Below are 56,585 nucleotides of genomic sequence, written 5' to 3' on the forward strand. Positions count from 1 at the left end.
GATGATTTCAATATGATATTTGGATTCAGTGAATTTTTCCGAGTCGGAAGACATAGTTTTCTGCGTAAAAGTACGCAGTGGAATTTTGACCGGCAGTACCGGCTGAGACCTGTCTGGTACTGCAGCTGAGAAAATTGATTATGAGTAAATAGGATTAAGAAATGAGGAATTATGAGTAGGGGAGGAAGAAATATTTGAAGTGCGATTTAGAGCGCTAATCTTAAAGGTTTTGGTCCAAAATTGGGCCAACGGACAAAAATAAGTGAACTGGGCCTAAGTGGGCCCAAGACCCAACATATATAAACATTAGTTATGAGCATTTCAGCTCATTTTACCCTAAAAGAGGGGTGTTGGGCGCTGAAATTGAGAAGAGAGAAGAGAAGAGAGAAAACCTAACTCTCTTTGATCTTCAAACCACCATAACTTGAGCTACGGAGCTCCGATTGACGAGCCGTTTGCGGCCACGCGTCGCTCTTCTCATCCTCTACAATTCTATCTAAGTTTTGTGGTGAGTATTTTATTCTTCTCTGCCCAGTTTTTGAAATTTTCCACTGTTACACGTTTTTGGGAAGTTAGTGTTGAAATCTTGTGATTTTGGGTGTTTAGGGATACTCCAACATGGATTCTAAGTGAGTTCTATCCCTACTTCATATGGGCTGAGGTAAGAAGTGCTCAAACCCTTGTGATTTATCATCTTTATGAGCCCTAGGTTGATGTATGAATGTGATATTGGTTATGTTAGTGTATTTGGTGATTTTGATGCACCATTGGGAGATTGGTGTTGCTTGAGGAGCTTTGGTGAGGCTTGGGGCTAAGGTTGGTGGAGACTTCCAAAGAAGAGGCTCAATTGATTTGGCTACAAGAGGTACGGTTTAAGTTTCATTTAAGTACCGTGTGGTGTGATGAGAATTCCTAGGCTAGATGCCCCTAGGATTAAGTTTGGATTGTGTAAATGGTTGGTGCTAATATGCATAGTTGGTATGTAATGTGAATTAATGATTGGGTTGAGAATTGTGTGGCCTTGTATGCTTGGTGTATTGAAAATTTGATGTTTTGGGTAATGAGTATTGATTTGTGATTTATGCATTTAAATTGTGAAATTGGGCCGGAGGCCGTATATTTTGGGCCGGAGGCCGGAAAGAGGTAAGGAAGGTAAGTTGATGTGTGCATTGTATGATGACACAAGTGATTGGATGAATTTCATATAATGAATATATGAATGATTGGGTTGGTTATTGAATAATGAGGTTTGAGGAGTTGAAGTGTGGAAATTGGTAAATTTTGGGTGAAATAATATAGATGAGGTATGTTTGATTTTGGTTGAGATATATTATGTGGTCATATATGTGAGTATGATTATTGATGCCTTGATGGTATGATAATGCATGAGAGACATGTATGTTATGATATATGCTTGAGAAATGATTAAGGTTGATTTGGGGGTGAAACCACGTGATAGTTAGTATGATATTGGTTATGTATAATGATGGTTGATTGGAAATAGTATTGTTGGAAATTGGGATGAGGAAGGATGTATGACATGTTGATATGTTTATAATTTAGCCATTTGTTTGAAATAGGTAAAGATGGTTATATGGCGGTTTGTGAATTGTGGTAAGGTGTTAATGTATGAGTTGAGGAGGCTTGATGTTGATTTTGGGTATATTTTGATTGGTTTCAAAAAGGGTTGAAATTGGCATGTTTTGGTTGATTTTGAAAAGAGTTGAAAATGGCTTGTTTTGAAAATGGCACTTTGTGGTTTTATATGAAAACATGGTTTTTGGGCATACTTTGACGGGACATAACTTGGACTACGGATCTTTGTTTTGTGCCAAATCTGTTTAGAAATGAAATTGGATCCGGGATGTCCATGCCGTTCGAAGAACGGGTGAAAAACGATTTAAAATGAGGAAGTTATGTCCGTCGGAAGATTGGGGGTTGAAGCTGTGAATTCTGCAGTTTTTAACTTAGAAAATTTTTAGCAGAATAACCCCTTACGCGTGGGCGCACTTGGCGCGTACGCGCCGATCTTCCAGAAAACGCCATCCACGCGTGCGCGTGATGTGCGCGGGCGCGCCGATAGTGCTGCACCCAATGCCCAGCCATTTTCCAGAGAGTTGTGCCAGAACTGTGCCAGCTTTGTGCCTGGGGCACGAGAGTATCCACGCGTACGCGTGGTTGACGCGTGCGCGTCGATTTGGCAAATTTTTAATCCACGCGTTAGCGTGCATGACGCTTGCGCGTCGATGAGTTTTTAAGGCCATCCACGCGTGCGCGTGGAGTACGCGTACGCGTGGCATTGTTTTCATGCCAAAGTTGATATTTGAGTTTCAAAAGCCAAATCTCATACTTCTAAGCCTCCGATCTCACCACTTATATCTTAAATCATTATGATATGCCTAGCTATTAGAAAAGGGCTAGTGAATGAGGTAACTTGCGAGTGAAGCAAGGGGAAAATGAATAATCAATGAGGATCATTGATGATTATGTGAGATGTGGAGGATGGTGGTGGAAGTGCTTGTTATGCCATTGGCCGAAGGGCCGTAATTGTTTATGAATTGGCTGGTTCTGGATTGAATCGTGAGCCGGAATAGCTGTGTATGCTATGAATATTGGCTGGTTATGGATTTAACCGTGAGCCGGATGGCTGATATGGATGTTGATCCATGGATGAGAATTCATGCATGTTTATGCTGAATTATTGATAATTGTGATTTGCACTTCCACTATCTGAGATGCGAGTTTCCCTGGGTAGTAGCAGTGGCTAGTCCACTTGCTCCGGGTATGAGACGAAAAATGATGTTTATGATAAATGAGTTAATTATGGAGTTTTGAATGAATGTAACTCTGATACCTGGGTAGTAGTAAGGGTTGGGGTTCGTCCCACTTGCTCCAGGTTAATGTTTGAGATTTGATAACAATGAGGATTGATAATATGAATTGAGATTGAATGAATATATGCTTGAGATACCTGGGTAGTAGCAAGGGTTGTGGTTCGTCCCGCTTGCTCCGGGTCAATGCTTGAGATACCTGGGTAGTAGCAAGGGTTGTGGTTCGTCCCGCTTGCTCCGGGTCAATGCTTAAGATACCTGGGCAGTAGCAAGGGTTGTGGTTCGTCCCACTTGCTCCAGGTCAGAGATTGTGACGCCTGGGTAGTAGCGGTAGTAGTGGTGAATCCACTCGCTCCAGGTTGAGCTGTTAAACACCCGCCTGGGTAGTAGCCGCAGTAGTGGTTGTTCCACTGGCTCTGGGCTGAGCGGGTAGTAGCAAGGGGGTTGTAGCTCAAACCTACTTGCTCCGCAAGGGGTGTTTCTGTCCATGGTTAGCTACCAGGACATGTCGGGTTGGCTATATAACCGACAGATGATATCATCAGCCATAGGGCAGGCATACATCATTTGCATATGTTTGAATTGTTTGGGTTTGCCTATTTGTTTTGGATTTCTACATTATATATGCTATGTTACCTGATTATGTGCTACTTGTTCTACTTGTACCGTATTTGTGTATTACTTGTCTGTATTGCTTGTGTTTGTACAACTGAGAGATCCATCATGTTGGTGTCGGTGTATGTTGAGGGCTGTTCTTGATGAGATGAATTGATAATGCGATTGCATGATGATGATGATTTTTGAATGAGATCATTTGAGCCCCCTGGGTAGCCGTAGTGATGTGATTTCACTAGCTCCAGGTGAGGGTATGATGTATTGATATAGAGTTGCTGATGGCAGAACAACTGGTGATGGTTTTGCTTATGATTCTGAGTCTGATTCGTGGAAGAATCAGAAGGTTGAGAAACATGTATAACATGAACTAGATTTAGTATCCCCTTACGACAGATGCCCATTCATGGATTAGTGAGAATCTAGGCTGGATACTTGGTGAAAAGGAGTTTAGGATGCTTAGTGAGTTTTTATTGCAGTGCATTGTATTTATTTGGCACTTTTACCGTACTGGGAACCCATGGGCCCGGGGTTCTCATTCCGTATATATCTCTTGTTTTTCAGATACAGGTCCAGGTGCTCAGAAGTGAGCTGTGGTTCGTCTGAGAGCCGGCGAAGATCTTTATTTTCTCTACTTTGTGTTTTGCTTAGAATCTCTCCACCTTTGTTTTGGAGATATTATATTATGTGTTGAACTCTTTTGGAACTTGCCTATAGAGGCTCTTATGTTTCCTTTGGGAGAGATTAGGATGTATTGTTGTCAACTACTTTCATACTGTACCCTAGCCGGCCTAAACTTTGCGGGTCGCGACTAGTGGCTATTACTTATGTTATATATATCTATCTGTTATCTATCTCTTAATCTCCTTTATGCCTTGTCCGTATATCGCTTTCGGCTTCACGTTTTATCTTTTCGTTGTCGAAACGTGAGTGATACGTCTTTGCGATTTTATTTCTACTCTTTTCAGGCTTCTCGATTAATACTCCTTTCAAAATTACCTATGTTTATATATTAAAAATCCACCTGAGAGTCGTACCACCGTAATATCACTGACTTATGACTCGAGCATAAGGATTTGAATATTAGGGTGTTACAGTAGATGGTATGTTCATAAATTTTTTTTTCAATTATAACACATCTAAAAATATGATATTATATATAAATTATTTTTAAAACACATCCAAAATTTAAAAGTCTAAGTAAGAAGATATAGATGATATGTTCATACATTTTTTTTTTAATTATAACACATCTAAAAATATGATGTTATATATAAATTATTTTTGAAACACATCCAAAATTATAAATGCTAGCATTTAAATATAAACGCTAAAAATACAATTAATCTTTTGATATTTGATTTAATAAAATGCATCTAATATTTATTATTTTATCATTAGTTAGATTTATTCGTTACTTATTTGAACATTAACATTTGCAAAATTATTAAAATCAATAATTAATTTAAATTTTTTATATCTTATGAATAAAAATATAACTAATATGTATTATCGTAGTATTAGTTGAAATTTTTATTATTTATTTGAATATTAGTATTTATTCATTTTAATTTTTTTTACTGATGTTATTTTTTGGTGTTTTAGTTAGTGTTTAAAATTAGTTTATTTCGTAAGTTTATTACGCATACAAAATAATACAGTCATACTCAAAATATTTTTAGAACATGTCTAAAAATCTATTAAATAAATATAATTAGTTGGTTTAAGATTTATTTTAGAATTTTAAAATCAAAATTTTGAATTTTAAATAATTTGATTTTTAGACGTGTATTTAAATTATAATATATTAATAATTAAATATATTAAATCTGAAAAAGAAATTTAAATTTTAAATTTTGTTTTACTTAGTTTGTATATTAAATGTGTATTTAATTTTAAAAAGACACTAAATCTATTCATAATTTTTAGTTGTATTTGTTTTACTTTTTTGAAATTATTGTAATAAAAGGCGGAATATTGTACTATTTCTAAAGGATACCTAGTTGTATAAAAAAATGAAGACCTCTTCAAATTGAAATTCATATTTTGGCATATCATTTAAAAAAAAACAAAAACACATGTGAATATCTATGACATTTAGATAAAATTATCTTTTATAAATAATTAACATGTATTTTGATTTATATATCTTTTTTTTTAAATCAGGATAATATTATTACTATTATTTTTTGAATTATATTTTTTCTTATCTTTTTATTGTGTGCTTTTATAATTTAATATTTTAAAAGTTTTTTATAATAATTTTATAGTAAAAAAATATGATATAAATAAAATCATTTTAATATTAAAATAATAAAAAATACTTATTTAATAAATTTAAAAAATGAATAATATATTAAAAAATAAAATTAATTTTTTTAAAATAATAAAAAAGTGACTGAACACGTTAGTGCCGGTTAAATCGCTAGTTATAATAATGATGATCACATATTCCAGTGTGTATTACGTTAGAAATATAAAACTGTAAAATTAGTAGGGTTTTCTAAGAAAATAGCTTTTAAACATTTTTATTTAATAAATTAATTTTAAAATTAGAAAATTTTAATTTATTAATTTGTGTCGAATCTGATTTCTCTTAAATCATGTCATATAGTATTTCTTAGATCTCATGATTTGCTGCTTCTAATAAGTGTGCAAGGATTATCTTATTAAAATTTCAATATGTGATAATATTGTCGATTCTTCTAAACAAACCAAGTGTTACGGATTCACTTGTCTAGTAGTGCAATGTTCTAATTTATTTTTGTATATTATTCTTTCTAACTAGATTATTTGAAATCGCTATTCTTTTCATTTCAGCCATGGTTCCATATGATAATTGCGATATCCATCGTCATTAAGCCATTCATTCAAAATTTCATCGGTAATTACTATTTTACTATTTCAAAACTCCAATCACCTGAGATAGACAAAAAGGGAAAGAACCAATCAAAACAAAATTCGGAGAAAATGAAATTCTCAGAAAAAGTACATGCAAGGATAACAAGAAGAGACGTCACAGTAAACATGCCTTCACTAGAACCTGGATTCTTCAGAAATCAACTAAAATTCGCATTAGGCAGCTTGAAAAAATCCAAAATCAGTTCACCAATTTAAAATTATCTTTTGGGGACTAATATTTAATTTTAATTATTTTTAGATGTGGACAACTCAAAGTTGTCTTAACAATTTTTACTGTATTAAAAAGGTACATCAGATCCACACCTTTGTTACCTGTAATTAAAATTATTGGACAATTTTGAATATTGGTCAAATTGCATTAGTTTTTTTCCTTAAGTTCATAGCCTATAACCTTATTATGATAAAAAAGATGGCCACATATGCACTTTAGCAGGGAAGTTAATGGGTTATTAATCTAGTAATTCTGTGAGAAAAATTAGGTATAAACTAATGTTCCCGAGTAAAAAGGATGCATATAATTTCTAGCAACATACAGATACATATAAGAATGCAATAACACTTAAGAATAACAATAACACAATAACACTTAAGAATGCAAAACAATAAACCTAAAGCCGAGTTCAGCAAGTTGAGAAACAAAGCCAACATATTTTTTCTTCTTTAATTTGTATATGTGTGTCTGTGTGGGTTTTTTTTTTTTTGGGGGGGGGGGGTTGATCAAAGTCAACTTTACAAAGAACGAATATCCCTTTCAAAGCCAAACACTACCAAGTACCAATCACAAGAAATTCAAACCAAATACTACTTCGTAACACGTGTTTACATTTTGGATGATTGTTACCCTAATGCAGCCATCTTCGCTCATCCTTTTTCAGTTAGACCTCCCACACTGCAGCCAACCACCACACACACAGCCCTCTCAAGCATCCTCGTTCATTCATGTTGCAACACCTCAGTGCCCAACAATGTCAAACAACTATCTAAAGAAGCTATCACTACGGGTTTATGAGAGGACATGGGGGGAAAGACTAGCAATAGAGATAGTAGCAGTATTAGCTAGCTAGAATCTGTTATTATTGTTATAACCCTTTTTGGGCATGTAGTCATAACAGATTCTAGGGAGTTAGTTACATAGGTTGTTAAGTTTCTTGATTGAGTATGCTGATAGTGCTCTCTCTCTCTCTCTCTCTCTCTCTCTCTCTCTCTCTCTCTCTCTCTCTCTCTCTCTCTCTCATTAAAATATTATGAATGTAGGTAACGCGGTACTTGAGTTCTTTCTTCCAAACAATCTTGACTCTTGGTGAGGAAAAAAACGTGTAGCCCAAAAGATGTGAAGTCCAACAATGAAACTCACGAAAGTGGTAGTGGAGGTGGAGAGCAGAGCTTGCAACACGATGGTTAATGATAATTGGATAAATTAATAATAATTGGATAACTAGAGACCAGAGAAACTCGAGTCTAACACATACAAACCTAGGAGAAATTGAATATTATTTACCCAATATTTTGTTATACTCCAGTTGTATCAATAAACCTATATAAATCAATACCTTGGATCCTTATCCAATTTGATTAATACACATTGGATTAAGTTGTTTGCCATGGGATTCGTGTATGGTTTGTATGCAGCATGTGCAATGCCATGCTTCAACTTGCTGCTATTGATCAAACGATTGTTCCATGGTTGACTACGGGAAAATATGCAATTCAAACTCTTCTTCTTTTTTGTACTTTAACCGCAGGAACGAGAACCCATTTTTGTTCCAACTCCTTTAATGAAAAGATTAATGCCAGTCGTATATATAAAGATTGCAATACCTTTTTCTCCTTGGCTGAATTAACACGGCATAGGGAGACCCCGCCTACTAAATTTTCAGTGTCTCTGAACTTCCAGACCTCTCAGGTGACAAAGGTAGGTAAGGAGTGTTATGACAAAGGCGCAAAGTGATAAGTACGGCAAGAATGAGAGTATAAAAAACTTCAAGGTATCCTTTTATAGATTTGGCAACATCGGTATTTCAAAAATGAAATTAGGATAAAAAAGAAGTTAACTGTCTTAGGATTTAGGGTGTTTATATGACATTGGTGTACATGTTTATAGATGAGAAGTGTGAGATCGTAGATCCTATGAGGAAACGCTTGATTAATCCTGAAACTATAGGGTCTTATGAAGAAACAAGTAATGTTCGAATATTTATGTTATTTCTTTTTGGAAGAAAACATTTCCTATACCAATATTGTGATATGGTGTGGCTACCATTCTCTTTTGTTTCGGTTGTTATCATAATATCAATTAAGTCAATTAATGTTGTTGTTCTTCACTGTTTTGACCTTTCGGAATTTTTCTGAATGGCTCAACTAAATCATTCATTCAGGCGGAGAATATAGCAAGAGAACAAGGATAGCAGGAACTCTCAAACACAGGGGGTTAATCATGGTAGCTACACACTGTCCCAAGATTTTGATTTTGGGATTTTTTTTTTCTCAATTGGAGGAGCATCTAAAAGAATTATTTTTTGATCCACTAAACCAATCCCACCTAGTGGGATGAGACTTTGTTGTTGTTGTTGACTTGTTGTTCTTGTTGTTTAGTTATTTTGTTGGATAATCCTGATGAACGAGTTAAACTAGAAATTTTATTTTTAGAAGGTAGCTGACATTGTATATTTAGAGATGGGAGAATTTTGGTGGCCCCTTTTGGGTGCTGCAATCCCTTTGGTTGTTGCAGGACAAGCTTTTAGGGTGAAGAAGAGGAATGCAGAGGAGCAGAGGCTGAAGAGCACGAGGGGAATCTGACCTTGATGCGTGCGCTGACGCTTGCGCTCGCACTGTTTGTGTTAACCAGCATCAGCTACCTAATTGGAATGACATATGCCTTAGGAGGTGCCAGAGTGAATGCGTGAAGCTCTTATCTCAATCTTCCTAACTGATGGATTGTCAGATTTAGTGCAATGAAAAAGTTTGTGTATACATTGCATGTTTTTGTTTCATCATTTTAACTCTATAATCCCAGTTTTCTTGGGCAACCCTATGGAAATGCAAAATGGAAAATTAGTCAACTAGATCATAGTTCATTTATGATCAAATACTTGTTTCTTTTGCTGCTCTATCTGTAATTTCTGATGGCATTCACACACGTTCAATGTTGCAGCATTATGTTATGATTGGCAACAAAGCAATTGTGTGTTTGTTTCTGTTTTTATAACTAAATGAGTTTTTGTATCATTTGTTTTTGTATTTCTGTCTCGAATAGTGTCTAAATGTAACTAAATCTGCAATTTTTTTTTTGTCTTTCACCTCTCTAAAAACTATCCACCAATTGATGGCAGAAACCTTCTTTAACTGAAGACCAAGTAACTGTAAGAAGCTAAGATCAATAACAAGAAAAATACACCCAAAACCTAGAAAATAAGGACAACTTTACAAAAGAAACATGTCTTGTAAAATAATAAAAGTGAAATTTGAAAGTAACAATCCAGCAATTTTGCTTAAGGCTTAAGAGTTCATCTATATCAAAGATTTTTATAATTTGGAAGTGTATATTATTATTCTTTAATTAATAATATCACTTATCTATTATATTCTTATGAAATTATCCTCATAATGAAAAGCTTCGTCTACCATTATAGAAAATAAAATAACGAAAATAGAAAAAATAGAAAAATCACAAAATAAAAAAAGTGACAATATCACTTTCTTTATCATTTTTGGACATATAAATTAGACATGTCCATATGGTTAGAGATTACGTATAGGGGACATATTCATAATAAGTGTGAAGAATAAATTCCATGCTTTGTCATAATAGAAGCAAAATACTATGGAGTATAAAACTAGAACATTCAATTCCATAACTGCAGTGTTTGGTCACACCCATAAATAAAATAGAAGACATATAAGACGATACAGATTACAAGAGTCCACCCACCATGACCAAAAACAATAAACAAACAGCACAGCCTAGCTCTATAAATCCAATTGGCCATCTCTAAAATTGGTCCCTTATATTGAATCCAAAACAAAAAAATAATTAGGCCCGTTATTCACTGTTTTCATTAGCTCGCTCCCCCTCCAACTAATAAGGCAGACAAGCTTGCAGAGTGCTGCCAAAGTCTGTTTCCAGCAACCAACGGCTTGCCACTTGTCAACATATCTTGTGATTTGTATGTATCTGTACCGTATAATTGGCCTCAAATTATTAAAGTAATTCCCTCAACATTTCTAAAGTATTTCAATTTTGTCCATCTAATTAAATTGTCAACCATTATTCAGCTCTCTCTTTCCAAATTTGACTTTGTCCTATCTCCACACCATTGCCACCTCCACCGCCACTATTGGCGGTAGCGTGCACTTCTAGATAGAGTCAAGAGCAAATCTGGAGGGGGAAAAAGGTTAGAAAAGAAAAAAAATATACAGACATTTAAATAAATCACTAAACTTTCATGTGACTAACCTGAAATAAATAGTACCAAAAATAATTAATTTAATGATTTAGTTAAAAGATTTCTAAGGACAATAATATATTCTTTAAAAAAATTTTATATATTCAATACATTAAAAATATCAAAAACTTCTCAACAGAAATCAAATATATGAAAAGCTTAAAATAGGTCCTTTTAAGTTATGTTTGGTTGGAGAAAGGAATGAAAGAAAAATTGCAAATTTTTATGTGTAATTTATGAAGGGTGTTTTACAACTTCTCTTCCTTTTCTTCTATTTTTCTTTCACTTATCTCCTATTTAGTAAGAATACAATTGTGATCCATAAGATAAAAATAAAAAAATAATATTATCATTAAGTATCAAATTTATTTGATTTTAGATTCATAGAACAGATAGAAATGAAATTCATTAACTTTTTCTTAAACCAAATTATAGTATAATTCGAATGCACGATTACCCCCTTATAAAACATAGTAATGAACATATTTGGTTCAAAAAAAACTTTTGTTTTTTTAGTTTCAATTATGAAAAATCTAACAGTTTTATACATTTTATTCTCATTTGTAAGATTTTGTCAAGAAATTCATGAAAGCAAGATTTTCTTTATGGAATTAGAAATTAGTCTAAGGTAACAAGAGAAAGCAAGGTAAACATGAATGATAAAAATTCAAGAGAAAAAAAAGACAACTGTACATGAATTTTAGCTGGGTCCGGGAGCTTTCAACTCCAACCTCATGGTTCCATGTGCTACAAAATCCAGCATCCCAATGCCTTGTTTTTCATGCTCAACTCCAAAATAGTAGCGTCTATTCAGTTCTAAAATTGGAGTCATTTAGTGGATAAACACCACACTCTTTGATCAACAAGTTATTATCTTGTTTACTTCCAGTATCGCCACTGCTAACAAAGAATTCAAATGTGACTTTTGGGTTTTATCTGGAAGACGCAATCTTATTATTCAATCTGTCCAGCTTGATTACATCAAAGATGCCTCCATAATTATATGCCATATAAACATGATCAGAACACCCTTCTGCTGGAATGTGATTTAAAAATAATATGCCAAATAAATATTTGTGCATGTTACTACCATCTTCCAAGTAGCAACGGCATTTAATATCAAGTTCATAATCCAAACTATACTTAGGGAGAACAACGCAGAGAAGGGAACTAAAACCATAACTGGAAGGTGAAGAAACTTCAAAAGTTATGGAAGTACCCTTTGTCCGATGCATGAACCACTCTGGTACTCTGTAGTCGGGGTAACAAACCTTGAAGAAATCACTTCTCCGAACTACTCCTTTTCCTCCTCTTCTGGATTCACACACGTAAGCAAGTTTCCTTATACCTTTAAGGTACCAATAAATACAATTCGCCACATCCAACTTTATGCAATTATGAAACGAGATGTTTATGCATTTTTCTTCTTGTAGTCTAGGAATATTTGAACTGAATGTCACAGTTTGCAGCATTATGCAGTCCAGAGCAGTCAAATGATGAATGGATGATGGAAGCTCTGGCAAATGTTGAAGCATCTTACACCCTTTTAGTGACAGTGTTTTCAGCTCCGTAAGGTGCTTGATGCTCACCGGCACTTCACAGGGCTTCCATCTAGAAGTAATTTCTGTAAAGATGAAAAGTGACTGACATAGGATAAACTTATGCGGCTCTTGATATAGAGGTGCTTAAAAGATTTTGAATGCATCTTAGTTTCAAGCATCTCACGTTTTGCACAGTTCAGAAGATCTAAAAGTTCAAGTTTTCCAAGTGATAAAAGAGATGGATGGACATGACGCAAACTTCGACAGCTAGACAGATGTACACTTTTGAGATTATCTGCCATGGAGAAATCTGGAAGCTCCACCAACTTTTTGGAATCTGTTAGATCTACTTCCTCTAAATTAACAAGATTCTATAATAATGCAAATGGAAAAACCAAAATGGTAAACGATAATATGGGGTTAAAAAATCACACCCATCCATCAAACAAATGACAAAACATGCATTGTGCACAAACCTGAACCCCATCCCAAAGTCTTTTAAGTTTACTGTTTCGGATGCAAAGAGTAACAAGCTTCTTAGGACAAAAATTCAATGGCAGAGATGGCAAAGGGTAGGCATCCCACTCCAAGTATCTTAATTTAGAAGGAAATGGCTTTAGTCCTACGGGAAGCTGCAATTTATTTAATCTGCCATCACTTTCCGATGGGATATATAATTTGAGAAATCTTAACTTAGGCATCTTTTTGAATGTATCAGCATTCAACTGTAGATCTTCTATTTGAGACATATCAAACACTATGCTTTCAATAGAATAAAAAAGAAATGAAATCAAGTAATATCAAAACATTGCCTCTAGGAATTCAACTAAACTATATCTCTGTTCTAACAAATTTTCTCCTAGAAAAGAGTGTGTGGCTTACTTTGTTGTATCCCAAAACATCCCGAATATCATTGGAATCCCACAAGTGGCTACGATTTTCAGGATTTTCACTAGATTGTTGACAAACGATATCCCAACCTAATTCTTGGATCAAGTCATGCATCCGCACACAATTATGAGATATAGCTATTAAAGCTCTATCAAGAAGGGATCTTATGCCAATAGCTGCATACAAGCCACAACTGTCTAACAGATTAACTACGTTTTCTACAAGCTCTCCCTTAAAAAATATGCGATGTCTAGAAAAATTTGTTTTGCCTCATCATCTAATCCATCATAACTCAATCTTAAAATATTCTGAATTTCTGGATCTAGTGTCTTCTCAAGCTTTTGCAATGCACTATGCCATTCAGTTTTACTCTTTGAATGAAGAAAAGAGCCCAATGCTATTAAGGCTAGTGGGATGCCTTTGCAACAGCCAACCGCTTTCCATGATAGCTCCTCGTATCCAATTTGTGGATAGTCTTCATTGAATGCATTCAAACTAAATAGTTTAAATGATTTATGAGAATCTAATATCTTCATCTCATATATTGTTTCAACTGTTGGAACCAGCATATTTTTGTCTCTAGCTGTGATAATGAGCTTACTACCTGCACCACACCATTGAAGCTTCTGAACCAGGTAATCTAATTGCTGTAAACTACTCACGTCATCAAGAACTATGAAATTTTTTTGTTTGCTTACCCTGTCCTCAACAAAAGTGGATTTTCCTGTGTTATTTTGCCAAAATTTTTCCTGTAAGAGCTCCAAATAAAGTCGACGACGTAACTCAGTTAGTCCATAGTTTCTTGATCTTTCCCGTACATTTTCTAAGAAGTAGAAGCCTTCAAACGTATAAGAATATTTCTCAAATATAAGTCTTGCTAGAGTTGTTTTTCCTATACCCCCTATGCCACAAATTCCAATCATTCTGACTTTAACAGATTCACTTAATAGTGATTCTACCTTTTCAAGATTTTCACTAATGCCAACGAGACTTTTACTATCATTGGGTGGGTAATGGTTAATCAGCTTCTGAAAAACATCTTTTACAATATTCTGAATGAATTCAATTTCGTCCCTACAATATGAAGGAAGAGGAAAGGGGAAGGGAGTCAAGACAAAACATTAGAAGCAGTGTAACACGATCGTCAAAAAAATTGAACAAAAAGGGGTTCCTTAACTCAAAAAACACATACTTACCTATAAGAACGGGAGTCCAAGCCTTCTAAATTTGCTACTGCAGTGAGAGCTTCCCTCCACTTCTGAACCTCCGCCTTCTTGTTATTCTGCAAGTGTTTTTTAAACGCTTCATTGTAACTTCCTAGCTGATACCCTACATGTGATGGATCAACGATGTAGAAGACAGGTATAACAAGCCGTCCAAATTCTTTCTTGCACTCCATTATTTTAACCAGTTCTTGTAAGGACTACTTTGAGGATGCGTAGTTCTCTGAGAATACAACAAGCAAAAGGCAAGACTCTTCAATTGCTCTGAGGAGGAGGGACGTGATCGAATCTCCTTCGTGAAGCAAGTCATCAGTGTATGTAACTATCTGCTTTCGGGATAGGGCTTTGAAAATATGGGAAGTGAAGCTTGCGCGTGTATCCTCACCTCTGAAGCTGATGAAAACAATACTGTAAAGCAGGTAACGGACTATTCAAACGGGAAGAACCGGAATCTTCGACCGGTCGATTCACTTTTGGATCCGAATCCAACACCCGGTTTGAGGTATTAAAATTGTTAACTGGTGGCAGATCTTGGAACTTCACCGGCATAATTTGCAGAGGCGCAACAGCACCGCCGTTGACTTTGGATTTCAGTTTAGCTGGAAAAGGTTGGGTGGACGCAGAATCAGGACCGTTACCAAGGAAGATGAATAATCTCATCCGAGCGGTTTTAGGGGAATCTCTGTAGAGGTTATCATACTCAAGCATCAGGCTGTTTAGGCCGCTGTCGCTGGTGACAGATATTAGGGCGTCGAAGTCATCGCCGGAGAGCTGATACTTGAAATGGATGTCACCGGCGGCGTGAAAGATGGCGGAGAGTTCAGCGAGCATGGCGGTGAAGTCGATTCCACGGTTAACGTAGTGGAGCTTGTTGTGGCCGCCGACGTAGGAAATCTTCTTGTCATTGCGGCGGTGGTGGATCTCGCCGCCATAGCTGTAGAGAAACTTCACGTCGTAATTCTCCATGTTTTGAACTTTTTTTCTGCGTTTGGAGTTTGTAATCAGAAGGAGCGTTAGCAATGGAAATCGATGAAATAACTTCTTTTTAATTTCGCTATCGGCAATGAAGTTACCAGGAAGGTTCCATATTAGGTTTAGTCAGCACAGTATTTCCTTTTGTTTTCAATGAGGGGAAAAGCTGTATTAGAGAAGACAAAAGTGATTATTCCCACTAAATTTGCTCCAAAATGGTTACTTGCACAAAAAATATACTAGGTATTTAGATTAAAAACCATTAATTTATACAAAATTTTAGGCTAATTTTTTTGATAGAGAAAGTACAGGGAGCCAATGGAAATTTTGTACAATGTGTACAATGAATGTTTATTCAGTATTAGAGATATAATCATTAGCATTACCTTTTCCTTGCCGGTTTCATAATATGGTATTAGAGTTTTAGATTTGAAAAGTCAACAGTTCAATCCTTGGTGAACTCCAAAACCCGGATGGTTATTCTGAATAGTATGGATGATGTTCATATTGGACTAGAGATTTAGCCTACTGTACACGTTGTACACTTAAAAAATTGGACAGTCTGATTTTTTTTTTGGAGAGAGAAGAACACAAATTAAATCGTTTGATTTGTGCTGGACAAACAGTTTTTTGTTAAAAAATCGAATCCACCCAGGAACGGATCTAAAAATATTATTATGGGGGTCAATAACATATATGATATTAAAAATTATGTAAAAATTATATAATGTAAGATGTATTATAAAAATATATTGATAGAGAATATATTTTAAAGTATAAAAAATATATGTACTTTTTTCTAACGAAATGGTAGATTCTTCGTATAATAAAATTTATTGATAATAGAATCTGTGTCAAAATTTTTAGCAATAATAATGAAAATATTTGGTTCAAAAAAACTTTTGTTTTTTCAGTTTCAATTATGAAAAATCTAACAGTTTTATACCTTTTATTCTCATTTGTAAGATTTTGTCAAGGAATTCATGAAAGCAAGATTTTCTTTATGGAATTAGAAATTAGCCTAAGGTAACAAGAGAAAGCAAGGTAAACATGAATGATAAAAATTCAAGAGAAAAAAAAGACAACTGTATACGAGTTTTAGCTGGAGCCCGAGAGCTTCCAACTCCAACCTCATGGTTCCATGTGCTACAAAATCCAGCATCCCAATGCCTTGTTTTTCATGCCCAACTCTAACATAGTAGCGTCTATTCAGTTCTAAAATTGGAGTCATTTAGTGGATAGACACCACACTCTTTGATCAACAAGTTATCATCTTGTTTACTTCCAGTATCTCCACTGCTGACAAAGAATTCAAATGTGACTTTTAGGTTTTGCCCGGAAGACACAATCTTATTATTCAATCTGTCCAGCTTGATTACATCAAAGATGCCTCCATAATTATATGCCATATAAACATGATCAGAACACTCTTCTACCGGAATGTGATTTAGAAATAAAATTCCAAATGAATATTTGTGCATGTTACTACCATCTTCTAAGTAGCAACGGCATTTAATATCAAGTTCATAATCCAAACTATACTTAGGGAGAACAACGCAGAGAAGGGAACTAAAACCATAACTGGAAGGTGAAGAAACTTCAAAAGTTATGGAAGTACCCTTTGTCCGATGCATGAACCACTCTGGTACTCTGTAGTCGGGGTAACAAACCTTGAAGAAATCACTTCTCCGAACTACTCCTTTTCCACCTCTTCTGGATTTACACACGTAAGCAAGTTTCCTTATATCTTTAAGGTACCAATAAATACAATTCGCCACATCCAACTTCATGCAATTATGGAACGAGATGTTTATGTGTTTTTCTTCTTGTAATCTAGGAATATTTGAACTGAATGTCACAGTTTGCAACATTATGCAGTCCAGAGCAATCAAATGACGAATAGATGATGGAAGCTCTGGCAAATGTTGAAGCATCTTACACCCTTTTAGTGATAGTGTTTTCAGCTCCGTAAGGTGCTTGATGCTCACCGGCAAAGTCTCCACAGGGCTTCCATCTAGAAGAAGTTTCCGTAAAGATGAAAAGTGACTGACATAGGATAAACTTGTGCGGCTCTTGATATAGAGGTGCTTAAAAGATTATGAATGCATCTTAGTTTCAAGCATCTCACATTTTGCACAGTTCAGAAGATCTAAAAGTTCAAGTTTTCCAAGTGATAAAAGAGATAGATGGACATGACGCAAACTTCGACAGCCAGACAGATGTACACTTTTGAGATTATCTGCCTTGGAGAAATCCGGAAGCTCCACCAACTTTTGGGAATCTGTTAGATCTACTTCCTCTAAATTAACAAGATTCTGCAATAATGCAAATAGAAAAACCAAAATGGTAAACCATAATATGGGGTTAAAAAATCACACCCATCCATCAAACAAATGACAAAACATGCATTGTATACAAACCTGAATCCCATCCCAAAGTCTTTTAAGTTTACTGTTCCAGATGCGAAGAGTAACAAGCTTCTTAGGACAAAAATTCAATGGTAGAGATGGCAAAGGGTACGCATCCCACTCCAAGTATATTAATTTATAAGGAAATGGCTTTAGTCCTACGGGAAACTGTAGTTTATTTAATCTGCCATCACTTTCATGTGGGATATATAATTGGAGAAATCTTAACTTATGCATCTTTTTGAATGTATCAGCATTCAACTGTAGATCTGCTATTTGAGACATATCAAACACTATGCTTTCAATAGAATCAGTTCCGTGATAAACAAAAAGAAAAAGAAATGAATTAAACCAAATGAAATCAAGTAATATCAAAACATTGCCTCTAGGAATTCAACTAAACTATATCTTTGTTCTAACAAATTTTCTCCCAGAAAAGAGTGTGTGGCTTACTTTGTTGTTTCCCAAAACATCCTGAATATCATTAGAATCCCACAAGTGGCTACGATTTTCAGGATTTCCACTAGATTGTTGACAAACGATATCCCAACCTAATTCTTGGATCAAGTCATGCATCCGCACACAATTATGAGATATAGCTATTAAAGCTCTATCAAGAAGGGATTTCATGCCAATAGCTGCATACAAGCCATAACTGTCTAACAGATTAACTACGTATTCTACAAGCTCTCTCTTAAAAAAACATGCGATGTCTAGAAAAATTTGTTTTGCCTCTTCATCTAATCCATCATAACTCAATCTTAAAATATTCTGAATTTCTGGATCTGGTGTCTTCTCAAGCTTTTGCAATGTACTATGCCATTCAACTTTACTCTTTGAATGAAGAAAAGAACCCAATGCTATTAAGGCTAGTGGGATGCCTTTGCAATAGCCAACCGCTTTTCATGATAGCTCCTCGTATCCAATTTGTGGATAGTCTTCATTGAATGCATTCAAACTAAACAGTTTAAATGATTCATGAGAATCTAATATCTTCATCTCATATATTGTTTCAACTGTTGGAACCAACACATTTTTGTCTCTAGCTGTGATAATGATCTTACTACCTGCACCACACCATTGAAGCTTCTGAACCAGGTAATCTAATTGCTCTAAACTACTCACGTCATCAAGAACTATGAAATTTCTTTGTTTGCTTACCCTGTCCTCAACAAAAGTGGATTTTCCTGTGTTATTTTGCCAAAATTTTCCCTGTAAGAGCTCCAAATAAAGTCGACGACGTAACTCAGTTAGTCCATAGTTTCTTGATCTTTCCCGTACATTTTCTAAGAAGCAGGAGCCTTCAAACATATAAGAATATTTCTCAAATATAAGTCTTGCTAGAGTTGTTTTTCCTATACCCCCTATGCCACAAATTCCAATCATTCTGACTTCAACAGATTCACTTAATAGTGATTCTACCTTTTCAAGATTTTCACTAATGCCAACGAGACTTTTACTATCATTGGGTGGCTAATGGTCAATCAGCTTCTGAAAAACATCTTTTACAATATTCTGAATGAATTCAATTTTGGCCCTACAATATGAAGTAAGAGGAAAGGGGAGGGGGTCAAGACATAACATTAGGAGCAGTGTAACACGATCTTCAACAAAATTGAACAAAACGGGGTTCCTTAACTCAATAAACGCATACTTACCTATGAGAACGGGAGTCCAAGCCTTCAAAATTTGCTGCTGCAGTGAGAGCTTCCCTTCACTTCTGAACCTCCGCCTTCTTGTTATTCTGCAAGTATTTTTTAAACGCTTCACTGTAACTTCCTAGCTGATACCTTACATGTGATGGATCAACGTTGTAGAAGACAGGTATAACAAGGCGTCCAAATTCTTTCTTGCACTCCATTATTTTAACCAGTTCTTGCAAGCACCACTTTGAGGATGCGTAGTTCTCTGAGAATACAACAAGCAAAAGGCAAGACTCTTCAATTGTTCTGAGGAGGAGGAACGTGATCGAATCTCCTTTGTGAAGCAAGTCATCAGTGTATGTAACTATCTGCTTTCGGGACAGGGCTTTGAAAAGATGGGAAGTGAAGCTTGCGCGTGTATCCTCACCTCTGAAGCTGATGAAATCATCATACTGTAAAGCAGGTAACGGACTATTCAAACAGGAAGAACTGGAATCTTCGACTGGTCGATTCACTTTTGGATCCAAATCCAACACCCAGTCTGAGGTATTAAAATTGTTAACCAGTGGGAAATCTTGGAACTTCACCCGTGTAATTTGTAGAGGAAAAACAGCACCACCGTTGACTTTGGATTTTAGTTTAGCTGGGAAAGGTTGCGTGGACGCAGAATCAGGACCGTTACCAGGGAAGATGAATAATCTCATCCGAGCAATTTTAGGGGAATTTCTTTAGAGCTTATCATACTCAAGCATCAGGCTGTTTAGGCCGTTGTCACTGGTGACGGATATTAGGGCGTCAAAGTCATCGCCGGGGAGCTGATACTTGAAGTGGATGTCACCGGCGGCGTCAAAGAGGGCGGAGAGTTTGGCGAGCATGGCAGTGAAGTCGATTCCACGGTTAACGTAGTAGAGCTTGTTGTGGCCGCCGACGTAGGAGATCTTCTTGTCGTTGGGGCGGTGGTGGATCTTGCCGCCATAGCTGCAGAGAAACTTCACGTCGTAATTCTCCATGTTCTAAACTTTTCTTTCTGCGTTTGGAGTTTGTAATCAGAAGGAGTGTTAGCAATGAAAATCGATGAAATAACTTCTTTTTAATTTCGCTATCAGCAATGAAGTTACCAGGAAGGTTCCAGATTATGTTTAGTCAACACACAGTATTTCCTTTTGTTTTCGGTGAGGGGAAAAGCTGTATTGGAGAAGACAAAAGTGATTGTTCCCACTAAATTTGCTCCAAAATGGTTACTTGCACAAAAAATATACTAGGTATTTAGATTAAAAACCATTAATTTATACAAAATTTTATGCTAATTTTTTTGATAGAGAAAGTACAGGGAGCCAATAGAAATTTTGTACAATATGTACAATGAATGTTTATTCAGTATTAGAGATATAATCATTAGCATTACCTTTTCTTTGCGAGTTTCATAATATGGTATTAGAGTTTTAGATTTGAAAAGTCAACAGGTTAATCCTTGGTGAACTCCAAAATCCGGATGGTTATTCTGAATAGTATGGATGATGTTCATATTGGACTAAAGATTTAGCCTATTGTACACATTGTACACTTAAAAAAATTGGACAGTCTGATTTTTTTTTTCAGAGAGAGAAGAACACAAATTAAATCGTTCGATTTGTGCTGGACAAACAGTTTTTTGTTAAAAAATTGGATCCACCCAGGAACGGATCCAAAAATATTATTATGGGGGTCAATAACATATATGATATTAAAAATTATGTAAAAATTATATAATGTAAGATGTATTATAAAAATATATTGATAGAGAATATATTTTAAAGTATAAAAAATATATGTACTTTTTACTAACGAAGTGGTCGATTTTTCGTATAATAAAATTTATTGATAACAGAATCTGTGTCAAAATTTTTAGCAATAGTAATGAACATATTTGGTTCAAAAAAACTTTTGTTTTTTCAGTTTCAATTATGAAAAATCTAACAGTTTTATACCTTTTATTCTCATTTGTAAGATTTTGTCAAGGAATTCATGAAAGCAAGATTTTCTTTATGGAATTAGAAATTAGCCTAAGGTAACAAGAGAAAGCAAGGTAAACATGAATGATAAAAATTCAAGAGAAAAAAAAGACAACTGTACACGAGTTTTAGCTGGGCCCGGGAGCTTCCAACTCCAACCTCATGGTTCCATGTGCTACAAAATCCAGCATCCCAATGCCCTGTTTTTCATGCCCAACTCCAAAATAGTAGCGTCTATTCAATTCTAAAATTGGAGTCATTTAGTGGATAGACACCACACTCTTTGATCAACAAGTTATCATCTTGTTTACTTCCAGTATCGCCACTGCTGACAAAGAATTCAAATGTGAGTTTTGGGTTTTTCCCGGAAGACGCAATCTTATTATTCAATCTGTCCAGCTTGATTACATCAAAGATGCCTCCATAATTATATGCCATATAAACATGATCAGAACACCCTTCTGCCGGAATGTGATTTAGAAATAATATGCCAAATGAATATTTGTGCATGTTAATACCATCTTCCAAGTAGCAACGGCATTTAATATCAAGTTCATAATCCAAACTATACTTAGGGAGGACAACGCAGAGAAGGGAACTAAAACCATAACTGGAAGGTGAAAAAACTTCAAAAGTTATGGAAGTACCCTTTGTTCGATGCATGAACCACTCTGGTACTCTGTAGTCGAGGTAACAAATCTTTAAGAAATCACTTCTCCGAACTACTCCTTTTCCTCCTCTTCTGGATTCACACACGTAAGCAAGTTTCCTTATATCTTTAAGGTACCAATAAATACAATTAGCCACATCCAACTTCATGCAATTATGGAACGAGATGTTTATGCATTTTTCTTCTTGTAGTCTAGGAATATTTGAACTGAATGTCACAGTTTGCAGCATTATGCAGTCTAGAACAGTCAAATGACGAATAGATGATGGAAGCTCTGGCAAATATTGAAGCATCTTACACCCTTTTAGTGACAGTGTTTTCAGCTCCGTAAGGTGCTTGATGCTCATCGGCAATGTCTCCACAGGGCTTCTGATGAGCGGATAATTTATACGCTTTTTGACATTGTTTTTAGTATGTTTTTAGTATGATCTAGTTAGTTTTTAGTATATTTTTATTAGTTTTTAGTTAAAATTCACTTTTCTGGACTTTACTATGAGTTTGTGTGTTTTTCTGTGATTTCAGGTATTTTCTGGCTGAAATTGAGGGACCTGAGCAAAAATCTGATTCAGAGACTAAAAAGGACTGCAGATGCTGTTGGATTCTGACCTCCCTGCACTCGAAGTGGATTTTCTGGAGCTACAGAAGCCCAATTGGCGCGCTCTTAACGGCGTTGGAAAGTAGACATCCTAGGCTTTCCAGAAATATATGATAGTCCATACTTTGCCCAAGATTTGATGGCCCAAACTGGCGTTCAAAGTCACCCTCATAATTTCCAGCGTTAAACGCCGGAATTGGCACAAGAATGGGAGTTAAACGCCCAAACTGGCACCAAAGCTGGCGTTTAACTCCAAGAAGAGTCTCTACACGAAAATGCTTCTATGCTCAGCCCAAGCACACACCAAGTGGACCCGGAAGAGGATTTTTATGTCATTTACTCATCTCTGTACACCCTAGGCTACTAGTTCTCTATAAGTAGGACCTTTTACTATTGTATTCTCATCTTGGTTCTTCTGGTTCCCTCTCTGGGACCGAAGCCAATGATCACTCTTGTTCTTATGTATTTTCAACGGTGGAGTTTCTACACACCATAGATTAAGGTGTGGAGCTCTGCTGTACCTCGAGTATTAATGCAATTACTATTGTTCTTCTATTCAATTCCGCTTGTTCTTGTTCTAAGATATCACTTGTTCTTCAACTTGATGAATGTGATGATCCGTGACACTCATCATCATTCTCACCTATGAATGTGTGACTGACAACCACCTCCGTTCTACCTTCGATTGGGTGAATATCTCTTGGACTCCTGATACACGATGCATGGTTGATCGCCTGACAACCGAGTGCTCGCCTGACAAACGAGCCAACCATTCCGTGAGATCAGAGTCTTCGTGGTATAGGCTAGAACTGATGGCGGCATTCAAGAGAATCCGGAAGGTCTAACCTTGTCTGTGGTATTCTAAGTAGGATTCAATGATTGAATGACTGTGACGTGCTTCAAACTCCTGAGGGCGGGGCGTTAGTGACAGACGCAAAAGAATCACTGGATTCTATTCCGGCCTGATCGAGAACTGACAGATGGATAGCCGTGCTGTGACAGGGTGCGTTGAACATTTCCACTGAGAGGATGGGAGGTAGCCACTGACAACGGTGAAACCCTTGCTTAAGCTTGCCATGGAAAGGAGTAAGAAGGATTGGATGAAGACAGTAGGAAAGCAGAGAGACGGAAGGGATCAAGCATCTTCATACGCTTATCTGAAATTCCTACCAATGAATTACATAAGTATCTCTATCTTTATCTTTATGTTTTATTCGTATATCATTCATATCCATTTGAGTTTGCCTGACTGAGATTTACAAGGTGACCATAGCTTGCTTCATACCAACAATCTCTGTGGGATCGACCCTTACTCGCGTAAGGTTTATTACTTGGACGACCCAGTACACTTGCTGGTTAGTTGTGCGAAGTTGTGTTTATGCAATGGTATTGAACACCAAGTTTTTGGATTCATTACCGGGGATTATTTGAGTTGTGAAAAGAAGAGATCACAATTTCGCGCTACCAAGTTTTTGGCGCCGTTGCCGGGGATTGTTGAGTTTGGACAACTAACGGTTCATCTTGTTGCTTAGATTAGGTATTTTTTTCTTCAGAATTCTTGAAGATGAATTCTAGAGTTTCATGATGATTTGTTGAAGTCTGGCTGGCTGTGAAGCCATGTCTAATTTCATTGGACCGAGGTTTCAACTTATCATCACAAGAGCTTGTTGATTTTTATCAATCTTGCTATTGGAGCAGTGATCTGCTAAGGCTTGGCTGGCCATTGGCCATGTCTAGTGTTTTGGACCGAAGCTTTCTTTGAAAGCTTGGCTGGCTGTGAAGCCATGTCTAATTCCTGGACCGGAGTCTTAGACTAAACATTGCATGATTCCTGGAATTCTCATTAAGAATTTTGATACCTTTATTTTCTTTTCCACTTAATTTTCGAAAATCACAAAAAAAATTTTTACAAAGTCATAAAATCCAAAAATATTTCTTGTTTGAGTCTAGTGTCTCATGCTAAGTTTGGTGTCAATTGCATACATTCATTCATGTGTCTTAAGGATCTTCAAGTAATTCTTGACGATTTCTTACTCTGATCTTTGAATTCTCTTGACTTGAGTGTTTATGTGTCTCATATGCATTCTCATTAGTGTCAGTAGTATACAAACTGCTAAGTTTGGTGTCTTGCATGCATTGTTATTTGATTTTAGTGCACTTTGATTATTCCTTATTATTAAAAATCCAAAAATATTTTTAATTTATGTCTTCTCAAGTCAATAATACAGAGAATTGAAGATTCAGAACATTCAGCAGAGGAATTGCACAGAAAAAGCTGGGCGTTCAAAACGCCCAGTGAAGAAGGACAGACTGGCGTTTAAACGCCAGCCAGGGTACCTGGTTGGGCGTTTAACGCCCAAAAGGGTATAGTTTTGGGCGTTAAACGCCAGAATGTGCACCATTCTGGGCGTTTAACGCCAGGATAGCACAAGAGGGAAGATTTTGTTTTCAAATCAATTTTTTTTCTAAGTTTTCAAAGTTTTTCAAAATCAAATCTTTTTCAAATCATATATTTTCAATCAAATCTTTTTCAAAATCAATTTCTTTCTATTTTCAAAGATACTTGCTATCAATTAATGATTTGATTCAACATATCAAGAATGTTGCCTTTTCTGTTGAGAAAGGTTTAATGTTTAAATCATATCTTCTCTTGATAGTCAAGTCATTAATTTTAAAATCAAATCTTTTTAAAATGTTTTTCAAATCATATCTTCTCAATCACATCTTTTTTTAAACCAATCATATCTTCTTAACCACATCTTTTTCAAAATAGTTTTCAATCAAATCTTTTTAATTTCTAATCTCAAAATCTTTTTCAAAAATCACTTTACTTCTTTCTCAATCATGGTTTTCGAAAATTAATTAAAGCTTTTTCAAAATGTTTTCAAAATCTTTTACCTAATTTTCAAAAATTACTTCCCTTCTTCTCACATCCTTCTATTTATGGACTAACACTATTCCTTAATGCAAAATTCGAACTCCATCTTCTTTGATAAGTTCGAATTTTCTATTTCTGCCTTCTATTTTTCTTTTCTTCTGACACCTAAAGGAATCTCTATACTGTGACATAGAGGATTCCACATTTTCTTGTTCTCTTCTCTTTCATATGAGCAGGAGCAGAGACAAAAGCATTCTTGTTGAGGCTGATCCTGAATCTGAAAGGACCTTGAAGCGAAAGCTAAGAGAAGCCAAAGCACAACTCTCTGTAGAGGACCTAACAGAAATCTTCAAAGAAGAAAAACTCATGGCAGCCGAAAACAACAACAATGCCAACAATGCAAGGAAGGTGCTGGGTGACTTTACTGCACCTACTCCCAACTTCTATGGGAGAAGCATCTCTATCCCTGCCATTGGAGCAAACAACTTTGAGCTTAAGCCTCAATTAGTTTCTCTAATGCAATAGAATTGCAAGTTCCATGGACTTCCATTGGAAGATCCTCATTAGTTCTTAGCTGAATTCTTGCAAATCTGTGACACTGTCAAGACTAATGGGGTTGACCCTGAGGTCTACAGACTTATGCTATTCCCTTTTGCTGTAAGAGACAGAGCTAGAACATGGTTGGACTCACAACCTAAAGAAAGCCTGGACTCTTGGGAAAAGCTAGTTAATGCCTTCTTGGCAAAGTTTTTTCCACCTCAAAAATTGAGTAAGCTTAGAGTGAAAGTCCAAACCTTCAGATAGAAGGAAGGAGAATCCCTCTATGAAGCTTGGGAAAGATACAAACAATTAATCAGAAAGTGTCCCTCTGATATGCTTTCTGAATGGAGCATCATAGGTATTTTCTATGATGGTCTGTCTGAACTGTCCAAGATGTCTTTGGATAGCTCTGCTGGAGGATCTCTTCATCTGAAGAAGACGCCTACTGAAGCTCAAGAGCTCATTGAAATGGTTGCAAATAACCAATTCATGTACACTTCTGAAAGGAATCCTGTGAACAATGGGACTAATCAGAAGAAAGGAGTTCTTGAGATTGACACTCTGAAAGCCATATTGGCTCAAAACAAAATATTGACTCAGCAAGTCAATATGATTTCTCAAAGTCTGTCTAGAATGCAAAACGCACCAGGCAGTTCTAAGGAAGCTTCATCTGAAGAAGAAGCTTATGATCCTGAGAACCCTTCAATGGAAGAGGTGAATTACATGGGAGAACCCTATAGAAACACCTATAATCCTTCATGGAGAAATCATCCAAATCTCTCATGGAAGGATCAACAGAGACCTCAACAAGGTTTCAACAATAATAATGGTGGAAGAAACAGGTTTTGCAATAGCAAGCCTTTTCCATCATCTTCTCAGCAACAGACAGAGAGTTCTAAGCAGAATAACTCTGACTTAGCAACCATGGTCTCTGATCTAATCAAAACCACTCAAAGTTTCATGACTGAAATAAGGTCCTCCATTAGAAATTTGGAGGCACAAGTGGGTCAGCTGAACAAGAGAATTACTGAACTCCCTCCTAGTACTCTTCCAAGCAATACAGAAGAAAATCCAAAAGGAGAGTGCAAAGCCATCAACATGGCCGAATTTTGGGAGGAAGAAGAGGCAGTGAACGCCACTGAGGAAGACCTCAATGGACGTCCACTGGCCTCCAATGAGTTCCCCAATGAGGAACCATGGGAATCTGAGGCTCAAAATGAGACCATAGAGATTCCATTGAATTTACTTCTGCCATTCATGAGCTCTGATGAGTATTCTTCCTCTGAAGAGGATGAGTATGTCACTGAAGAGCAAATTGCCAAATACCTTGGAGCAATCATGAAGCTAAATGACAAGTTATTTGGAAATGAGACTTGGGAGGATGAACCCCCTTTGCTCACCAAAGAACTGGATGACTTGTCTAGGCAGAAACTGCCTCAAAAGAGACAGGATCCTGGGAAGTTTTCAATACCTTGTACCATAGGCACCATGACCTTCAAGAAGGCCTTGTGTGACTTAGGGTCAAGTGTAAACCTCATGCCTCTCTCTGTAATGGAGAAGTTAGGGATCTTTGAGGTGCAAGCTGCAAAAATCTCACTAGAGATGGCAGACAATTCAAGAAAACAAGCCTATGGACTTGTAGAGGATGTTCTGGTAAAGGTTAAAGACCATTACATCCCTACTGATTTCATAGTCCTAGAGACTGGGAAGTGCATGGATGAATCCATCATCCTTGGCAGACCCTTCCTAGCCATAGCAAGGGCTGTGATTGATGTTGATAGAGGAGAATTGATCATTCAAATGAATGAAGAATCCTTTGTGTTTAAGGCTCAAGGATATCCCTCTGTCACCATGGAGAGGAAGCATGAAGAGCTTCTCTCAAAACAGAGCCAAACAGAGCCCCCACAGTCAAACTCTAAGTTTGGTGTTGGGAGGCCACAACCAACTTCTAAGTTTGGTGTTGAACCCCCACATTCAAACTCTAAGTTTGGTGTTGGGAGGTTCCAACATTGCTCTGAGTATCTGTGAGGCTCCATAAGAGTCCTCTGTCAAGCTACTGACATTAAAGAAGCACTTGTTGGGAGGCAACCCAATGTTATATTTTATATATTTTTCTTTGTTATTTTATATTTTTTGTAGGTTGATGATCATGAGAAGTCACAAAATCAATGAAAAAAGCAAAAACAGAATGAAAAGCAGAAAGAAAAACAGCACACCCTGGAGGAGAGCGTGCTGGCGTTTAAACGCCAGTAAGGCTAGCTGTTGGGCGTTTAACGCCCAGTCTGGCACCATTCTGGGCGTTTAACGCCAGAAAGGGGCACCAGACTGGCGTTAAACGCCAGAAAAGGGCAAGAAGCTGGCGTTAAACGCCAGAAATGGGCACCAGCCCGGCGTTTAACGCCAGAATTGGCTCAAAATGCAATTTTTCTTGCCATTTGGTGCAGGGATGACTTTTCCTTGACACCTCAGGATCTGTGGACCCCACAGGATCCCCACCTACCCTACAATTCTCTTTCTCTTCTTCACCCATTCACCAATCACCTCAACACCTCTTCCCCAAAAACCCTTCACCTATCAAATCCCATCTTTCTCTTCACCACTCACATCCATCCTTCATAAAACCCCACCTACCTCACCATTCAAATTCAAACCACTTTCCCACCCAAACCCACCCTCACATAGCCGAACATCACCCTTCCCCCTCTCTTATATAAACCCATCTTCCCTCCTTCATTTTCACACAACCTAAACACTACTTCTCCCCCTTTTTTGGCCGAACACAAAGCCATTCCCTTCTCCTCTATTTTCTTCTTCTTCTACTCTCTTCTTTCCTCTTTTGCTCGAGGACGAGCAAACCTTTTAAGTTTGGTGTGGTAAAAGCATTGCTTTTTGTTTTTCCATAACCATTTATGGCATCCAAGGCCGGAGAAACCTCTAGAAAGAGGAAAGGAAAGGCAAAAGCTTCTACCTCCGAGTCATGGGAGATGGAGAGATTCATCTCAAGGGTGCATCAAGACCACTTCTATGAAGTTGTGGCCTTGAAAAAGGTGATCCCCGAGGTCCCTTTTTCACTCAAAAAGAGTGAATATCCGGAGATTCGACATGAGATCCGAAGAAGAGGTTGGGAAGTTCTTACCAACCCCATTCAACAAGTCGGAATCTTAATGGTTCAAGAGTTCTATGCCAATGCATGGATCACCAAGAACCATGATCAAAGTGTGAACCTGGATCCAAAAAATTATCTTACTATGGTTCGGGGGAAATACTTGGATTTTAGTCCGGAAAATGTAAGGTTGGCATTCAACTTGCCTATGATGCAAGGAGATGAACATCCTTACACTAGAAGGGTCAACTTTGATCAAAGGTTGGACCAAGTCCTCACAGTCATATGTGAAGAGGGTGCCCAATGGAAGAGAGATTCAAGAGGAAAGCCGGTTCAATTGAGAAGGCATGACCTCAAACCCGTGGCTAGAGGATGGTTGGAGTTTATCCAACGCTCAATCATTCCCACTAGCAACCGGTCCGAAGTTACCATAGACCAGGCCATCATGATTCATAGCATCATGATTGGAGAAGAAATAGAAGTTCATGAGGTTATATCTCAAGAACTTTATAAGGTGGCGGACAAGTCCTCTACCTTGGCAAGGTTAGCCTTCCCTCATCTCATTTGTCACCTCTGTTATTCGGTTGGAGTTGACATAGAGGGAGACATCCCTATTGATGAGGACAAGCCCATCACTAAGAAGAGGATGGAGCACACAAGAGACCCCACTCATCATGAGATTCCTGAGATTCCTCAAGGGATGCACTTTCCTCCACAAAACTATTGGGAGCAACTAAACACCTCCCTAGGAGAATTGAGTTCCAACATGGGACAACTAAGGGTGGAGCATCAAGAACACTCCATCATCCTCCATGAAATTAGAGAAGATCAAAGAATCATGAGAGAGGAGCAACAAAGACAAGGAAGAGACATTGAGGAGCTCAAGCACTCCATAGGATCTTCAAGAGGAAGAAAGAGCCGCCATCACTAAGGTGGACCCGTTCTTTAATTTTCTTGTTCTTTACTTTTCTGTTTTTCGAATTTTAGTGCTTATGTTTATCTATGTTTGTGTCTTGTGATCATTAGTGTCTTAGTGTCTATGCCTAAAAAGTTATGAATGTCCTATGAATCCATCACCTCTCTTGAATAAAAAATGTTCTTAATTGAAAAAGAGAAGAATTGCATGAATTTTGAATTTTATAACAGTTTAATTATTTTGATGTGGTGGCAATACTTTTGTCTTCTGAATGTATGCTTAAACAGTGCATATGTCTTTTGAATTTGTGGTTCATGAATGTTGGCTCTTGAAAGAATGATGAAAAAGGAGACATGTTACTGAGGATCTGAAAAATCATTAAAATGATTCTTGAAGCAAGAAAAAGCAGTGAATACAAAAAAAAAAGAGAGAGAAAATTTCGAAAAGAAAAGGAAAGAAAATTTCGAAAAAAAGAAAGAAAAAGAAAGAAATAAAGTTGTGATCCAAGGCAAAAAGAGTGTGCTTAAGAACCCTGGACACCTCTAATTGGGGACTCTAGCAAAGCTGAGTCACAATCTGAAAAGGTTCACCCAATTATGTGTCTGTGGCATGTATGTATCCGGTGGTAATACTGGAAGACAGAGTGCTTTGGGCCACGGCCAAGACTCAATAAGTAGCTATGTTCAAGAATCATCATACTTAACTAGGAGAATCAATAACACTATCTGGATTCTGAGTTCCTAAAGAAGCCAATCATTCTGAATTTCAAAGGATAGAGTGAGATGCCAAAACTATTCAGAGGCAAAAAGCTAAAAGCCCCGCTCATCTAATTAAGACTGATCTTCATGGATGTTTTTGGAATTCATTGCATATTCTTTTCTTTTTATCTTATTTGATTTTCAGTTGCTTGAGGACAAGCAACAATTTAAGTTTGGCGTTGTGATGAGCGGATAATTTATACGCTTTTTGGCATTGTTTTTAGTATGTTTTTAGTATGATCTAGTTAGTTTTTAGTATATTTTTATTAGTTTTTAGTTAAAATTCACTTTTCTGGACTTTACTATGAGTTTGTGTGTTTTTCTGTGATTTCAGGTATTTTCTGGCTGAAATTGAGGGACCTGAGCAAAAATCTGATTCAGAGACTAAAAAGGACTGCAGATGCTGTTGGATTCTGACCTCCCTGCACTCGAAGTGGATTTTCTGGAGCTACAGAAGCCCAATTGGCGCGCTCTCAACGGCGTTGGAAAGTAGACATCCTGGGCTTTCCAGCAATATATGATAGTTCATACTTTGCCCAAGATTTGATGGCCCAAACCGGCATTCAAAATCACCCTCAGAATTTCCAGCGTTAAACGCCGGAACTGGCACAAGAATGGGAGTTAAACGCCCAAACTGGCACCAAAGCTGGCGTTTAACTCCAAGAAGAGTCTCTACACGAAAATGCTTCTATGCTCAGCCCAAGCACACACCAAGTGGACCCGGAAGAGGATTTTTATGTCATTTACTCATCTCTGTACACCCTAGGCTACTAGTTCTCTATAAGTAGGACCTTTTACTATTGTATTCTCATCTTGGTTCTTCTGGTCCCCTCTCTGGGACCGAAGCCAATGATCACTCTTGTTCTTATGTATTTTCAACGGTGGAGTTTCTACACACCATAGATTAAGGTGTGGAGCTCTGCTGTACCTCGAGTATTAATGCAATTACTATTGTTCTTCTATTCAATTCCGCTTGTTCTTGTTCTAAGATATCACTTGTTCTTCAACTTGATGAATGTGATGATCTGTGACACTCATCATCATTCTCACCTATGAACGTGTGACTGACAACCACCTCTGTTCTACCTTCGATTGGGTGAATATCTCTTGGACTCCTGATACACGATGCATGGTTGATTGCCTGACAACGGAGTGCTCGCCTGACAAACGAGCCAACCATTCCGTGAGATCAGAGTCTTCGTGGTATAGGCTAGAACTGATGGCGGCATTCAAGAGAATCCGGAAGGTCTAACCTTGTCTGTGGTATTCTGAGTAGGATTCAATGATTGAATGACTGTGACGTGCTTCAAACTCCTGAGGGCGGGGCGTTAGTGACAGACGCAAAAGAATCACTGGATTCTATTCCGGCCTGATCGAGAACCGACAGATGGATAGCCGTGCCGTGACAGGGTGCGTTGAACATTTCCACTGAGAGGATGGGAGGTAGCCACTGACAACGGTGAAACCCTTGCTTAAGCTTGCCATGGAAAGGAGTAAGAAGGATTGGATGAAGACAGTAGGAAAGCAGAGAGACGGAAGGGATCAAGCATCTTTATACGCTTATCTGAAATTCCTACCAATGAATTACATAAGTATCTCTATCTTTATCTTTATGTTTTATTCGTATATCATTCATATCCATTTGAGTTTGCCTGACTGAGATTTACAAGGTGACCATAGCTTGCTTCGTACCAAAAATCTCTGTGGGATCGACCCTTACTCGCGTAAGGTTTATTACTTGGATGACCCAGTACACTTGCTGGTTAGTTGTGCAAAGTTGTGTTTATGCCATGGTATTGAACACCAAGTTTTTGGATTCATTACCGGGGATTATTTGAGTTGTGAAAAGAAGAGATCACAATTTCGCGCTACCAGCTTCCATCTAGAAGTAATTTCTGTAAAGATGAAAAGTGACTGACATAGGATAAGCTTGTGCGGCTCTTGATATAGAGGTGCTTAAGAGATTTTGAATGCATCTTAGTTTCAAGCCTCTCAAGTTTTGCACAGTTCAGAAGATCTAAAAGTTCAAGTTTTCCAAGTGATAAAAGAGATGGATGGATATGACGCAAACTTCGACAGCCAGACAGATGTACACTTTTGAGATTATCTGCCTTGGAAAAATCTGGAAGTTCCACCAACTTTTAGGAATCTGTTAGATCTACTTCCTCTAAATTAACAAGATTCTGCAATAATGCAAATGGAAAAAACAAAATGGTAAACCATAATATGGGGTTAAAAAATCACACCCATCCATCAAACAAATGACAAAACATGCATTGTGTACAAACCTGAACCCCATCCCAAAGTCTTTTAAGGAAATGGCTTTAGTCCTACGGGAAGCTGCAGTTTATTTAATCTGCCATCACTTTCATGTGGGATATATAATTTGAGAAATCTTAACTTATGCATCTTTTTGAATGTATCAGCATTCAAATGTAGATCTGCTATTTGAGACATATCAAACACTATGCTTTCAATAGAATCAGTTCCCTGATAAACAAAAAGAAAAAGAAATGAATTAAATCAAATGAAATCAAGTAATATCAAAACATTGCCTCTATGAATTCAACTAAACTATATCTCTGTTCTAACAAATTTTCTCCCAGAAAAGAGTGTGTGGCTTACTTTGTTGTTTCCCAAAACATCCTGAATATCATTAGAATCCCACAAGTGGCTACGATTTTCAGGATTTCCACTAGATTGTTGACAAACGATATCCCAACCTAATTCTTGGATCAAGTCATGCATCCGCACACAATTATGAGATATAGCTATTAAAGCTCTATCAAGAAGGGATCTCATGCCAATAGCTGCATACAAGCCATAACTGTCTAACAGATTAACTACGTATTCTACAAGCTCTCTCTTAAAAAAACATGCGATGTCTAGAAAAATTTGTTTTGCCTCTTCATCTATTCCATCATAACTCAATCTTAAAATATTCTGAATTTCTAGATCTGGTGTCTTCTCAAGCTTTTGCAATGCACTATGCCATTCAGCTTTACTCTTTGAATGAAGAAAAGAACCCAATGCTATTAAGGCTAGTGGGATGCCTTTGCAACAGCCAACCGCTTTCCATGATAGCTCCTCGTATCCAATTTGTGGATAGTCTTCATTGAATGCATTCAAACTAAACAGTTTAAATGATTCATGAGAATCTAATATCTTCATCTCATATATTGTTTCAACTGTTGAAACCAGCACATTTTTGTCTCTAGCTGTGATAATGATCTTACTTCCTGCACCACACCATTGAAGCTTCTGAACCAGGTAATCTAATTGCTCTAAACTACTCACGTCATCAAGAACTATGAAATTTCTTTGTTTGCTTACCTTGTCCTCAACAAAAGTGGATTTTCCTGTGTTATTTTGCCAAAATTTTCCCTGTAAGAGCTCCAAATAAAGTCGACGACGTAACTCAGTTAGTCCATAGTTTCTTGATCTTTCCCGTACATTTTCTAAGAAGCAGGAGCCTTCAAACGTATAAGAATATTTCTCAAATATAAGTCTTGCTAGAGTTGTTTTTCCTATACCCCCTATGCCACAAATTCCAATCATTTTGACTTCAACAGATTCACTTAATAGTGATTCTACCTTTTCAAGATTTTCACTAATGCCAACGAGACTTTTACTATCATTGGGTGGGTAATGGTCAATCAGCTTTTGAAAAACATCTTTTACAATATTCTGAATGAATTCAATTTCGTCCCTACAATATGAAGGAAGAGGAAATGGGAGGGGGGTCAAGACATAACATTAGGAGCAGTGTAACACGATCGTCAACAAAATTGAACTAAAAGGGGTTCCTTAACTCAATATACGCATACTTACCTATAAGAATGGGAGTTCAAGCCTTCTAAATTTGCTGCTACAGTGAGAGCTTCCCTCCACTTCTGAACCTCCGCCTTCTTGTTATTCTGCAAGTATTTTTTAAACGCTTCACTGTAACTTCCTAGCTGATACCTTACATGTGATGGATCAACGTAATTGCAAAAGCAATAAAGCCATTGGTAGAAGTTGACCCATTTATAAAGGTGAAATCAGTGATTGCAGAAGTACAGTCGAAATTTAACTACACCATAAGTTATTGCAAAGCATGGTTAGCAAAGTAGATGGCAGTGGAGTCAATTTTTGGAGGTTGGGAAGCTTCATACAAAACTTTGTCCATATAGTTTGAGGCCATGTGTCACAAGAAACTATTAGCAGTCGTTCATTTTGAAACAATGTCTGCGTATCAAGAGGATGACTTTGTTCCTAATAAAATATTAGATCTTGCTATCATTTGTTCAGGGCACATTTTAAGAATATCATAAAAAATAATTTATTAAAAATTATTAAAAAATAAATTCTTTTATATTTTATATTGAGCATATCAAAAACTTAAAAAATTTCTATTATTACGCTATTAAAATATGCACTAAGATAGTTAAATTCTAAAAAATTACACTACCAACTTTTTACACGTATTGATTTCATATAATTATGGTTTTGAAAATTTGACTAGACTGTCTGGACGGACTAATCCAAGCTTGAACCAAATCTCTTTGCGATTTGGCTCAACATTTAAAATTGCCGATTATAAAATTGTTCAAAAACGTTGAACTGAGTGAGAATCGATAAGTTGAATCGAACCGAGATAAGACTGGTTCTGTTAAAATGGTGCCGTTTTGCATTTTCTTAAAAAAAGAAAGTCTTATTCTTCTTCACTTCTCCTTCTCCTCATTCAGATATATCCCCACCCCCCAACACAAACCCTAGGTTATTCCCCCTCCGCACGAAGGTCTCACTCAGCGCCGCTGTTGATTGAGCTCAGACATCACCGTGTTTTCGTCTGGTCATTCGTGACTCTGCGCTTTTTCCTCATTTAATAATCTGTGCATCTTTCTCGAGCTTGTGTTTAGTTGCTGGTCTTCACAGTCATCGTTCGTCGCGCTCAGACACAACCGTCCTGGTCTAGAAGTCGTGGTCGAAGTTTCCAACTCCTCTCCTCATTCACTAAGCGCAGCTTCTTACTCAAGCACATCGTTCGCCGTCTGCTCTTCGTTTTTCCAACCGTGTTTCTGCCGCCGTCCATCGTCCTGGTTGCGCCTAGTCTTTGTCTCTGCCGTGCTTCTGCCCCTCTGCTCAAACTGCCCAGAACGAAGGCACATTTTTTTTAAATTTTCATTCTTTGTTCTTCATTCATTGCTTGGAACATTGATTCAATGATTTTTTTTAGATTTTTCTAGAACATTGATTTTCTTTGGGATTCTGATCTTCATTTTTTTGTGCAATGTTCTTTGTTGATTTTTTAATTTGAATCATTGAATGATTAACTCTATTCTTATGCTATATTGTACTCAATTTTTTTGTTTTTGATTAATTGAATCCTTGAATAATTACTTTATTTTTTAGTTCATTGGTTTATCTTTATTAAAACTGTGCTAATTTAATTGATTTAGTTCACTATTAACCTTATTAATCTTTATTAAAAATTTAAAATTATGCTAAAAATGTTGTTAAAACTCTATTTATTTTGATTTTTTGGGAATTCTGGTCTTGTTTCCTCTATTCTTTGTTTTTCATTGATTTTTAAATTTGAACCATTGAATGTGTTTATGTGCTGTATTGTACTCTATTTCCTTGTTTTTGATTGATTGAATCATAATGATTAGTTAATTTTTTAGTTCACTGGTTAATCTTTGTTAAAATGGTGTTAATTTAGTGGATTTAGTTCATTGGTTAATCTTGTAATCTTTATTAAAAATTTAAAATTATGGTAAAAATTTGGTTAAAACTCCGTTTATATTGATTTTTTTTATTCTGGTAATTATTTTCTCTATTCTTCATTGATTTTTAAATTTGAATCATTGAATGATTGGCTATGTTGTATGATATACGGACACTTTAATGAGTTGTTATGTCAGTATGTCAGAAACATTTCGGATACAACACTTATCGACACTCGTCTAACACGCGTGTTTGCCGTGTTCAACCGTGTCTAAATAAAAAATAAAAAATTCTTTCTCGGACACGTTTGTACACACCTAAATATCATCACGTGTCGGTGTGTCCAACCTTATTCTTAATATGTATTCTTAAAATAAATTTAAAAATTGTATATATTATTATTTATTAAAATAAAAAATTTATATAATTTATATAATTAAAATAAGACATTAAAAATAATTAAAAAATTAATTTACATTTTAATATAAAAAATGTATGCGTGCGTGTTCCCGTGTCTTATAAGCTTTTAAAATTTGTGTGTCGATGTGTCCGATGTCGTGCTGTATCCTATATCTATATCAATGTCCATCCATCACAACCTGTGTTTCTGTACTACTGTATTGTACTCTGTTTCCTTTTTTTTGATTGATTGGATTATTGAATGATTAGTTAATTTTTTAGTTTATTGGTTAATTCTTGTTAAAATTGTATTAATTGTTAAATTAAGAGAGAGGATGATGGTGGCAGTTGAAAGGTGGGAAATTTGGGATTTTTGTAGGGTTAGGTATTTCTATCATTAGGAACTCATTTTTTATGGGTATAATAATTATTTTTTTATTTGATTGATACATTTATTAGCGTCTGTATATTTCATGGATACATATGGTAATTTACTTTTTATATATACCATTAAAATGAAAAGTACACCAAAAAAAATATACATGAAACTTGATGAAACTTAAAAGGTGTAGCCATATATAAGGTAAATTTCTTGTACTTGGTGGCTGGAGGTTTGCTTATAAATCGCATGGCACTAATGAGTATGATTTGAATAGGTGACATACATGAGTGACCTTCCAGTCTTTCCTTAATTTAATGTTAACAGTGGCCGTTTCATCTTCTTTGGCAATGGTATTTATAATACTATGTTCATGTTGCAAGTGTGAGGTGTATGAAATTAATTTTACATTAAAAAAATAAAAAAAGACAAAAAATTTATAATATAAGAGACTCATAAATTTACTATTTTAAGATTTTGAAGCTCCGAGAATCATCATTCCTGCTGTTAAGAAAAGTGTCAATTGTCAAAGCATTCATCTCAGAGTGATAACAAGTTATATTTACTCTCTGCAATAATAATCTCAATAATAGTTAGAGTTGTAATTCGATAATATGTCGTCGTCTTCCTATACAACAAAGTACGATGTATTCATTAGCTTCAGAGGTGAGGACACTCGCGAAACCTTCACTGTCCATCTGTTTAACGCTCTGGCAAACAAGACAATCCGAGCATACATGGATTGTCTTCTCCAGAGAGGAGATGAAGTCTGGCCAGCACTCGAGAAAGCGATCGAGAGCTCGCTAATATCGATCGTGGTTTTCTCAGAAAAGTACGCAACCTCGAAGTGGTGCTTGGAAGAGCTCGTCAAGATTCTTCAATGGAGGGAATATCACGGTCAGGTTGTTATATCAGTGTTCTATAGAACTGATCCATCAGATATACGGAACCAAAGTGGAAGTTTTGAGAAGGCCTTTGCAAAATACGAAAGAGATTTTGCAGAGAGTGAATCCAACAGAGAAAAGATATATACTATCTGTTATTTTATTTATTTTTTATCAGAGTGTTCCATCATCAAAATAATCAACGGTTTTTTACAGAAAAACATAATTAAACTTTTTTATGAATATATATGAAAAATTAGTCATCATTAGTGTATTTTGATTATTTTATTTGTATTTAATTTGTAAATATAAATTTAACTAATTAGATTATTTATAACATTTTATTATAAATGTAAATTAAGTTTAATTATATTATTTGTAAATTTAATTACATTACTTTTAAAGTTTGATTATAAATATGAAAATGTCTAACTTGTTTTGTTTCTCTTGGTTTTGGTCCCTATACTATATGAAAATACTATGTTTGTTTTTAAGTTCATAAAAGTAATGATAATTTGTTTTTTTTTTGGTGACTTTGATATAATGATAATTTGTTTAAGTCCATTAAATAATAGTTCCAATTTTTTTTTTTGAAAAGTTTGAGGGACTAAAATCTAATATTTTGAAAATTTATGACCTGCTCTATATGAAACCAAATCAAAACAATTTTTAAATATTTGGACTAAAATTAAAATTAAATTTTTATATATATCAAAACCAATAAAATTTAAGATAATCAAATTTTATGTTCAAATGAAATTAATAGTTAAAGTTGGATAAGTTGGTTTTACCTTTTTTTTCATTGTTTAGTAGTATTTGTTTTAGAATTATATAAAGAAAAAAAGAGAAAATAATAAAAGAATAAACTCTTTTTTTACTTTACAAAATCTTAAAACAAAAAATAAAAAAAATTAAGAAACGAAAATCAAGTAATTTGGAATACAGGCCATCTTTTTCCTTTATTCAAAATATATAGTCTTAAAAATTGATGAATGGTTTTTAAAAAAATAATTTCATTCATAATTTGTTTTGAAAATATACAGAATACATATATTTGAAATTAGAAATTAGAAAAATAAAAAAGATATTCATTGATGTGTCCAGTACAATAAAGGAAAAAGTATAGTAAGACAATGGTGTAGGTCCCCTTTTAGAATTAGTAAATCTGTCCACTATTTAATTAACAAAAGAAAAGTGAGTAATCTCACACTATTAGATATAATTTTACACCATTAAAAACACTAATAATAGTTAATTAATGGCTACAAATCACAAAGATTTAGATCTTTTAAATTTTGAATTTCACGTTAGAGGGTAAAGTGTGATATCTCACTATTTATTATATATGTGGGATCAAGAGAAAATATAAGAGAAAAAATATTCAAAGATGATAAATCACACTTTATCATCTAAAATAAAAATTTAAAATTTAGAGGATCCAAATTCAAATCAATAATACTAATGATAGTGAATTAATGACTACAAATCACAAAATCTACTTGCCCTAGCCCTAGCACTTCTCTTATCTTAGTAGAAATAGTAATAGAGAATGGAAGTCTGAGTACTTGACGACTTGAAGTATTTTAGGTTTTTAAACACCAAAAAACAGTTACGAAAATTATGTAATAACATGATATTTCTTAGAGAAGAAGAGAGCCAGTTTATTTGATTTTTGAATTCATTGTAGGGACGATCATGAACTCATCAGAAAGGTTGTGAATGATGTATTGAAAATGCGTATCCTAAAGCATCCCATAGTGCCAACAGGCCTGGTTGGAATTGAAGAAATCCGTAAGATTGTTAAAGTCAACATGAAGCAACACCGAGTAATTGGAATTTGGGGTATGCGTGGGATAGGGAAGACAACCATCGCTAAAATGTTATTTGCAAAATCCTTTCCTCATTATGACCATGTTTGCTATGCGGAAAATGCAAAAGAATATACGCCTCAAAGGCTTCTCTCATAGCTATTGAGGGAACGAATTACCACTGATGCAACAGGGTTCGTGAACAGTATGAGCAGCCTTAGCAAAAAGAAAGTTCTCACTATCCTCGACAATGTGAAGGATTCTGATCAACCATTGTTAGAAGTAGTGTGTGAAGGGTACAAGAGCCCACAGTCGAGAAAGTAAACTTATTATAACAACAACACATAAGCATTTGCTTGAAAACAGAGTTGATTGGATATTTGAGGTCAAACAATGAGACGACTCAAAATCTATAGAGCTTCTTAGCCTGAAAGCATTCGAGGAAAGCATCCTCCAAAGCCTTATGAGATTCTGGTGAATAAGGTTGTTAAGTATGCCGGGGGAATTCCTTTAGCTCTGAACCAAGTTTTTATGCTAAGTTACTTGTTGAGATTCGCATGCCGCACAGCCATGTCAAGAAACTCTGGGAGGAAAAGCAGGTAAAGATATAAACATACATACTCATGAGTCATGATCAGGTTTTCTTTTTGTTAAATTCAGATTTGAAGATTTTCCATTCTGATGACTCAGTACTTTGTGCAATTGGAACAGGAACTTAATAATTTAGAAGGGAACGACTTAAGCGAATGCAAAGAGTTAGAAGAGCTTCCAGATTTGTCTGAGGCTAAAAGACTCAGATGGGTGAGTCTCTCCAGTTGTGAGACTTTGCCTATTCTTCATTCATATGTTTTTTCCTCCAACACACTTGTTTCTTTGATCCTGGATAGGTGTACAAATTTGCAGTGTGTTAAGGCCGAAAGACATTTGAATTCTCTGCAGCACATAAGTGTCAAAGGCTGCTCAAATCTCAGAATTTGTGGTATCGTCAGATTTAATTGAAAACTTGGATTTGAGCAACACAAAGGTTGAAAAGATGGACAAATCAATCGGGAAACTACAGAAGGTTGAATGCCTCATTTTAGAAGGTTCAAGAGTTAAGCATCTTCCAAAGGAGCTATCAGCCTTAAGATTGCTTAAGGAGTTGTAGCATTTATACAGTGGACTAGAAATTGACAAGCCATCAGCTGCAAGGCCTGTTTAACGGCTTATCATCTCTACAAATACTACATTTGAAGGATTGTAGTCACTTGTTTGAATTTCCTGACAACATTGATTCCTTATCAAAATTGCGCGAATTAAGGCTAGATGGAAGCAATGTGACCTGGTTGCCTGCAACCATCAAGTGTCTTCAAGAGCTGGAAATTTTGTCCCTAAATAATTGCAAGTTTCTTGAGACACTGCCAGAGCTTCCATCTTCTATCAAGGAGTTCTCTGCTGATAACTGCATCTCATTGGAGTTTGTATCAGCTCTAAACACTCTGGCAACAAAGATGGTGGGAAAGACGAAACGCATCTCCTTCAATAATAGCTTGAAATTGTCGGCTGGACACACATTGCATTCGATCATGGAAAGCATCCATTCAACAATGGTGAGTGCTGTATCTAGCAATGTCATGGTAAGAAGCTATGCAATTGATGTCCATAGCTACAACTACAATAGTGTGGAGGTCTGTTTGCCAGGAGACACAATCCCGAAGCAATTTGCATATAAAACGGAGAAATCCTCCTCCATAACAATTGAACTCCCTGAATCTCCTTCCAATTTTCTTGGCTTTATCTATTCAGTTGTTCTTTCACCGCGTCATGGAATGGAGAAGCACGGTGCCAAAATCCGATGCGAATACAACTTTGCAAGAGGCAAGAATTCTTCGTGGGAGGATATAACTATAAGTGAATTGAACTCAGATCATGTATATATATGGTATGATCCATTCCTCACTGACAAAATTCTCGGACAATATGGGCCAAGTTTTCATCTTAAGTTCAGTGTTGCAACTGACACGGGAAGTTGATGACTCCATTATTATTAAAGAGTGTGGTGTCCACATCATAAATGAATTAGAATTGCAGAGATTTTTACTGAAATTAGATAAGAAGAAAAAAGAAATGGAGGAGGAATCATCAGTGCAGTATTTACACTTTCATCCACCACATGGATCTCAAGATCACAGCCATGTCCAGACTCCACCTCAAGACAAAAAGAAAGAAAGATTTGATGAGAAGCAGAGCAATGACATCGAAAACCAGAAATCAAAGCGAAAAAGAGAAATGAATGAACAATCATCTTTTGATTGGAAAATCGGTAAGTAACCAAATTGCAGTAAAAATTCACCTCACTAATCTCATACAATTATGCTTTTACAGTAATAAATTAGTACCGTTTCCACACAAATTGTCAAATCATTGTACATAAACTGTATTAAGGTGAATGGTTATTTACTATAATTTGGTCAGTTTTGCAATTATATTAGTTAAAAGTACGGATAATGTAAAATTTTTGCAATTATATTATTTATTAGTCATTATAATTGACATTTTCAGAAGAGAAGATGAAATCCGCTCCCAATGAAAACAAGACTAGTGGTGGAAAAAGTGATGAGGAGAACATAGTAAGTAAAAAATTTTCTTTTATGTCTGACATTAATTTTTATATACTGACACTCTGACAGTATAAAATAATTATATTATCAGTCAATAAAATTAGAAAAAATAGTTGTATATTGCCATAGTTGTTTACCTTCTTATAATATTATTGGTAGAGGCTGGAAGTGTTTTATAATCCTAAGTTCTTAGAGAAGTATTGAAAAAGCTTTGTTGACTTCATTCCATCTTACTCAAAACATGCCATAATTACAAACATAGTTATAATTATTTTACCGCTATTTTAAAATTACATTGTGCAGATCAAAGGCAAAGGAATTGAAGAAACACCAACTGAACATGATGCTGCATTGCCTCTATGTATTGATTCAGTTAAAAACAATGTGTTCCAAGACAATTCAAATGAAAATTATTATGATCAGCTAGATAGGATGGAAGAGGCCAAACATTTGGAAGAAAAACTACAAGAATTTAATCATAACGTCCATGATATGACTGCTGATGAACCATACAAAGAAAAGCAAGGGGAACCAATGGATCTTGAAACACCTGAATGTCAAGACCACACTAGCAATGTAGAACAAACAAGAAAAGGTGAATGCTACCCAACTCTCTTTAAAATAAATGTAAGTTATCTTTCATGATGCGTTAAATTTTAATTGGTCTTAACCATAGTTGGGTTATTTTTGTAATTTATTATTTAATATGGTTAATGGTATAATTTCTTAAAATATCAAAATCTCACCCACTTAATTGAAGCACTTTTCCACTTATCAATTCTTTCTTCATCGCGTAGCTTGGGTCCTTCCAAGTATCGCCGTCGTCGTGACAAGAAGCGCCGTCGTCGTCATTACTGCACTCTTGCACAATCTCTCTTTTTTTTCAATGCATCATTCCTTAACTATGTTGTTAAATTCCCGTCCTTCTTAGTATAGCCAGCGCTGATGCCATCGCTATCTCCGCAGTCTTCTCACTCGTTACTTTTTTTGACGTGAATTACTTCTTACTAACATAATTAATGATTGGTTTGGTTATTAAATTTTTGGTGATTGCTACGGTACGATAATAAATTCATACATACTGATACGTTTAAAATATAGACAAATAACAATAAAACATGTGGAATTTATTTTCCACGTCAGTATTTAATTTTTTTTTTCTAAATATATAGTATATCACTACTTTTACTAAAATACCCTTTTAATTAAATAAAAATAAAAATTATTTATTTATTTAATTTTATAAAAAGACTTAAACATCCTTCCTTTATTTGATTAAACAAAAATACCCTTTTAAATTAATCAAATTTTAGAATTCAATTAACAATTAATCCTAATTTTATAATTTTAAATAATTAAAATAACAAAATAAAAACATATTAAAAAAACAAAAAATCAAAATTATTCTTCATCTTCTCCAATTCTCTTAACTCTTGATTATTCGTGCCCCCCTCTAAAAAAAAAGCAGTTAAAGACCCAAACCAAAGCGACAAAACCCTAGCCCGGCCGCTGTCTCCGGGTCCTCAGCGCTTCCGCTTCTTCCTCTTCCCCTGTCCGAAACTAGGTAGCTCGGCACGTCGTACCCATTCTTGCTGGCTTCTCTGTTCGTGGCTTGGAGCAGTTCGCCGTCGGATCACCACTTGCCGTCGTCTCGCCGGTTGCCGTCGTGGCAAACCTACGTCGATGACCACCTTCTCTGCGAAATTGAAGGCAACCACCTCTCCTCCGCCGCAATCGTCGGCCAAGACGGCAGTGTTTGGGCTCAGAGCTCTAATTTCCCTCAGGTTATCTTTAATACTTCTCAATTTCTCTCTCCAAAACTCTCCTTCTTTCTTAGTGCTTTGTTTTCCAAATTCATCTGTTCTTTTTTTTTCATTAATTTTCCTCCGATTTATCAGATTTGATTTGCATGTGACATACTGACATATCCTATGGTTTTGGTGTTAATTTGATACATTCGCGCTTTAACCATAGCTGTTTAGTTTTATCAACTGGAGCTAATTGATTAATTTTTCAGTTTCTTAATGTTTCACTTGTTAAGTGCAATTTATGCTATAAATTAAAGCTTGGAGAAAGTCATTAGGAATGACTTGGAGTTTGGACTATGTGATTATCTGATATGAGATGCATTCCTTTTTATTAGTATGTAACAACATAAGATCAATCATACACTCGTTATTGTTATATATGAAATCGGATATTCACATCACTTGTGCAAGTAACATGTGGCTGGGGATTTCAAGTGTGTTTGGTTCATAGCACAAGTCAAGTGATCCTTGCAATCTGAAATAGTTTTAGTTGATCTATTCTTGATTGGTCTTTTGTGTTGTGCAGTTCAAGCCTAAGGAAATTACTGCTATCATGAACGACTTTGCTGAGCCTTGATGGCTTGCCCCCACCGGGTTGTACCTCGGTAGCACCAAATATATGGTTATACAAGGTGAACCCGGCGCTATCATTCGAGGGAAGAAGGTACTGACTGTTTCTAATTATAGCTTGAATTTTGATTGCACAAGTTCATCAAAGAAAATACAACAATCTATGATAATGTGAATCTGCTAATCTGATTGAGTAAATTTATGATGTAATCATGGATTCAAATTGTGGTATGTGACTGCTTTAGGCCATAGCTCACAATGAATCAGCATCAGCGTAAAACTCATTGCTGCACCATGTCCATACCGTTGTTACCTTGATGCTGGTATTGGCCATTGGTTGTTAAAATCTCAGCTTGTCTTTGTCATGCAGGGTCTTGGTGGTGTTACCATTAAGAAGACGAATCAAGCGTTGATCATCGGAATCTACGATGAGCTGATGACTCCAGGGCAGTGCAACATAATTGTTGAAAGGCTGGGTGATTATCTCATTGATACGGGTCTTTAAGTCTTTTTTGTTATTTCATGTTATCTGCTTGCTTATTTCACTGGCTCCTATACAAGGCTTTGCATCGATTTGCCAAGAGAATGCTCGATTGTAGTGTAATAATATTAATTAATGGTTATTCAAAGTCATGGGATCTGCGTCTAGGGAAGAAGTTATGGTGCTTGAGAAGTGAATGATAACTATAATCTCTGTTGTTGTGCTTTTTAGCGGGTATCTGTATACATTTTACAAGTGGTTTTAATGCTATGGGCATAGATTGGCATAACTTTCTAAAACCTTATATCTCCCATGCTTTTTCTTCTCAATTTTATCTATGCCCAAGGAATATAATGTTATTATCATCACTGATTCACGGTTCTGTTAGCATCATAGTATATTTCCTTTTACTCTTGGAAGAAATGTTACACCTAATAGTTCTCATCAATTTTGAGATTTCTAAACTGTGTTCTTAGGGTGTCAAATTATGAGTGGAGAAAATGGAAAGGGATAGAAAATAGGGACAAAGAATCTCAATCCATTGGCTATGGACTTTTGATTAAAGTCTTATGTCTGCATTGTGTCTTCATTTAAAATTTGACACATGCATAAATTTCGTCCCCATTTTCGCCAAGAATTTGGCACTCAGAAACAAATAGGATAGAAACAAATATTTGACTATCCACAAGTACCAAAATATTCATGGCTTGACGCGCACAAGTTTTCTTTAACCTCAAGAACCAGATGAATTTTTTATTAAACAGGGTTCAAATAAGATGTTCCCCTTAGGCCTTAACAACATAATTTTTTTTAATTCCCTTGTATTTCTTGTGCGTCTTACGATCCAACAATTTTCTTTGTTGAGTTTACGGAAATATACAACATAAAAGTTCACAATGGACAATCCACATAGTACATTCTTTTAGAGACAAACAATCCCGAACATGATACTACTCATCACCATAATAGAGGGTAAGAAATCTTTGAATATGTAGTGATACAAGTATATGTTTTCTGACGAGTTGGCATGTATAAATGGGGGAACCCCACTCTGCATAAAGTAGAAAATTGGAAATAAACCAACTGTACTTACAACATTTTTTGTATAAACTATTCACAAACCAATGACAATGCAAACTAACAAAATACAAATCCAGAAACGACCCAAAAAGTACATACCAATTCTCCACGCTGGTCTAAAGCTTCAAGATAACAGTTATATCTAAATCCAATTTGTTGAGGAGATAGCTGACGGAAAGAATAATCTCTCTTATTATAGAAGACGGTTGGATAACACTATTGCTGCTTATAGTATCCACCTTGATGAGGTGGAGGGTATGGAGATGGAACGGTATATGGAGGCCTGGGAACAGAACCAGGTTGCCGAGCCGGCGCATTATAGTATGGCACGCCATCCAGGATATGCAGGTTGGCCATACTCTGCTGGTGCCTGCTGATGAACCTGATGGGGTTGGTATGGAGCGGCAGATGTTGGTGGAATGTGGTATGGAGGTGGAGGCTGATGCGCTACTGAACCATATGAGGGAGGGGGATGTCTGTAGGAAGAAACCGGAGGCTGCTCAGGTGGTTGATAATAAGGTGTTTGGGGACGAGGATCTGTTTGTTGTGTACTGGGTCTTTGGTTTTGGCTTCCAACTGGTGGGTAGCTACTACTAAAAGCACCTGAGTTTTTATCTTGGAAACTCAGACCAGCCACTTGTCTTTGAACATCTTCAATCATTTCTCTGCACTGGATGTTCCTTGTCATTACGAAGTCATTGCTCTGCTGCTTTACATTTGTGATCGCATCCTATCGAACAGAAATTTGCATAAATAGCAAGTACTTGTTTTCAACCATATATTTAATCATACTCAGATAATTTCTTGCATAATAGAATTCAATCAACACATAGTTGATAAGTTCTAACCTGCAGAGTAACATAATTTTAACCCTTCATTAATGTTGTCTTTTATCTCTCGAAACTTGGCTATGGCAGCTTCAATCTGCTTATAGCATTTTTCACGTGAAGCTGAGATATTATAAGGAAACCATGAAAAGATCAACCATCAGACAAGTAGGGTGACTACACCGAAAAAAAAGAAAGGGTAGCATTCTGTATGAAATAATAAGAGCCAGTTCAACTATTACCACTGAAATAGAAAAGAAGGTCCATTAATTAATGCATCAGTTTAAACAATTTTCTGTTGCTGGTTAATATTCAGTTTTGTGTACATTAAAATTAGATTCAATATTGAGGAGAACAACCAAATACGATATACCTTTATAGTCTTCAAGATTGAAGAGAGCCGAGAATTCATCATTCTGAGCCTGTAAACAAAAGCAAACGGTTGTTAGAATCACATGATTGAAGATTGTTGCTTGCTCACAATAATCAATGTAGTAAGTAAAAAGGGAACCCCAGAAAATTTTGTATTAAAAAAAAAACCACCAAGACAGTTTGGGAAATATTTCCCTTAGAAAGTTCTAATATACATCAATTCTTTTTAAGCGAGCGCACATAATGCAATACCTGGATCTGCATCAACAGTTGCTCCTGTGCCTCAATATTTGAGCTATTTCTTCACAAATATGGTCATATTTTGCTATTTCCTTCTTAAAGAGATCCTCATGAGAGCCAGTGGATGTCATCAACTTTGGTAATATATCATCCTGAAGATATTTTTAGAAATATAAGCAAAGATAAATAGTACATGTTATAGATTCATGAATCACGGATTACATAGGATGGAAAAAATTCCACAAGAAGCATCCTAATCAGGTGTACCTTTCTTTTCATCTCTTTAAGCATGTCTTCAAGACCAGCCCTTTGGGCTCCAAGAGTTTCTACTTGCCTCTGAAATAGCGAGCACAAAATTTGATAAGAATTATAAACACATCTAATGCCAATGTTGTAGTCATTTTTTAAAATTATAACCCTATGAAACAATTAGAACATGTATTACTAATATTCCTTTTGTAAACTAAAATCCATTTTCCTACTGCTAACTCTAATCAATACTCCATTGTCCCACAATATGACACAGATAGGATGAACTGAAGGACTGTAAAACAAAAATATTACTGAAATTGCCAATATAGCAAAAAATTTGTCACATATACTAGAAAATTCTAAGAGAAAAATAACAGTCATATAAATTATTGATTCAAGAACTGGTAGTGAATCTTATTCTTTGAAAATCATAATACACAATCATAAAATAACCATAACAGGACCAAAAACAGCAACTAACCAGGCTCTGCTTGAGAGATCCCACAATAGCATCTTCATTTTGATCTAAAGACATAATCGGCCTTGCCAAGGTTGGAAGTGCGGATTCAATCTGGTAAAGTGCATAGGAAGTTCAATGACTGAGCAACATGTCCTAGCCACACCAAGAGCCAAATGAATCATAACAAATAGTACAACAATTTACCGGGCGGGCATCAAGGATTGACATGAATGCCAAATTTTCTCTAACCGAACGCTCAGGGTTTAGGGTTTAGGGTTGGGTTTTTGAGTTCTATACTTCTTTCCAAGTTTTAGAAAGGGCCAAAGGGTATCTATCGAAGAGGGGTTTTTGATTTCTGAATCTGTTTTTTTTTTTTAATGAAGAAATAAAAACGACGGCGTTTGGAGGCCTTTCGTTTTGAACCGGTAACACTCCAAAAGCCGGGCGGGTCTAACAACTGTTAATTACTGCCATAGGGCTGGTCTAACAATTGTTATTTTATACTTGTAAATAAGGTTCTAAAAACCGGACCGATCATCAAACTGCTCTAGTTACTGGTTTATTGGTTTATTGATCCAACCGGTCCAACCGATGATTCAACCGAAAAAATCGCTATAGAATAAAATAATAAATAAATTATAAATAAACATCTTAAAATATCTTCCAAATTTAAAACAATACACAAAAAATCATCAACCAAATTCATATGATCTTATCAAAATACAAACTCAAAAGTTAAATAGTAAAAAGAAATATCTAAATATTAAATTTTGACTTTGAGGATTAACAGGATCACTTAACACTTCAGATTCTAATTTAAAAATGTCAGGAGATAAAGGATTATCAATTTCAAAAGAATGTTGAGATAGAAAATGTTGATCATTCTATGATATTATGCTAACTGAACATGAACCTGAACCTTGCAAGATGACCTTTTCAGTTTAATCTTAGGTAGCATTGCGTTCATCTATTGTAAAAGAGCTCTCTTAGCAACAGATTATTCTTGCTGAGCAAGCCATAAACGGGATCTAGTGTTGTTTCCAAGTTGAGGTATCAACATAACAAGTAGTCATTGAATAAGAAAGCATAACATATCACCAACTACCTATACACTTTGGCATTTATCTTTATGAACTGATCTATACCTTTTATTTTAAAAAAAAATTGTATCTAGTACTATTCTAATACGTGAAAGTTGGTGCTAGATTTTTTTACCTGTCAACGAAAACAACACACATTGGTATCTGCTTGTTTTTTATTTGTGCAATCATCAAACAATTCTGCTAGACTCCCTACCGATTGCTACAAATAAAGAGCAAAAGAGATCGAGTATAGTAAATATCGTCATTTTTATTTCCCCATTTTCACTTTTATGACATTTTTTTTAGGTTTCAAATATCGTCATTTATTTAATTTTTTCCTATATAAATAGGCAAAATATCTGGAAGATATGCTCAAGTATGACTCGTTCTATAAATACAACACTCCGTTCAAGCCAAGGATACTTGATTTTGCATTTGTGGATATACTAGAAATAGGAGAACAAGCTCCTGGCTCGTAAGGAATATCTGTATTTCTGTTTTCCTCTTTTAAATTTTTATCTACATAAGCTAACTGCGTCTTATTTAACACAATAATGATTGTGGGGTATGGGTGGCAACCTGGATGACAAACTATAGGAAGATGTATAGTTATACAATAAATGTAATTTTCTTTTGCTGAAAAAATTAGTACTTCAATTGCTAATGTGTATGGTTTTGTTGGTAACCTAAAATATTTATATTTTTCAGGTTAATGATGGTACAAGGATGCGACTTGCGTTGGATTTGATTCTAAGGCCCCACAACTTGATGTTGCGTAATGTCATTGAATCTGCTACTAGGAATTACAATAAGTATAAACAAAATGAGTCAAACAAAAATTAAATAATTGTAATTGTCATGTAGTCATGTTTAGTTTATATTAACTACTAAGACTTGTTAGTTTAATCTCTTTTACTTAAAAAATTATTATGCACTATATTTTTTATGGATTCTTGTTGAAAATTAATGTTTCTGTCTTTCGTTCGATTTTAGTTGAATTTAGATGAAGCTTAATTTTCACTCTAGCATTTAGATTCCTTGAACCACTTCTGTATTGTAAGTTGAATTGAAAATTTGATACTAAAATATATTAAGCATTTTAAAATAAAAACAATAGGAGAGAATGGTTATAATTATCTTCTGAAAATCGGTTCGGACCGGCCAGTTGAACTGGTGGAACCTTGAACCGCTACAAAAAACAACTCGGACAAATGTTAAAACCCCAATTTCAAAAACCGCAATTGAACCGTCGAACCGGCCAAGAATTGGTCGGTCGAACCGAACCGTCACCTGGCCGAATTTTTGGAATAAGGAAAAAATGCAGTTCTGAAAACGGTTCGAATTGACTAGTCGAACCGGTCAAATCGTGAACCGAGGGAAAAAGCGGTTCGGACCAAGATTCTGAAAACCAGTTCGAACTGTGAACCGGTATAAAAAATGAATCGGTCATATATCAAAACCAAAAGATTCAGAAACCGTCGTTGGACCTCGAATCGGTCGAGAATCGGTCAGTCGAACCGAACCAAGACCCGACCGATTTTCTAAAATTTGCTCAAAACGGTGTCGTTGGTTAGAGGAACGTAACCATGGTTCTAAAAACCGAACCAGACCGGCCGGTTCAACCAGAATAACCGAGATCCGATCACCTAACCAGTCCGAATAAAGTCAGAAACCGCTTGACAAAAAACCAATAAAAACCGGTCGAACCGACGGTTAACCGGTAAACCGACAAAACCGTCGGATTTTTTAGCAGATTTTTGGTTTGAAAGTAATACCCTAAACTGCGTTTCTCTTTAAAAAAAAAAAGAAAAGAAGAAAAAAGAAGGAAAGGCTAACCTAAACGAAGCTGCTGAACCCTAAATTAGTCACCTCCCTCTCTACCTATTTTTCTTCCCTCTTCTCACCCCCTCTCACTGCTCCTCTCTCTCCGTGCTCTCCGTCCGGCGACCCACCGTCTGGCAAGCTAACCACAATTCTTACCTTCCCTCTTCTCTTCTCGCCTCTCCTCTTCCCTTCGAACGCTTCTGCCCCCCCAGCTCTCGTCACTGCCACAGAGAGAAGCTGAATCTCTCTGCCCTGCATCGTTCCGCCGTTCGCGCCGCTCTATGCGCCACCGCGAGCTCAGCCAGCCACCACCAACTCTGGGCGGCACTACTTCTGCTCTTCTTCCCCTTTCCATTTCCCAGTCTGTCTCTGCTACATTCCAAGTCCATGCCTCATCCCTGCTTCCTGCTCTGTTTCTTTACTTTCTTTTATTAATTCTGTTGTTATTTTTAGTTAGATTGCTGATTAATTCTGTTTGTTAGGATAGATAGATATATATGCTGTTAGGTAGCTAGGTTGTGGTTAGAGGATTCTAGGCCTGATAATTGCTCCGTTCTTGATTATCCAACATGGCTTAATACTGCTTGTTTGCTGAATGATGTTGGTGTGATCATTACTGTGCTGTTTCTGTTTCATGTGACCTGATTCTACCTGCTGCCCTGCTGAACTGTACTTGTGAAATTAAGTTTGATGCTGCCTCTGTACATGCAATCCATGCTTTTCTCATGTTAATTGCAATTTTTGGATTCATGTGCTTATATTTTATCTTATTTATTTATTAGCTCTGAGGGATATTTCTTTGCATTTTGATCATTCCCTCTTGATGTGGGAGTTCTAGTGCAAGTGGGGTTTTCCCTTTTTTCTGGGATTTTGAAGTGGAAGTGGGAGTTCGAGTGATTTGGATTATACCCGAGAGAAGGGGCTGGTTGATGCAGCTTTTGTTTAAATAATTAAAAGTTCATTTATGCTCAGTTTTGAATATGCTGCCTGATCAGGGAAAAAAGGTAAAGTTACTCAACTCATATGTGTGTCTTTCACTAATCTATTATGTTTCACTCAGTAAATCACTATTGATGTCTTTGTTATTTATGGTTATCTTTCAGCAGTTTGTTGAACTACAATTCCCAAATTCACATATTTTTTGTTTATTAGGCAGTCAATGACAAGCAAAATGAAGCCATCACAGCTGCATCTAATGAGTTGGCCAAAAGAAAAAGCGATCTTGAAGAAAATTTAAAACTTTCACATGATTTAAAAGTAAGTATAGTTTCATAATGATCTTAGGCTTTCTATTTCTTGTATTTGTAATTTTCTTGTTCTGATACTTACTGGAAACTATTTAACTGGGTTGATGGATTCTCACGCTCATACATAGCTGCTGCCTCTTCAGAAGTTGTTAATACAAAATACTGACTTCATGTGTTGTTGGGCTTATTGAATGCCTGAAATAATGATTGCTTAACTTAAACTTAGAAGTTCACATTTTGCTTGGGTTGAGAATGGTTCTTATATGTGGCATTTCATGTATTGAAACATAATATGTCTAGAATCAAAGTGGCATTTCATGCATTTTTTTAGAGTATAGTCTTGATCTAAAAGTAATATTAGAGTGCCCACTAAACTCTAGTTGTTGCCTTGCTTCGATGAATTCATAACTCTTAATTCCATTGATAAATTCTTGGTTTCTGATTGATTATGTCACTCATGGAAGGTCTAGTCGCAGCATGGAATGTTGCTAATGTGACAAAAGGATCAACTGAGGTGATATTTGGTCTCGGAACTGTTGGCCTTTCTATAAGTGCAGCGAACAACTCTGTCTATCTTCACTTTTCAGTTCTCAATTGATTACTAATTATCATTTCCAAACTACAAGATCATTTATGAATTCTCCTTTAATTAGGTTGAACAAGGTGCAAAACTAAGGGGAGCATCTCGAATAATTGGCGTGGATAAGAATCCACATAAGTGTGAAAAAGGTGCCAAAATCAGTCCTGAAATCGATCTGAATATTGTTTTTTCACCTAGCACAATCCTTGGTTCATTATTTGTTATTGTGTTTGTTGTTGCCGCAGCAAAAGCTTTTGGATTTACAGAAGTTGTTGACGCGAGTTCCTACCAAGAACCTATTGCTCAAGTTACTATTCCTTTTTCAGTTATACCATCTGACAAGGGCTACTTATTACAAGTATCCAAAGCAAAAGTTTTCATTCCAGTGGCTAAATGGTGATTTATTTTCAAAATTGTAGACAGGGGTATTGCCTCTGTTTGTACCTTTTGCGCAAGCATCTGCAGCTGTACTCACAGCTGTTCTTATTGGTTCTCTGTATTATGTGGCTGCCTCACCCAAAGGTCCTCTTCTTATTGCCCTTCAACATGTTTTCCCTTTGTATTGACTTATTTTGTTTTTAAGCTTGCTTAACGGTCTCTTGCTTATTTGTTTACTTCTTTCAGATCCCACTTATGTTGTGGCACCTGTTTTGCAATCTCGCTCGGGCCGTCAAGATTTGAAAAAGCTGTTTGAAGGTTCAATTACTTATCCCTGCAGCAAAGCATTAGAATCAGTTCATAGATTCATAGATTGAACAAAGTTTCATTTGGTTCAGAAAGTGGTGGAATAAAGTCATAAAGTTATAAAGTTTCTCTATGATATAATATCTACTAGTCATTGATTAAGCAGTTTCTACTTATTATATCTGTTTCATGAGTCTAATTGCACTGTCTGCTTTCGGTTTGCAGCATGGTATGAGAAGCGCCAAATGAAAAAGATATATTCCCCTCTTCTTGAAGGACTTCTTGCCCTCTGCTTGGGTTTTGAATGGATTCAAGTAATCATCTTAGCTTTACATTTTATATAATCTTCTGAAAATATTTTTCGGTTTTGTGTAATAGTTTCAAGGATAAACTAATTGGCAATGGTTATGTGACAAACAAATAACATTCTAGCTCCCATTATCACACATGGCATATACTCAACGGTTATATTGGGACATGGCCTTTGGAAAATTCATGACCACCGGCGTAGACTACGGCAAAGAATCCAACAGCTCAAATCAGAAGAAAGATATTCCAAGTAGATTTTGAAATACCATCCATGGCTGACACAGCTTGATGAAAAATTGTATATGTATTAGAGTTGTTAATCTTGTAAAGGAAAGTTGTATAATTATGTTAGTTAAGATCTCTTACATACAGAATAAGCAAGTTCTGATTACAAAATTTTCCAGTTATGAATGTTTTCCAGTAAAATGGGGAAAATGTTTGGTGAAACTGGTGCACGAATTTGTAATCCGCACAACTAACCAGCAAGTGCACTGGGTCGTCCAAGTAATACCTTACGTGAGTAAGGGTCGATCCCATGGAGATTATTGGTTTGAAGCAATCAATGTTTATTTTATTAATCTTAGTCAGGAGGCCAATAAGATTATTTGGATTTAATTGTAAGAAGTCAAAGTATTTAAAATTATTAGAAAAATAAAAGAGAATCAAATCGTTACTTGGTGTGCAGTAATGAGAAATATGTTGGAGTTCTGGAGATGCTTTGTCCTTTGAATTTCTACTTTTCCTTGAAGTCCTCTTCCCACACGCAGGGTTCCTTCCATGGCAAGCTCTATGTAGGGTGTCACCGTTGTCAATGGCTACCTCCCATCCTCTCAGTGAAAACGTTCCTATGTTCTGTCACAACACGGCTAATCATCTGTCAGTTCTCAATCAGGTTGGAATAGAATCCATTGATTCTTTTGCGTCTGTCACTAACGCCCAGCCTTCAGGAGTTTGAAGCTCATCACAGTCATTCAATCCCAGAATCCTACTCGGAATACCACAGACAAGGTTTAGACTTTCCGGATTCTCATGAATGCCGCCATCAATCCGGCTTATACCACGAAGATTCTGATTAAGGAATCTAAGAGATACTCATTCAATCTGATGTAGAACAGAGGTGGTTGTCAGGCACACGTTCATGGATTGACGAAGGTGATGAGTGTCACGGATCATTACCTTCTTCATAATTAAGTGCGAATGAACATCTTAGATAAGAACAAGCGTGTTTGAATGGAAAATAAAGGAATTGTATTAAATCATCGAGACGCTGCAGAGCTCCTCACCCCCAACAATGGAGTTTAGAGACTCATGCCATCAAAAAGTATGTAATTCAGATCTGAAAATGTCATGAGGTACAAGATAAGTCTCTAAAAGTTGTTTAAATAGAAAACTAGTAACCTAGGTTTACAGAATATGAGTAAACTAAGATAGTTGGTGCAAAAATCCACTTCTGGGGCCCACTTGGTGTGTGCTGGGGCTGAGACTAAAGCTATACACGAATTGAGGCTTTTCTTGGAGTTGAACTCCAAGTTATAACGTGTTTTGGGCGTTCAACGCCAAGTTACGTCGTCTATCTTCGCGCAAAGTATGAACTATTATATATTGCTGGAAAGCCCTGGATGTCTACTTTCCAACGCCATTGAGAGCGCGCCAATTGGACTCCTGTAGCTCCAAAAAATCCATTCCGAGTGCAGGGAGGTCAGGATCCAACAGCATCAACAGTCCTTTTTCAGCCTAACTCAGATTTTTGCTCAGCTCCCTCAATTTCAGCCAGAAAATACCTGAAATCACAGAAAAACACACAAACTCATAGTAAAGTCCAGAAATATGATTTTTGCCTAAAAACTAATAATATTCTACTAAAAACTAATTAAAACATACTAAAATCTACATGAAATTACCCCCAAAAAGCATATAAAATATCCGCTCATCACAACACCAAACTTAAACTGTTGCTTGTCCTCAAGCAACTAGATAAATAAAATAGGTTTTAACAGAAATTAAGAAGTAATAATATTTTAGAGTTTTAAATGAAGCTCAGATTCTTATTAGAT

General features: G+C 36.1%; 4 protein-coding genes, 1 long non-coding RNA gene and 2 pseudogenes across 6 annotated transcripts; 2 read left to right on the plus strand and 5 right to left on the minus strand.

Moving 5' to 3' along the window:
* Positions 1-8,053: 8,053 nt before the first annotated feature.
* LOC112712957 (uncharacterized protein At5g64816-like) lies at positions 8,054-9,510 on the plus strand (annotated as a pseudogene).
* A 2,013-nt stretch (positions 9,511-11,523) lies between these two features.
* Positions 11,524-14,638, minus strand: LOC112709079 (disease resistance protein RML1B-like; annotated as a pseudogene).
* Positions 14,639-14,843: 205 nt separating this feature from the next.
* On the minus strand, positions 14,844-15,428 carry LOC112709080 (RAF-like serine/threonine-protein kinase PRAF). The gene has a single exon (XM_025760980.1). It carries the CDS (start codon positions 15,426-15,428, stop codon positions 14,844-14,846), a length of 585 nt encoding a protein of 194 aa, XP_025616765.1.
* A 1,144-nt stretch (positions 15,429-16,572) lies between these two features.
* On the minus strand, positions 16,573-20,189 carry LOC140175105 (disease resistance protein RPV1-like). Its single transcript, XM_072202027.1, has 7 exons — positions 19,633-20,189; positions 19,501-19,586; positions 18,910-19,143; positions 18,296-18,480; positions 17,855-18,010; positions 17,660-17,749; positions 16,573-17,521 (listed from the first exon to the last, which is right to left on the minus strand). Exons 1-7 carry the CDS (start codon positions 20,187-20,189, stop codon positions 16,640-16,642), a joined length of 2,190 nt encoding a protein of 729 aa, XP_072058128.1. The 3' UTR covers positions 16,573-16,639.
* Positions 20,190-21,641: 1,452 nt separating this feature from the next.
* LOC112709081 (disease resistance protein RUN1-like) lies at positions 21,642-36,086 on the minus strand. Its single transcript, XM_025760981.2, has 5 exons — positions 35,950-36,086; positions 34,768-34,899; positions 33,562-34,645; positions 33,338-33,426; positions 21,642-22,515 (listed from the first exon to the last, which is right to left on the minus strand). Exons 1-5 carry the CDS (start codon positions 36,084-36,086, stop codon positions 21,711-21,713), a joined length of 2,247 nt encoding a protein of 748 aa, XP_025616766.1. The 3' UTR covers positions 21,642-21,710.
* Positions 36,087-47,517: 11,431 nt separating this feature from the next.
* On the minus strand, positions 47,518-49,070 carry LOC112710843 (vacuolar-sorting protein BRO1-like). Of its 2 annotated transcripts, none has more exons than XM_072202878.1 (6): positions 49,010-49,070; positions 48,827-48,916; positions 48,361-48,429; positions 48,106-48,245; positions 47,855-47,903; positions 47,518-47,604 (listed from the first exon to the last, which is right to left on the minus strand). In XM_072202878.1, exons 1-4 carry the CDS (start codon positions 49,031-49,033, stop codon positions 48,117-48,119), a joined length of 312 nt encoding a protein of 103 aa, XP_072058979.1. In that variant the 5' UTR covers positions 49,034-49,070; the 3' UTR covers positions 47,518-47,604; positions 47,855-47,903; positions 48,106-48,116. The 2 variants fall into 2 exon arrangements, with proteins under 2 accessions (XP_072058979.1, XP_072058980.1); XM_072202879.1 differs by having other exon boundaries at positions 47,552-47,658.
* A 3,119-nt stretch (positions 49,071-52,189) lies between these two features.
* On the plus strand, positions 52,190-53,479 carry LOC112712958 (uncharacterized). The gene is made up of 3 exons (XR_003157995.2): positions 52,190-52,715; positions 52,864-52,968; positions 53,423-53,479. It is a non-coding gene; the product is annotated as an uncharacterized lncRNA (long non-coding RNA).
* Positions 53,480-56,585: the final 3,106 nt, after the last annotated feature.

Source organism: Arachis hypogaea, chromosome 9, assembly GCF_003086295.3.
Source record: "Arachis hypogaea cultivar Tifrunner chromosome 9, arahy.Tifrunner.gnm2.J5K5, whole genome shotgun sequence".
In the NCBI taxonomy this organism is placed as follows: domain Eukaryota; kingdom Viridiplantae; phylum Streptophyta; class Magnoliopsida; order Fabales; family Fabaceae; genus Arachis; species Arachis hypogaea.

Excerpts from the sequence above, each read along its gene's own strand:
- LOC112710843 (XM_072202878.1), bottom strand. The coding sequence starts at position 49,033 with ATGTCAATCCTTGATGCCCGCCCG. Across the intron at positions 48,917-49,009 it reads CAATCCTTGATGCCCGCCCG|ATTGAATCCGCACTTCCAAC; the intron begins GTAAATTGTTGT and ends GCACTTTACCAG. Across the intron at positions 48,246-48,360 it reads TTAAAGAGATGAAAAGAAAG|GATGATATATTACCAAAGTT; the intron begins GTACACCTGATT and ends AAATATCTTCAG.
- LOC112709081 (XM_025760981.2), bottom strand. The coding sequence starts at position 36,086 with ATGTGCCTTCGTTCTGGGCAGTTTGAGCAGAGGGGCAGAAGCACGGCA. Across the intron at positions 34,900-35,949 it reads ACGGCGAACGATGTGCTTGA|GTATCAGCTAGGAAGTTACA; the intron begins GTAAGAAGCTGC and ends ATCACATGTAAG. Across the intron at positions 22,516-33,337 it reads ACATTCAAAAAGATGCATAA|AAGCCCTGTGGAGACATTGC; the intron begins GTTAAGATTTCT and ends TCCGCTCATCAG.
- LOC112709080 (XM_025760980.1), bottom strand. The coding sequence starts at position 15,428 with ATGGAGAATTACGACGTGAAGTTTCTCTACAGCTATGGCGGCGAGATC.
- LOC140175105 (XM_072202027.1), bottom strand. The coding sequence starts at position 20,189 with ATGAGATTATTCATCTTCCCTGGTAACGGTCCTGATTCTGCGTCCACG. Across the intron at positions 18,011-18,295 it reads ATGTTTTGGGAAACAACAAA|TTTCCCGTAGGACTAAAGCC; the intron begins GTAAGCCACACA and ends AATAAACTACAG. Across the intron at positions 17,522-17,659 it reads AGGCAGATAATCTCAAAAGT|CACCTCTATATCAAGAGCCG; the intron begins GTACATCTGTCT and ends TAATCTTTTAAG.